This window comes from Acomys minous (assembly GCF_964271855.1).
Source record: "Acomys minous genome assembly, chromosome: 10".
In the NCBI taxonomy this organism is placed as follows: Eukaryota; Metazoa; Chordata; class Mammalia; order Rodentia; family Muridae; genus Acomys; species Acomys minous.
The window spans coordinates 110,440,739-110,511,652 of NC_140491.1; the positions used below are offsets into that span (position 1 = coordinate 110,440,739).

The window sequence follows — 70,914 nt, forward strand, 5'->3', positions numbered from 1 at the left end:
CGTCAGTGTCGCAGACTCGCAGCACGGGCCTCCCACACGTCGGCCCTCAGACACCCGCGAGGGAGAAGAAGGGGCCAGCGGGCTTCCTCGCTAGCTTAAGTGGCAAGACCGAAAAGCGCGGCCCTCCTTCCGCCCGTGCAGGCGGGGGGTGAAATCGGAAATGGAGACTCAGCAGCGCGCGGGGGAGGGGCGGGAGGCGCCCGAAGAAAGGGAAAGGCCTTTCTCTGGGCTGACGCGCGGTCACGCGACTTTCTCCCGACGTGGGCGCTCGTCATTGGTCGAGCCGCGGCTGACGTGACCGTAGCTGCTGGGCGCGAACCGCGGCGAGGGCGGCGCTGCGTTGGAAGTTGGCGAGGCGCGCGCGCTCCCGCCCGGCCGTCCAATCGTCGCCCTCCACTCCCGGCCCGCCAACTCGCTCGTCCAATCGCGCTCCGCTTCGGCGTGGCTCCGCCCACGAGGGGCGGGCGGCGCGCGGATGGCGCGTCACGTGATAATTAGCCCCGCCTCTTCCTCTCGGTCCCATATTGAACTCGAGTTGGAAGAGGCGAGTCCGGTCTCAAAATGGAGGTAAAACCGCCGCCCGGTCGCCCCCAGCCTGACTCCGGCCGTCGCCGCCGCCGCCGGGGGGAGGAGGTATTAGGGGGAGAGCGGGGGGTTGCTGGGTAGTTGCCGGCATGGGGGGGCTTTTGGCTCGATGGGAGCGGGGAGGCCATGGGGGGGGGAGAACCGGGACGACCGTCCCGCGCTCTGCGCTGAGGGCGGCGGGAGGGGGAGGGGAGCGGGCCTGGCGGCCTCTCCGAGGCCTCCTCTCGGCCTGGCCCTCTCTGTCGGCCGCGCCAGCAGCCCTCGAAGACGCGGGGCGGCCGGGGAGGGGGTCCGCGGCCGGGCGAAGGAGCCCGCGGGCTGCGCGGCCTGACTGGCGAGGCCGCTGGCGGCATGGCGGGCCTCCGCGGGAGCGGTTGGGAGGAGGCGGTGGGGGGAGGGGAGGGGAGGAGAGCACATCCGGGCGAGCGAGCGAGCAGGCGGGCGGCGGCCACATTGACATTGATCTGCTGCCGCGTTACGAAATGGCGCATTGGCCCGCAATGGCCGCCGCCTCGCTGCGCCGCCGAGGAGGAGTGCGCGGGGATTGGAGGGAAGGGCGGGAGGCGGCCCGGCAGAAAATGCCGCAGATGGCCTCGAGGCTCGGGGCGCGGTGCTTTTCGCTGGGTGCTTCCGGCGGGTATCTGGGCCCTGGCGGGCCTCCACGGCGACAATCCGCGCACATCTTTGGCCGGATTTTTTTTTTCTCAGCGCTCACTTGGGGGATCCGTTACTGAAAAGCTTGCTGCTTTAAGGTGCTTCCTAACCCCGCTTCTCGTGCTCAAGAAATTTGAATAAAAGTAGTTAGTGCGTCCCGAGGTTTGAACCGTTAACTACTTCAGGATTTGAGCGTAGATAAGTTTATTTGGAGCTGCGTACTTTTACTCATCTAATTTCTCACCCTTTGAGTTGGCCCGGGTTAAAGTTTCTTGGATTGTGGTTTTAGAGAACTGCGATCACAAGTCGAAATTTTCACGATTCCGAGAGTTTCGTGTATACAGGGGTGCCGTTTCGAGTATTGTCAAATGCGTTCATCCGAGACTTGAATAAATGGGGCTAAATAAATTAGTTCTTTGGGGCGTTTCTGGCATATGTGGCAGTCTTTTCATGTTGAATGCTTTAAAAACCTTCCTGGAAGACCGACGATGTTTTTAAGTGTAAATTTGAGCCCCCTTTAAGGATTTGTGTTGAATTGTGCTAATGTGTTCACTAATTTAAAACCTTTAAACCGGGAACCTCAGCCTAGGTACTTTAAAAGCCTCACTTAAGAGTTTTGTGCCTAACTTCTCTGGTCAGGCAGTACATTCAGTACCTTGTAAATTCAAACTGCACACGTGTGTGTTTAGGAGTCTTTAACTGTACCGTGTAAATGGGTATACAGCAGGTTAAATTGATTACAGAGCTGAGTAGTGGAACCAGGTGTGATTGGTGCGTGCACACCTGTTAGCACGTGAAAGGGTGAGGTGGTAGGAAGGACTGCCTCAAGTTCCAGGCTAGGCTGCCTGGCCTTGAGGACTTGCCTCACCGCCCCTCACCCACCCGTCCACCCAAAGTATCACGGGGTTGTTTTAAGTCTTAGCTGTGTTTTGTTCTTACTGGGAAATGCCTATTTTGCCTAGGAATGTCTTTTAATAACTGGAAATGTGAATTTCTCTCAATTTGCCTCTCTAAAAGTTTTGTATTTCATAGATTGTGTTTTTAAACGATGGGTCTGTTGGTGTTGCAGACAGAGGCTAGGTGGAAATGGCGTGGTTTGGATGATTCTCAGTCTTGGGGAATTTTTTTTCTTAGTGAATGACTTGGTGTACATTTGAAATAATCCTAGATTTCTAGTTGTAGCTTTTAAAGAAAATTAATGTTTTTTTTGTTTTGCTTTGTTTTTGTTCTGTTTTTAATTTCTGGGTTTGGCAGTTCAGTTTAAAGTGACCTGGATACCATTTTAGTTAAGTGGGGTTTTTTGTTTTGTTTTTACAACAGCCCACTCAACTATGTACCTCATTCATACTGGCCTTGAACTAGATAGTAGCCCAGGCTAGCCCTCTGCTTCCCAAACGCTGAAATTAACTGGTGTGTACTGTCATGCCCAGCGTAGAGCAGATTTTAAAAATTGGACTGAGTATTGATGTTACAGATTAAGACTCGTATAGTTTAAAGTTTATTTGCTCCAGGAGAAAATTAAACTATATTGATTTTCCCCCTCCTCAGGGCCATGATCCAAAGGAACCAGAACAGCTGAGGAAGCTGTTTATTGGTGGTCTGAGCTTTGAAACCACAGATGATAGCTTAAGAGAGCATTTTGAGAAATGGGGCACACTTACAGACTGTGTGGTGAGTTCTTGGGGTAAGGACCATCTTAGGAAGGGATGGGAACCTGTAGGACTATTTAACACTTTGAGTTGTTTATTTTGTAGGTAATGAGAGATCCCCAAACAAAACGATCCAGAGGCTTTGGTTTTGTGACCTACTCTTGTGTTGAAGAGGTGGACGCTGCAATGTGTGCTCGGCCACACAAGGTTGATGGGCGTGTGGTGGAACCAAAGAGAGCTGTTTCTAGAGAGGTATTGTAATAATAATGTTGTACAATACATTGAACTGTGTCAGCTTGGGTTTTTGTTTTTTGACTTAATATTTCGTTTGCAGGACTCTGTAAAGCCTGGTGCCCATTTAACGGTGAAGAAAATTTTTGTTGGTGGCATTAAAGAAGACACAGAAGAGTATAACCTGAGAGACTACTTTGAAAAGTACGGCAAGATTGAAACCATAGAGGTTATGGAAGACAGGCAGAGTGGGAAAAAGAGAGGATTTGCTTTTGTGACTTTTGATGATCATGACACAGTTGATAAAATTGTTGGTAAGTAAAAAATTTTTTTGCAACATGCCTTCCCCACCCCCCAAAGCCATAGAATTATCTTCATTGCTATTTCACAACTAGTTTTGGTACAGTTACAAATCTTCACATAACTCTTAATAGATTGAGAACCATTAATCTAAATCACAAAACATTTCCAAAAATCCTGGTTCCTTTCTCAGTCTTATTATTTTAACAGTATTTTAGTTAATTGCACAGTAAGTTTCATTTGAATATGGTTTTCCAAACAAAGAATAACTTACTTTTGTTTTTGACTTTAAAAACTTTAGTTCAGAAATACCACACTATTAACGGGCATAATTGTGAAGTGAAAAAGGCTCTTTCTAAACAAGAGATGCAGTCTGCTGGATCACAGAGAGGTGAGTGGGATTGGATACACAAATTGTAGATTTGAACAGGCGTTGAAAGATTTTTGACTTTAAAAAACTTCATCCTGTGTTACAGGTCGTGGAGGTGGCTCTGGCAACTTTATGGGTCGTGGTGGAAACTTTGGAGGTGGTGGAGGTAACTTTGGTCGTGGTGGAAACTTTGGTGGAAGAGGTACAGTATGCTTGTTACAAGTATTACTGCACCATAGGCTTCCTAGTAAATGAAGGTACAATTTTAATTCAAACCTTGCTTTTCCACAGGAGGCTATGGTGGTGGAGGTGGTGGCAGCAGAGGTAGTTACGGAGGTGGTGATGGTGGATATAATGGATTTGGAGGTGACGGTAAGTCTTGTCTTGTTTAATTTTTCGAAACAGGGTTTCTTTGTGTAGCCCTGGCTGTCCTGGAACTCTCTAATCCAGGCTGGTCTCCAACCGCCTGCCTCTGCCTCCTGAGTGCTGGGGATTAAAGGCTTGTGCCACTATGCCTAAGCCATGGTAAGTCTTAAAATGTTGGGTTTTGGTCCTTTTAATTTCTATATTGCTGGGAATCGCACACAATGGCCTCAAATGCTAGGTGATAGGACTTAACTACCACAACTGTGCAAGTTTTTGATGGGTTTTAACAGCTATATTAAAAATGCGATACTTTTCAATCATAACACTTTAATGGGTGCAGTAGTGCGCAGCTGTAATCTCCAGCTCTCAGGGAGGCAGAGAGGAAGGTGGCTATCTGAGTTTAAGGCCAGCCTGGTCTATAAAATAAGTCCAGGACAGCCAAGGCTACACAGAGAAACCCTGTCTACCCTCCTCTGATCCCCTAAAAAACAAAACAAAAAACTTAGAATGGATCTGAAAGACTATAGTTCCTAACTAGTACCACAGAAGCCTTTTACCCAAGGATGGAAGTAAAAATATTAACTAGTCATCTTTGGTCAGTAAGATTCATCATACCAGCAGTAGAGCTAAGGTTGTTTTGTGTGAGGCTATATATTTTCTTCAGTGAAAATAAAAATTGGCTGCTTTGACTAGATTTTAGACCGTGAAATCAGTTCCAATGATTTGTTGCCAGTCACGGTGTTGTATAAAGCCCCATGAATATTGTTTCTGTGGCTTTCTTTACAGGTGGCAACTATGGTGGAGGTCCTGGTTACAGTAGTAGAGGAGGCTATGGTGGTGGTGGACCAGGATATGGAAACCAAGGTGGTGGATATGGTGGAGGAGGAGGAGGATATGATGGTTACAATGAAGGAGGAAATTTTGGTGGAGGTAAGTTTAGAGATGTCTGGAATAAATACAAGCCATTTTAAATTAAAATTTTCTGCAGTACTCAGAACTGCTTAAAGATTACACTGGAGCTGGGCATTGTGGCTCATTCACACCTTTAATCCCAGCACTTGGGAGACAAGACAGTGAAATCTCTTGAGTTCTGAGGCCAGCCTGTCTACATACAAAGCAAGTACAGGACAGACATCCAAGACTGTAGAGAAACCCTGTCTCGAAAAACAAAAACGAAGATAATTTGGGAAAAGTTTTAAAGGGTTCAGCCATATCGAAACACAGCCCATCCATGCAAAATAGCAAACTTACTCTTACTGGCCATGTATGTATTGGATTCTGGATTGGAACCTTCCCATATCCATGTCCCAAATACTGGGGATTGTAGATATATTGTACCATGCTGAGCAAAATTGTTTTTTGAGACAGTTATATCTGTTGCCTTGGCTTTTTTTGTTGTTGATTGGTTTTTTCAGAGACAGAGTTTCTCTGTGTTAGCATTGGCTGTCCTGGACTCCCTTTGTAGATCACCAACCTGGCCTCTAGAACTCAGATCCACCTGCCTCTGCTTCCCAGAGTGCTGGGATTATAGGCCTGCAAATTTCTTTTTTTTTCTTTTTCTTTTATTACAGTGAAGAAACTTTGCTGCTTAGTATAGTGAAATGGACATTTACTAGCTAGTAAATTACAAGGGAAGTTTTATTGTTTTGTTTTTTGAGACAGGGTTTCTCTGTAGCCTTGGCTGTCCTGGACTCCCTTTGTAGACTAGGCTGGCCTCGAACTCGCAGGGATCTGCCTGCCTCTGCCTCCCAAGTGCTGGGATTAAAGGTGTGCACCACCACGCCCGGCACAAGGGAAGTTTTAAAATCTAGTGTATTGCAGAGTTTTTACTTAACTCTCAGGCACTTTTAAACTAGGTAAATGAGGCAAATTGTTTGGATTTTAGACTTAGTAAATGAATAGAGTGCAGTATTAGCTCTCTTTGAATACTTTGGGCTTTACTATAGTACATATTTATATGTTATATACTAACTACCACAGACAGCACACTATTATACAATGTAGAGGAGAAACTGGCTGATAACTTACAATACCTTCTGTTGCTGCTTTAAAAGCTGCATCGCATCAGAATTACATTGAATACTGACAGTTTTGATGGTCTAAATGATAAGTTAGGTGTGCCTAGAATACAACACCAAAGCAAAAGTTGTTCTTTAGATGTGCTGAAATTTTGATAAGCTGCTTAGAAGCTGGTCCCCCCTTTACCTGTTTGTTAAATCAGTACCCAAGACTGCCGATAATGCTTGTTTCCGTGACTGTCCAAATAGTTAAAGGAGTAAGTTTTAATCTTGGTGAACTACAAATCTTTTCTTTCAGGTAACTATGGTGGTGGTGGGAACTATAATGACTTTGGAAATTATAGCGGACAACAGCAGTCAAATTATGGACCCATGAAGGGGGGCAGTTTTGGTGGAAGAAGCTCAGGCAGTCCCTATGGTGGTAAGTCTTGTTCTTATAAAAAAATTTCAGAGCCATCTTGGTTAACATTACATATATTTAGAACTCTGTGCTATTTCCAGGTGGCTATGGATCTGGTGGTGGAAGTGGTGGATATGGTAGCAGAAGGTTTTAAAAAAAAAACAAAAAACAAAAAAAACAGAAAAAGGTAGGTATCTTTTACATTTTTTTAAAAAAAATCATGATGATAAAAATATATGGAACTGTTCACTGAGAGTAATAATTTTTTTATCCTGTATTATTCAACAGGCTACAGTTCTTAGCAGGAGAGAGAGCGAGGAGTTGTCAGGAAAGCTGCAGGTTACTTTGAGACAGTCGTCCCAAATGCATTAGAGGAGCTGTAAAAATCTGCCACAGAAGGAGCGATGATCCATAGTCAGAAAAGTTACTGCAGCTTAAACAGGAAACCCTTCTTGTTCAGGACTGTCATAGCCACAGTTTGCAAAAAGTGCAGCTATTGATTAATGCAATGTAGTGTCAATTAGATGTACATTCCTGAGGTCTTTTATCTGTTGTAGCTTTGTCTTTCTTTTTCTTTCATTACATCAGGTATATTGCCCTGTAAATTGTGGTAGTGGTACCAGGAATAAAAAATTAAGGAATTTTTAACTTTTCAATATTTGTGTAGTTCAGTTTTTCTACATTTTAGTACAGAAACTTTAACAAAATGCAGTTTTGAAGGTGTTTCCTTGTAAGTTAACAAGTAAAGAAGATCATTGTTAATTACTATTTTGTATGAATTTTGCTAAAGTTAACTGTAAAGAAACACCTACTGACTTGCAGTTGAAGGGGAATCTATTCTCATTTCCAAAACCATGATGAATGGGCACTGACATGTGGAGAGAATAGATATTTGTATGTTTGCAATGTGTGTTTTAGATAATTAGGATTGGGTAATAAAAAAATAGCATATTTGTGGATTTAATAGCATTAAGATTACCTTCAAATGAAAAATATCTCAAAAGTTACTATTTGGTTTTGTGCATTTTCTTTCAAAATGTAATCATGGTTTTAGTGTGTTAGATTTATTGAGTCCTAGCCATGTTAAGAACATCTCCATTCCACATTTACCTTGATCACATTGATACCGCTGCCAAGAAATTTGGGGTATAAAGAGTTTATTCTGCCCTCTACTTACCAAGGGTGGAGGTTGTACTTCATCTCCCAGTTTAAGTCTTTACTTTAAATGCAGAACCACTAAGTTTGCTGAGTCTGAGTAAACTGGTGGGTACCTGGTTTGTTCTGCTTTTCAAATTCAAGGCCTCAAAGCCTGTTGGTCTAGTAGTCACTTTCCTTAAGTGTCCCCTACCCCCTACACACACAACTTTCCAGAGCAAAGGAATAAAAGTCACTTGTTTGAACCCCTGACTGGCTGGCATACTTTCCTGTTTATTATACCCTATTCATTTTGCTGGATGATGAAACCAAGGATAGTAAGATGTCATTGTTCAAACAACACAGCAGAAAATGTAGCATGATTGCTTAGTACAAGCACCAAGCACCTCACTTCCCAAAGGTCTGTATTCAAATTTGGATGGTCTGGAGTGTAAATCTCCAAAGAACACATGTTATTCTTTGTATAGATCTCATCCTAAAAGATGTTGGTGTGAGTTACAATTTGGAGACCCTGGTTGAGAAGATTTTTAGGTACTACTAAGGTCACATATATGAAAAATGTGTTGTTGCGCCAGCCTAGTGCTTAACAATTTCACGTAAGCCCTAAGTATGTGCCCTGCTGTTACCTTCTTTGGCAGTTGAACGTTGAATTAAGAATTTTACATGGTTTTTAAAGTTATAAGTTAACAAGCAATAAAAAGGGGAATGGGGCGGGCTAGTGTTTGAATATGCTCTCTTGTTCTAATTCTGTGCCTCTGCATTAATATTTGGATGCATGCAATGCTAGCATGGAACTTCGGTCTTCACGAATACAATTTTTCCAGAAAACATGCATAAACCAATAAATGTAACACAACATTCCATTTGTTAATGGGCATATGTGAATAAGCAGTGTAGAAAATAGGCTCATGTTAGAAAATGGTTACATCCTTGATAACTAAAGTGTGGTTATATATAAATGGACACTGTCAATGTTCATAGCATAAACCCTGGGTACCTGGTCAAAATGCTTAGGAAACATTAAAATTGAGCCAAATTGTCTCAAGTCCTTTTATTCATATAATAAAGATTGAAGAAATGGGGGAGGCTGACATTTCTTGGTTTTGTTTGTGAAATTGTTGGACACAACCTTGACAGTATCCTTTAAATGTCATGAGATCTGTTGTATTGCTAACCAATTTTTTATGTTCTGGAATGAGTATAATGAAACATTTTTCAGTAAGTTGCTTACGACCTATAATCAGGTGAGATCTGTATGTGACCTGTTTATAAGTTGTACTAGGTTAGCTTTTGTGAACAGTGTGGAAGAGTAAGCCATGAGTGACTAAACCAGCTTTAAAGGACCTAAGTTGTGCTTTTTAAGCACAATGTGGATCAAAGGAAACCCACTAAGACAGGACTTCAGCAGCCTTTGAGTATGGACAAGTCAGCATAAATAAAGAATGAGAAAGCAGCAAGAGCTTCAACTACAGAGAAGTGGAGGCATAAGATACTATGGTGATAGTGAGCAACTTTCCAAAAGCTAGTTAAATCTGCTTATTGCAACTGAAATGTCGAAGAAAGTGGCAGGAAGGAGCTCCGCCTTTTGGAACATCAATGAGAGATAGTTGCCACAGTCAGTAGGTCTAGCATTTAGACCTGCGAGGAAGGGCAATAAGCATTAGGTAAGGCTTGAATTTGAATTTTTTCACTAATTAAAGAGTACTTTTTTGTAAAGCAAGGTAAGAGTAATCTTTTTGATTTGCAGGTGAATGAGAACCCTACTTGCCTAAATGAGGAATGTCTTTCCTACCATCTTAAATACGAAGGTTTCTGGCTGGGTAAGGTTTGTAGCTCACAGTAAAAACCCGATGACACTGTTGGTTTCCTGAACATCAGTTTCACAGTTTGAAACATTAACCCTATTAGTAGGTACTTTGGCATACCCAGTTGTGCCATGGGTGTTTGACATGAGCCAGATGTGGGCCCTGTGTACACAGTTGATCTATAACTAGATAATAGTTCCCACCCTAGGGAAAGCTTGGATTCACAGTTGCCAGAATACTTGTCTTCCTCATAAGTTCACTATTAATATATGAACAGTTCCAGTCAGGAATTGTCTGGCCAACACACCCTGACACACGGTCTCACTATTCTAGCCTGGCTCTCAAGCCATCTGCCTTCATCCTACATGCTAGAATTTAAGGGTGGTGCCTAATTGACACACAGTTCCTTTTTTAAAACTACAAAGAAGAGTTTGGTCATTATCCAAGTATGCTAGAGTGTTCATTCATAAGGGCTATTTTTGCTGCCCTGAAAGGGCTTTGGAAATTGCTCAAAGCAGGTTATTTCATATATAAAATTTTCAGGGGACAAGTAAACTACTGGCTAAGAAACTAAGATGTCTTCTGCACGGGAATACCATACACCACCAATTTGCATTTAAGGCAGGATGGAATTTAGGTAAACCATAGTCATTAAGTTAATCTTTCAGTAGCAATTCTCCATAGACTTGGAGGAATGTTTTTTTTTAACCACTTTTTCTTCCTGAAATAAAATGATTTTTATTTAATGTGTTTCCACTGTCATTCTGCAAAAACATTTTCTGTTGGTAGCAAGAGCAAACAAAAAAAGCAACTGAGGCTGACACTGGTTTGACCTGTTGGACGCCGCTCCCAATTGACATGTCTAAATTAGAACACATGGTAAAAGTTCATCTGGTAGACTACTGGGAATGGGCTTGGTTTGTGTCATAATTTGAACATGGCAAAGTAGTAAGCCTGGAGAAATGCAAGGTTCTGTGAGGATTGGTAGCCTATCCGCGTATTCAGTTTTAAATTTAACGTTTTCTGATCTTTACAACAGCAGAGGTGATCTGTAATTCATTGTTTTATTTGAAGCATAATGAAATGTTACAGAAAAGACTTTTTCATTAAAATATTTTTAGAAATGTGTGTGTGGTCGTATCATTTTGCAATACTTGACAGCCCTACAGGTGGATATAGACATTTTTAATAAAGTATGGAGCAAACCTTGGTACTGCCTCTTAGTACAAGGACAGTGTGGAATGATTGACTTATGTTATAAACTTTATGGGTGGTAGGGAGAAGTAGGTGAATTGGAAGACTAGGGGAAAATACGTTGTGACTTTTTCGGCTTTTTGAGACAGTTTCTCTGTAGTCTTGACTGTCCTGGACCTATGTTGTAGACCAGGCTGGCCTCGACTTCACAGCAATCTGCCACCACCTGGCCTACAATGTGGCTTTTGGGGAGGTAGTGCTTGGTTGGTCATGAAGGTAAATCAGGGAAGTGGTGTTTGAAGCTAGTGTTGGTCTGTACTGCAGTTTGCTTAGTGTTGAGTTCCCAGCAGTCGTATGTCTTTGGAGACAGTCTAGATCGGAAAACCCGGGGCTGCCCTCTCACACTTGGGATTCCATTGCTTTGGCTTGAATACTGTGAAGGTGCCTAACCATACATGATCACAAGTGAGTATCCTTGGTAGGGTTTTTATGCTTGCTTCGACTGTTGTGTTGTATATGATTATCAGCCACAGATTGTATCTTGTTTTTAGGTTAGTGAGTTCTGACATAAAACGATATTTTCACCAAAACACACTCGTCAGGTACTGAGTTCTGAGGGCATGTCCTAGTGATATTTGCCTAGCATGCATAAGATTCTGGGATAAGCCCTTCCCTGTACACAAGTACCAGGGACCTGCCAACACAGGAAGATCAAAACCCTTCATATACTTGAGCCTACTCTAATTTTCTTAGTCAAAAATCGGGCCTGTCAAGTAGTATGGTTGACTAAAGCGTGGAAGTAGGTGCCAGTTTTCGCTATCACATTAAAAAATAGGCAGTGGTTAGCTGCAATATTCATAGACCTTCAGTGGAAATGCCTATGCCGTTTAGGTCCTAGAGGTTATCGCTAAATAGGGACCAAGTTATAGGGCAATTTTGAGTCCCCCCCCCCCCAAGACTGGACTTCTGTGTCATGAATGTAGACAAGGTTGGCCTCAAGCTCTCAGGAGGTTTACCTGTCTCTGCCTCTGCCTCCCAAGTGCTAGGATTAACAGCCTGTGAAAACACTGGCCCACCTTCCATTGCAATTTTAATGGCTTTAAATAGTTGGCTCTATCTGGGGGTTATAATAGGTAATTTTTAGTAGCTATTGTTTCCCTGGTTGGTTAGTTGAAACATCCTTTAACCTTTAGATAAGTTACCTGCTGTGAGTTAGCTTCAGCTGTCTTGTTTGTGTTGCCTTGACTATCCTAGACTCACTTTGTAGACCAGGCTGGCCTTGAACTCACAATGATATCTGCCTCCTGCGTGCTGGGATTGAAGGCATGCACCACCATGCCCGGCCTAATTTCAGTTGTTTTATGCCCTCATTTTATAAGTATCCGGATGCAATTAGGTTCTGTTTAGTCTTTAAGCTTTGCCTATCAAGTTTAGATTCTGGACTCAATCACGTGGGCTTAACTTACTTGAGGGTTATTTTGTATTTCCTAAACCATGCAAAGGAGAGTTTAAAATACTGGGTTTTGGGCTTAGTGGCTAAGAGTATGTTGATTTTCCAGAGGATTTAGGTTTGATTCTCAGCACTCATATGGGACAGTTCAGTTATCTGTACTAATAGTCCCAAGGGATCCAGTGTCCTCTTCTGGCCTCTGAGAGCACCAGGCACATAAGTGGTACAGACGACATGGCAGACAAAAATACCTCTAGGCTTAAATTTTTAAAACTGTCTTTGGGAATTGTGGTACATGCTTTTAATCCCAACAGTTAGGAAGCAGGGGCAGGTTGGTCTTTTGTCAGTTCAAGGCCAGCAGGGGTATATAGCGATACCCTGTCTAAAACAAAACTTAAAAGTTTAGTTAAAGCCAGGCGGTGGTGGCGCATGCCTTAAATCCCAGCACTTGGGAGGCAGAGGCAGGAGGATCTCTGAGTTCAAGGCCAGCCTAGTCTACAGAGAGAGTTCCAGGACAGCTAGAGCTGTTACACAGAGAAACCCTGTCTCAAAAAGCCCCCCCCCCCCCACCACAAAAAAAAAATTCAGAGGCAGTTCTTCCAGAGGTCCTAAATTCAATCCCTAGCACTCACATGGTAGCTAACACCCATCTGGTCTATAAACAGATCTGATACCATCTTCTGGAGTACAGACCTACTTTCAGACCACTGTGTGTGTGTGTGTGAGAGACAGAGACAGAGGCAGATTATCTGGCTCTGCAGTAGGTGCTTTATGCATTAAATAATTCATTTGGGTCTTAGATATTTGAAGTTGCTGCCTAAGGATCTTTTGGTTGGGCTTTTTTTTTTTTTTTTGGTTGTTTTTTTTGTTTTTTGTTTGTGTTTTGAGACAGGGTTTTTCTGTCGCCTTAGCTGTCCTGGACTCAATTTGTAGACCAAGCTGGCCTTGCACTCACAGAGTGCTTGCCTCTGCCTCCCAAGTGCTGGGATTAAAGGTGTGTACCACCAGGCTGAGCAAAATAAAATTTTAAGCCAGAAGAACAAAGAAAAATATTGAGAATTGAGATAGAGTCTCATAATGTAGTTCCTGGTTGGCCTAGAACTCTGAGATCGGCCTGGCTCCTAAGTGCTAGGATTAAAGCTATGTACTGGTACATCCAGCCTCAGAGTCACAGATTAAGGGTGTGGCAGTACACTTGAATAGAGTCTTCACTTGAAAACCTAAGTGGAAAAGACTTAGATGGATTTTAAGATTTTTCTTTTAATATAAGGAGTTGGAGAGTTGGCACAATGGTTAAGAGCATGTCCCACATGTTGGTTCACAACCATCCATAACTAGTTTTGGGGGATATGCATGCAGCAAAACCTCCATACACATAGAAGGGTGGTGGTGGTTGGAGAGGCCTTAGCGATTAAGAGCAAGTACTGTTTTTGCAGAGGATTAGAGCTCAGTCCCCAGCATCCAGGTCAGATGGCTCACAGCCACTTAACACTCCAGTGCTAGAGAATCCCAACACCCTTCTCCGGTCTCCACAGACACTCCTATTCCTATGCACATACCTACACACAGATATACAGGCAAGCACTAATTACAAATTTAAACCCAGGCACGGTGGCACACGCCTGTGATCCCAGCACTTGGGAGACAGAGGCAGGTTGATCCCTGTGAGTCCAAGGCCAGACTGGTCTACAAAACAAGTCCAGGACAGTCAAGGCTACACAGAGAAACCCTGTCTTGGGGGGGGAAAAGTTTGAAGAATACAATAGTTGACATTACCTCAAAAGTGTACATTTTAGCCTACAGAACTGAATTTAAAACAGTTCAAGTAAGGGTTAAACAGTTGGGCTAGATTTAGTATTTCAAATGTACAACCAAGGGATTTTTGTTTTGTTTTGAAGATTTATTTATTATGTATACAGTGTGCCTGCCTGCCAGAAGAGGATACCAGATCTCATTATAGATGGTTGTAAGCTACCATGTGGTTGCTGGGAATTGAACTCAGGACCTTTGGAAGAGCAGGCAGTACTCTTAACCTCTGAGCCATCTCTCCAGGCGCTGGGAAGGTTAGGTAAGCTAGGATTTGTTCTGAAGAATTACTCCCGTAATTCTTAACCAATGAACCATTACTACTCAATGTAAGTTTAGGTACTGTAAGGTCCAATGGTCAATTCCTTTTTATGAATGGCAGAATCTTATCAGACTGGACTGGGAAGATGCAGATGGGATGCAGTCTCTTCCCATGTGCTCCAGATGGGGCTGCGCTCTAGATTCTTGCCAATTTCATTCTCAGTTGGAATAGTGGCTCCTGGGATCCTCCATCACCCACACCCCCAGAAGAGGTTGATAGCATGGAAGGATCCAGGAAATTTATGAATCCTGGATCCACTTTCAACTCAACCCTTCAGTCATAGGTCATATACTCTCTCCCCAGTTTTTCATGTTACCAAAAATAAGATTTGAAAATAAACTGTTCCCACTTTACAGCTCAGACAAGCCTGAGTGCTGCAGTGAGTGGCTGGAGGCCCGTTCTCTAGGAAATGACTAGCAACGGGTTCAGTCTGGTACAAGGGCTGTTAAGTACATGATTGGTCCTAGGGTAGCAACAGGACTCTTGGAGGATAATTCCCAAGGTCATGCTTATAACATACCCAACTCTTCAAGTGCACCCATCTCCAGAACCCCCTTCTTCAAATACCCTGTTATGTAGCCCTGGAACTGGTCAGGCTAGGTTTGAATTTGGGAAAATTCTTCCTCCTGATTGTACCACCACACCCTGCTCCTAAATTTTTTTTTTTTTTTTTGCTCCTAACTCTTAAAATGGCAAAAAAACAAAAACAAAAACACTGCAGTGACTAGACTGAGTTGAACTGGTGTTATGAAGGGTTGTTTTTAAAGGAATGCACATTTTAAAATCAATTTTAGGGTCTTTGTTGAATGTCCCTACATGTCTAGTCAGTCTCAACTATCCACGTAGACAAGCCAGTTTTCCCACCACTATAATTTCTTCATTCCTAGTTAACTCGGTTACTTGGTTTGTTTAGAAAATAGTGGCATAGAGCTTTAATCCCAGCTCTCAGGAGAGAAAGACAGATCTTTGAGTTCAAAACCACCAGTGTGGCCCACAGTGAGTTCCAGGATAGCCATGAGTACAGAGAAACCCTGACTTGAAAAACCAAAAAGGCCAAGTGGTGGTGGCACTTTGGCACTTAATCCCAGCACTTAGGAGGCAGAGGCAGGTGGATCTCTGTGAGTTCGAGGCCAGCCTGGTCTACAGAGTGAGTGCTAGGACAGCCAAGGCTACACAGAGAAACCCTGTCTCAAAACAAAACAAAAAAACCAAAAAGAAAGAAAAACACACTGCTCTTCATCCATTAGACTGCTCAGGTGCATACTTCAACTTTAGTGCCTCCTTTCTTTTTTCTTTTTTAGGTTTTTTGGAGACAGGGTTTCTCTGTGTATGCTTGGCTGTCCTGGAGGCGCTTTCTAGACCAGAAAAGATCCGCCTGATTCTGCCTCCTGAGGGCTGGGATTAAAGGCATGCGCCACCACGCCTGGCCTAGCTCCTCCTTTCTAAAGACTGCCCACTCCTATGCTTTTTGTTTTGTTTTTTCTTTTTTTAAAAAAATATTTATTTATTATTACGTATACAGTGCTCTGCCTGCATGTATACCTGCAGGCCAGAGGAGGGCATCAGATCATATTATGGATGGTTGTGAGTCACCATGTGGTTGCTGGGAATTGAACTCAGGACCTCTGGAAGAGCAGCTAGTGCTTTTAACCTCTGAGCCATCTCTCCAGCCTCTTGTTTTGTTTTTACAAGACATGGTTTCCTCTGTGTACCTTGGCTGTCCTGGACTCACTTTGTAGACCAGATGTCCTCATACTCAGAATGATCCGCCTGCCTCTGCTGGGATTAAAAGCATGCGCCACCACGCCCGGCTCCACTCATATGCTTTTGTTTTCTCGAGGCAGGATTTCTTTGTGTTGCCCTGGCTGTCCTGGAATTCACTCTGTAGCCCAGACTGGCTTCAAACTCTCAGAGATCTGCCAGCCTCTGCATTCCCAGTGCTGGGATTAAAGGCCTTCACCACCACCTCCGAGGTTTTTATAGCTGTTTTTTGCATCATTTCCAGCATGCTCAGCCTTGGTCTATGGAGTTGCTATTAGCATATAATGCTCAGAGAGTGGCTTGACCTACACCTTTAGAAATCGCACTTGTGATGCTTTTTTACTAGTTTTGTTTTTTTGAGACAGGGTCTCTTCTCTACATATCTCTGGCTGTCCTGGAATGTTCTATGTAGACCAGTCTCTGCCCCAGAATTCAAAGCCAAGCCTGATCTACAAAGTTCTAAAGATTGAAGATGTGAGCCACTATGCCCAACTTTTTTTCCCCGAGACAGGGTTTCTCTGTTTAGCCCTGGCTGTCCTAGACTCATTTTGTAGACCAGGCTGGCCTCGAATTCACAGCGATCCTTCTGCCTCCGCCTCTCAAGTGCTGGGATTAAAGGCGTGTGCCACCATGCCAGGCTTTTAAAAATTTATTAAAAAAAAAAAAAAAGATTTATTATGTATACAGTGCTCTGCCTGCAGGCCAGAAGGGGGCACCATATCTCATTAAAGATGGTTGTGAGCCACCTTGTGGCTGCTGGGACTTGAATTCAGGACCTTTGGAAGAGAACCCAGTGCTTTTAACCTCTGAGCCGTCTCTCTGGCCCTCAATCTTTTTTAAACTTAGCATGCTTCCTAGCTTCATTAGACTGCCATTTCTGAGAATACACAGAATATTACTGGTTTTGTTCTTTGTGCTATAGGACTGCACAGGAGCCATACCACTGTTGTGAATAAACACATTTTCACTGTGAGAACCACTTCCTTGGTATGACAATCGCAGTAACCACATTTAGTATAAAAAGATTTTATTTTTATTTTATTTTAATTTTTTGCCATTTCCAGACAAGGTTTCTCTGTGTAGCCTTGACTGTCCTGGACTGAACCTTGTTGACCAGGCTAGGCTGGCCTCGAACTCACAGAGGTCTGCTTGCCTCTGCCTCCCAAGTGCTGGGATTAAAGGTATGTGTCACCACACCTGGCATATTTTTGTCTTTTTTGATACAGGCTCTCACTATGTAGCCCTGGCTATGCTGGAGCTCAGAGATCTGCCTGCCTCTGCCTCTTGAACACTGGGAATAAAAGGAATATACTACCATACATGGCTATTAAATGCTTCTGAATTTTCAAAACTGTTCTGAAAGTGTAAAACAACCAAGTGTGCTAAACAGGTGACTGCCTAATGGAAAATACTGTTGTGAATAAACTCAAACAATCCAAAGTAATTTAAGTCATGATATTCCTTTATTAGTGCCAGCTCCTTTAATTTTTGTCAGAGCTAAACAATTTAATATAAAAATGTCATTTCTTGTTCATACAGTATATAAAAAAGTACAGTGGTTTGGTTAGTTTTCAATAATTTGCTTTTAGCCAGATATCCTATAAATCTAAGAATGTAACAAATAAGAACAGTATAAATAAGTTTTGTAGTATTTACACTTACACAGAAACTAGCCCAAATGGTGCCCTAAGAAATTAACCTCAGAGTTAAAATGAAACGGATTCAACATTGAGACTTTAATGCTTTGTAAAGTTTCATATTATTTCTACACTAGCTTTGGCTATAATTCTGCATAGTTACTTATAAAGTGTGTTTCTGCATTTCACATCACAGTAGGAAGTTTTAGCAGTACAAGACAAACACTAGCTCAGAACAGGCTGCCTCTTCCTGACCCTACTTCTTCTTAGTATCTGGCTTCTTGCTTTTGGGAACAAGGAATACATTGCCGTCCCTGGTCTGCTGCAGGGAGTACTCACTGGGAGAGTAAGGCTTTCCGTCCTCATCACGCAGCATACTGAAGACTTCCAGGTACAGAGTGCTGAGCTGCCTCTTCAGGAGATGGAGGTTTCTGTCGTTTTCTCCCTTTTCTCTGAGCAGTTTCTCTCTCTCATCTTTTAAGTGGCCTAAGTCTTGCTCCAACTCCACGATGTTCTCCAGTTTCCTTTTTCTACAGTTCTGAGCGGCGACTTTATTCTTACCTCTCCTGCGGATATCTCGGATTAATGCAAGTTGAGCTTCGTTGAATTGCTCCTTGGACATCATTTCATTGAAGTCATCAACCGGGAGGTTAATGATTTTTTCGACAGGGAATGGTATATGGAGAGCTTTTGCCTTAAGCTCATCTCTTGTGAGATGAGCCTCTAAGCGGCTTGAATGCTTGTCTTTTGTGAATGGGGCTTTTTGATGCCCAGGACTCACAGGCATTTCTTTTTTTGCTGTATTTTCACATTGGGGATCATGCGCAGTGACACTGTGCCCTTGAGCTGGTGACAGAGGTGGCACTGTATCCCCAGAAGAAAGTGTTGGCTGTGCTTTAGGACCGTTCTGTTTGACACTTCCAGGGGCGCTATCTAGCTCTTCCATGTCAGAGTCACTGAGCCCAGGCGGTGGGTCTCCATATATGGACGACTCCACAGAGTGCTCTGGGGAGGCTCGGCTGGGACTAGTGTTCAGCGAGATGCCCGAGTCGGAGTCATTGAACTCGGCTGTGCTTTCAGGGTGCTTCTGGTTGAAAGCTTTACAAAGGGACAGATCACAGCCTTCAATAGGCCCGGCCAGAAGTTGAGAGAGTGACTGGCTGATGGCAGCAGAGGAAGGCATGCTGCTACTGCCACTGGGCTCTGCTATGAAAGCAGAATAAAATTCATCACCAAAATCTGTGTTTAGTGTGGAGTCTGAATCTAAGGAGTTCAGCTGGCAGGCATCTTCTGTGGAGAGGATGCTGCTGAAAGAATCTTCAAAACCATGGAGAAAATGTGGACTGCAGTTGCCTACTTCTTTTTCTAGTGAGGGGATGGACGAGTAGAACTGGTAATTGTTGTCAATTTCTGTCAGTTTGGCTTCTGGGCTGGGAACGGTGGTAGTCTCAGGCAGCTGCTTATTTTCAGTATTAAGACACTAGAAAGGAAGTTCATACAGCATGAATAGAGGCTAAGTCTTTTTAGATCAATTCCCTACCCCCGTTTCCTTTGGGGGGGTAGTTTCGAGACAGGGTTTCTCTGTATAGCCTTGGCTGTCCTAGACTTACTTTCTAGACCAGGCTGGCCTCGAACTCAGTGATCCGCCTGCCTCTGCCTCCGCTTCTCGAGCGCTGGGATTACAAATATGTGCCACCACACCTGGCCCCTACCCCCATTTCCCAGGAGTTCTTTTCAATAATTCTGGTAACTCCCATTTTCTTTTTTCTTTTCTTTTTTTTTCCTCTCCCCAAGACAGAGTTTCTCTGTGTAGCCTTGGCTGTCCTGGAATCTCTTTGTAGACCAGGCTGGCCTCGAACTCAGGGATCCGCCTGCCTCTGCCTTCCAAGTGCTGGGATTAGAGGTGTGAGTCACCACCACCCGGCTGATAACTTCCATTTTCAACAGATCGGTAGGTCAAAGCTCTAAATTAGCTTTCAGGCTTAGAATGCATTTATTCTGAAATATTCAGCCTGATTAACTGAAAAAATTGTTATGTGTTATGTGAGCCTGGGAAGTCTGAGTAATTTAAACGCATCATCAATTTCCTCCTGTAAGACGGCAACATGTAAATAATAAATAACCAGGATGACTAATTTAAACAGCGCAGTCAGCGCTCTCTCACCTGTAACTCGGGAATGGAAAGCAGCTCCTGCCACACTTGCTCCATGTCTTGTTCTATGCTGCTTAGATCAGTCATTGCCTCCAGGGAGCCGCTGACTGACTGCACCTGAGCAGGGGCGCTGAAGACTGGCCTTTCAACGTGGCTGGGGATATCCAGGGCAAGCGGCTGAAATGTAGGTGAGGAGACCTAAGATTGACAAGGCATTTGACACAATTAAAAGCCAGGCATGCAGAGCAGACAGCAGACAGCAGACAGGCAGCAGACAGCAACCAGCAGACAGCAGTCAGGCATCAAACAGGCATCAGAGCAGACAGCAGCCAGACATCAGAGCAGACAGCAGCCAGGCATCAGATCAGACAGCAGACAGGCATCAGAGCAAACAGCAGACAGGCATCAGAGCAGACAGCAGCCAGGCATCAGAGCAGACAGACAGCAGACAGACACCAGAGCAGACAGCACTCAGGCATCAGAGCAGACAGTAGCAGGGTCTGCAGCTCTCTGATTAGTGATCATTTTTTCTATAAAGCGAGGCATTTCTTCCTTCCCAAATGAGTCCACATTTACAATTTCACTAGGCTATTTCATCCTATGTACTTAAAGTTAGACTTTAAACTGGAGAGAAACATTCATTAGGACTTACTTTGTATACTATTTAGCACAGTGCTTCAAACAACAAATGAAGACTGTTAACAGAAGTACTGGCTAATAGTTGCTTTTTACTAGTCAATATATTTTATTTCCCTAAATCCATTTCCCATGGAAAATTGTTGATTCATGTTTCTGTACAGTAAAATGGGCTTGTGGGTTAGTATTATGGATAGGTTTATTGTTAAATGTTGTATAGCTACATGTACAATTTACTTGACAAAGAATTTCTTTGATTAAAATTTTCCTTCTATAATTTTCTTTTATTCTCTTAATTAGTGACACATTAAAGAGACTAAAACCAGATAAAGAGTTTTGCTGTTAAGCAAACATTATACCTCATGGTCATCTACAAATGGGAATGTCTCTGCCAAAAGCTGCATGCAGTCTTCAAAGTACAAGGCATCTGGTTTGGGAATGTAGGCAACCTGGAAAGGAAGATCAATCATCAATGTTCTAAGCCCAGGAGTCAGGACTGGCACTAAAAATTGTTCACACAATAACCAATGAGCTCACTTCACTACTCAAGTTTCTTTCTTTTTTTAAAGTTTTTTTTTCTTTATTTACCTTTATTTTATGTGCATTGGTGTTTTGCCAGCATGTATGTCTATGTGAGAGTGTCAGATCTTAGAGTTACAGACAGTTGTGAGCTGTCTTGTGGGTGCTGGAATTTGAACCTGAGTCCTCTGGAAGAGCAGTCAGTGCCCTTAACCACTGAGCCATCTCTCCAGCCCCCAGAACTCAGTTTCTTGCACAAATTCAAACCAGATCACTTGGGTTCAAATATCAGTCCCCTTCCCCTTTTATTTTATTTACTTATGTATTTTTGGGTTTTTTGTTTTTGTTTTTGTTTTTTTGTTTTGTTTTGTTTTGTTTTTAGCCTTGGTTGTCCTGGACTCACTTTGTAGACCAGGCTGGCCTAGAACTCACAGTGATCTGTCTGCCTCTGCCTCCCAAGTGCTGGGATTAAGGTGTCTGGCTGCCCTTCCCCTTTTAAACAAGCAGTGCTGGGACTGAACCCAGGGCTTTGTGCTAGGCAACAGCCTCCCCTAAGTTTTTGAGTGACCTGGGCAAATGATTTAACCCTTTTAGGCTTTAGTTGTTCATCAACATATGACATGGGAATCATAGTACTTCCATGGTTAAGTTAAATCAGTTACTCATCCAACTGGAGTCATGCCTGCCACAACATGCTTAGCGGTGCCAACTCCTTTTCCTACCAACAATGGAACTCACAAAGCGATCTGTGTCCTGAGCATCACAAGGATCCCCTACAGAGCTCACTCAGGTATTGACCTCATCAGGAAGCTAAGCTGGGGGAACGTAACTTGGTCACAAAAGGCATGGTAAATAGATGGCAGACCAAGAGCCCAGACACAGGTGGTCTGCTTTCTCAGTCCATTTTCCCTCAAATCCCACCATTGTCTTTCCCCAGAACTAAGCGTACCTGGGAGTAGCTGGCAGATCCACTGGTGTCGGTCTGAACATGCTGGGCTGACTGAATTGGGAGGAACTCTCCTGTCTCTTCATCCAGTTGTAACTGAGCGAAAAAGGCCTTCTCCTGTTCCTTCTGGAGCTGCTCCTGCCTCTCCTTTTCTAGTTTTTTCTGTTTTTCCAGCTCACAGTCCTTCTGGCGCTGACTGAAGTCAAACACTTCTCGACTGACCCCAAGATCTATGTCTTGCCTCCAAAGAATGTCAATCAAATCCATGTCCTATGTTTAAAACAGAAAAGGAAGGGGAAAGCACGGTTAAGATGGTCCACGCGGGTTAATTCACTGCATGTCATTGTTGACGGGGGAGAACACAGGTCTAGAATCCACAGGAATGCTGCTAATGCCATTCACTCAATCTATTTGTTAAAAGCAACAGTGTCTATCTATAGCCACCCAGTCTAATCACAGTGTGGATCAGTAATGACTGAGTAATAACAGAAGTACACAAACTTATGCACATTTCACACTAGTGTGCTTTAAAAAAAAATCATGGGGCTGGAGAGACAGCTTAGAGGTTAAGAGCCCTGTCTGCTCTTCCAAAGGTCCTGAGTTCAAGTCCCAGCAACCTCATGGTAGCTCACAACCATCTATAATGAGATCTGGTGCTCTCTTCTAGCATGTAGGCAGAGCACTGTATATATAAATAAATCTAAAAAAAAAAAAATCCCATACCCCTTTACAATAGAAATTATAGCAAAAACACTGAGCCATTCATCTCTGAGAAAAGACTTGGCTTTGATGTGTCCAGCAAATACCTTGTTTACAGAGACAAACTGACTTGCTACTAAGCGTTAGTCTCTAAGACAAGAACAAATCAGTAAAGAGGACTGCCTATACCTTCGAAGGCATAGAGGCAGCGAGTGTGTGCTAAGCTTGGCGCACCACTGACCCAGACCCCTCAAATCCTAAAACTGTCCCTAAAACACAATCACTGTTCCAGAGCCTGAAGATATCACATTTAAGACATGGGAAAATCTTACAAAGTGAGGCCAAGGTTTCACTTTAATTAGCATTACTATTCTGAGATAATGCCTCACTCGGTAGCCCAGACAGTCCTGCCCCACCTGCCAAGGGCTTGGATTAAGGCATGTGTCACCATGCTTGCCACTGGAGCCATTTCTCCAGCCCCAAAGCAGTTTTAGGAAAATCTAAAACATAGGAAGTTTAAGTTATTTTCCATTTATAGATCACTTATATTGAAAACAATAAACTGAGGCTAGAGACATGGCTCATAGTTAAAAGCACCTGCTGCTCTTTCAGAGGAACCCCTGTTGGGAGTCCCAGCATCCACATGGCAGTTCACAACTGTCATTATTCCCGTTCCAGAGGATCTGACACCCTCTCACAGATATACATGCAGACAAAACACCAATGCAAATCAAATACACTATTTAAAAAAAAAAAAAAAAAGCCAGGCGTGGTGGCGCAGGCCTTTAATCCCAGCACTCGGGAGGCAGAGGCAGGCGGATCGCTGTGAGTTCGAGGCCAGCCTGGTCTACAAAGTGAGTCTAGGACAGCCAAGGCTACCCAGAGAAACCCTGTCTTGAAAAAAAAAAAAAAAAAAAAAAAAAAAAGACATCCCAGAGCAGGGCAGAGACAGGTGGAGTATGAGTTTGAGGGCAGCCTGATTTATAGAACAAGTTCCAGGACAGCCAAGGTTACACAGAGAAACCCTGTCTTAAAACACCAAACCAATCAGCCAGGTGTGGTGGCGCACGCCTTTAATTCCAGCACTCGGGAGGCAGAGGCAGGCGGATCGCTGTGAGTTCAGGGCCAGCCTGGTCTACAAAGGGAGTCCAGGATAGCCAAGGATACACAGAGAAACCCTGTCTTGAAAAAACAAACAAGCAAACAAAAAAAACAATAAAACAAAACCAACCAAACCCTGTCTGGAAAAACAAAAACAAAACCCAAAACAAACAAAAAAACCCAACCAACCAACCAATATTCAGTTTGTTTGTTTTGAGTTTCTCTGTGTGGCCCAGGCTGTCCTGGATTAAAGGGGTACAGCAGTACCACCTGGGCAAGTTTGTGTCTTTTGAAACAGGGGATCATATAGCCCATGTGGACCCTGAACAACCAGCCCTCCTCCTCCAGTGCCAAGATGTAGCAGTAGCAGTACCATCACCATCACCCCCACCACAGCCATCACCACCTCCACCACAGCCATCACCACCTCCACCACAGCCATCACCACCTCCACCACAGCCATCACCACCTCCACCACAGCCATCACCACCCCACCACAGCCATCACCACCACAGCCATCACCACCCCACCACAGCCATCACCACCACCACAGCCATCACCACCCCACCACAGCCATCACCCCCACCACAGCCATCACCACCACAGCCATCACCACCCCACCACAGCCATCACCCCCACCACAGCCATCACCACCACCACCACAGCCATCACCACCCCACCACAGCCATCACCACCCCCAACACAGCCATCACCACCCCAACACAGCCATCACCACCCCAACACAGCCATCACCACCCCAACACAGCCATCACCACCCCAACACAGCCATCACCACCCCCACCACAGCATCACCACCCCAACACAGCCATCACCACCCCAGCCATCACCACCACCACCACAGCCATCACCACCCCAACACAGCCATCACCACCCCAACACAGCCATCACCACCACAGCCATCACCACCCCACCACAGCCATCACCACCACCACAGCCATCACCACCCCCACCACAGCCATCACCACCCCAACACAGCCATCACCACCACAGCCATCACCACCCCACCACAGCCATCACCACTACCACCACAGCCATCACCACCACAGCCATCACCACCCCCACCACAGCCATCACCACCCCACCACAGCATCACCAACCCCACCACAGCCATCACCACCCCCACCACAGCATCACCAACCCCACCACAGCCATCACCACCCCCACCACAGCCATCACCACCCCCACCACAGCCATCACCACCCCCACCACAGCATCACCAACCCCACCACAGCCATCACCACCCCCACCACAGCATCACCAACCCCACCACAGCCATCACCACCCCACCACAGCATCACCACCACCACAGCATCACCACCACCACAGCATCACCACCACCACCACAGCCATCACCACCACCAAACCACCAGTTCCAATTCTGTACAAACATGGGCTGAAATAAATTCTGGTGGCCCATCTGCTCACGCGTCTGACTTTCTCAGCATCCCTAGGACCCAGCCCTTAAGGATCGGAGGACAATTTCTAATGGAACTGACTCTAAAATGACCAGTTTCGATCACGTCAAGCATTGACTTTACTACAATTATGTTTTCTTGTTTCTGCTAAATGACAATGCTTCAACATTTCAGAGGGTGTTAATTGCTCTCCTACCTCATCAGAGATGGCTCCCAAATGAGACAAATTTCTTTATAAGTATAAAATAAGCAAGTGTTACAAATGGTCACACTGATAGGCGACCCGCTGAAACCAAGACCAAACTCCAAGCCAATGAATAACAACGGAACTGTGGGCTCTACAATAACACAGGGATGAACCGAACAGAGTAATCCTTTCAAGATCAGGGAGGATGCCATGACAAAGCTTCTATCTAGGTCCTTCCTTGAGACAGGTTAGCATGTAGTTTTGTTGTCTCTGTTTTTAAAGGATTTGAGACATAGTCAAAAGCAAATCAGGACACGGCCTTGACCTGATCTTTTGCCTTCATCTCTCGATGAAAGCATATGCCATCGATACCTGCCTATCATCTGATACCAGTGGGTCAGAGAACACTCAGTGTGATCACAGTGGCACCCACAGACTTCAAAGAGTTCCAGAAGTTCTCTGCACTTGTGTGAAAAAAAAAGAAAGAAAGAGGGGAAAAAAAAACCCCTGGTTTAAAAAAAAAAACTAGCTGGTGAGATGGGTGTCACACTCCTTTAATCCCAGCAGTCAGGAGGCAGAGGCAGGTGAATCTTTGTGAGTTCCAGGCCAGCCTGGTCTACAAAGTGAGTCCAGGACAGCCAAGGCTACACAGAGAAACCCTGTCTGGAAAAACAAAAACCAAAACCAAAAAATAAGTAAGAAATAAAAAGTAAAAACAAGCTGAATTTTGAGCAACTTTTCTACTTTTGAGTCCCCAAATACCATACATTCTCCCATCAGAGTACAAGCCGTGGCTGATCCTGCTAACTGTCAAAACAGACTGGCTATGTTCAGAGTGATACGGTCACAGGCCTGGCTGCCCATCCTCATCAGAAGGCAGCAGCGGTGAGTTTCTCCTTGTGCCTAACATGCTTTGCTGTTTTAGATTTCTTCATGTTTCAGAAAGAAAATGTCTGAAATCTGATGTTTTTCCATCTGAAGACAAGATTTCATACTGTAGCCCAAGATGGCCTCATGCTCACAACAATCGTCCTGTGCCACCATGACCTGTAGGAACCACTCAAAGCATTACTCTGGACAAAAGCATTATACAGAAGTCTGTGAACCTAAAGCTCTGCCTGGGAGGCCACAGCTATTTTCTGTAATGACCAAAGCACCGAGCATTTCCTGTAGGGAGCCCTGTGACTGGCGCATGACTTATACCACAAAGACCAGTCCCTGCCCCACTGCTCTGTGAAGCCTAACCCTCATCTAAGAGGAAACACTAGGGCGGAGCCGGTAACAAGTGAGAACACGGCAGCACACAGCAGAAGGGAAGTGCCTAAGGAGAACTAAAATGCTCAAAGGCTAAGCTTTGAAGAGCAGCTAGCTGCCAGACCTCCACCCCGCGGGTCCCCCAGGAGGGAAGTCTGGGGACGAAAAGGACAGGGAACAACGCAGCATTCCAACAGGCATTTCCTTAGACTGGAAAAGCTGCCCACGGGTGACACAAGTGCTGGGGTGAGGGGCAAACGCTGCCTGTCACTTACTGTCTCAAGTTTTTGTGCTTTACTGATTCCTGAGTGTGTTCCAAATTCTGCTACAAACTTAGCTTACACAAGAGACAGTAAGAAACAAAATGTTGGACAATTCATGTTAAGTAGCCATCTTGGCTAAGAAAAAGTTCTACTGGAAATGTGTAGTAATCTTTGCTGTCTGGATGGTCCACCACAGGCTTCATGGAATGCCACAGCTGGATAACCAACTCACGCTACTCCACACAGGTAAATGGAGACCTTGAAGCCAGCTGCCATGGCGCATGTCTGCAGAAGCAGAGGCAGGCGGATCTCAGTGAGTTCGAGGCCAGCCTGGTCAACAAAAGCCATTTTGTACAGCCAAGCTACACAGAGAAACCCTGTCTCGAAAAACAAAAAACAGACAAAACAAAAAAAGAAAGAAAAAGAAAAGAAAGAATGAATGAATGAAAAAGGAAATATAACCTCCCAAATGCTGGGGTACACACAGGTGTACACACACATCGAAATACACATGTTCCAAAAGTCGTTGGAATACTTCTCTGTGCTTCATGCAAATATTAATTACTAGAAATCTTGGAGTGAGAAACACCTGTTAAATTGTCCCGTCACATACCTCACCTGGTGGCCAGGTGAGTATATTATTCACCTAGAAGATAAACCTGGTTTAGTCATCCTCCACCCCTTCACCCCCCCAAAGAAAGACAATTTCTAAATACTTTTGAATAAAACCAAGTGGAGAGCATGACTCATGTTCTACAGCCCAAAAGGCATCCAGACGAGAGCTATCAGAAACTGTAAATGCAATGAGGGCCAGGCCTGAACCCTAAGAACTGGGCAAACAAGAAACCCTGTCTCGAAAAACCAAAAAGAATTGGGTAAACAGCGCAGGCAACCTTCATTTACAAGGTGCTACTCTGTGGTCATGCTTAATAAACAAAGCAAAATTACTCCAGGCAGATGTGTCTTAAAAATCTACCTTACTTCCGGCTGATGTACTTCTAAATTCATTCATTTCTCCAAGGCTCCTGTCCCACACTGCATTACCTGGTAGACAATGCAATGCCAACTGTTTTCCAACAAAAATTCCAGAGGTGGCAGAAGAAAGGCCCACCCATCATGAGAGTAGGCACTATGCCAAGCACTTTGATTTTAGTGCATTAATTTTGTAACTCTTAATTGTGCTAGTTCTGTGAGATAGGTGATTAAAATATACAGACTAGTTAAAACACAGAACAGAGGCTGAGGAGTCAAAGAGGACCCTACAGCCACCTAAATCACGTACAAACACTGCTGTTAATGTCTGTGACCACCGCAGCATTAGAAAGACCCGGGTAAGCAACTCATTTATACTTGGCCGACTTCTAACACTCAACACAAACTAACCCAAGATTTCCTCCTACAGAAACCCTCCCTCACTAGTCAGCAACTAGAGATTTCCACCACATCAAAACTCCCAAAATCGGGCTGGGCACAGTGGCACACACCTTTAATCTCAGTACTTGGGAAGCAGAAGCAGGTGGATCTCTGTGAGTTCAAGGCCAGCCTGGACTACCAAGTGAGTCCAGTACAGCCAGGCTGTTACACAGAGAAACCCTATCTCAAACAAACAAACAAACAAACAAACACCCCCAGAAAACCAAAACCAAACCAAACCAAAACTCTCAAAATCGGGCCAAGCGTGGGGTGGCGCACACCTTTAATCCCAGCACTCTGAGAGATAGAAGCAAGCACACTGATGTGAGTTCAAGGCCAGCCTGGTCTACAAAGTGGTACACAGAGAAACCCTGTCTGGAAAAACCAAAAAGGAAAGGGGGGGGGGAGAAAGAAAGAAAGAAAGAAAGAAAGAAAGAAAGAAAGAAAGGAAAACTCCAAAATCATACGGAGAACGAGTAACCTCGCACGGTTAAAGCCTAGATCACCAACGTGCCACTCTCAAGGCTGTGGAAACATCGTCCGCTCTGTTTAGGCTAGAAAGTGGTCTGCTTCCCCAATTTGGCAGGTTAGCAAGTGCAGAAACTTCCATGGGCTGCTTCCTGCTCTCACGCAAGGTTCTTAGCAATGACTCACTCAATCTAAGAAATTCGATCCGGCCAGCTTACTGGAAACCCATTACGCTGTCCATGACCTGCAATGCATGATGCAAGACAGTGCAAAACTGGAAAGCGAAGGCAGCCAGAACCAGACTTTCTCCGGAGGCATAGCTGTAATGTGGCCACAATGAAATCACCAAGGACATTTGGTTTCTTTCTAAACAGTGGGTAACCCCACCTGCTGTGGAACCTACTGGCTCTGACTTCTCCAAGGGAAGTCTCACACTTGGTGTGTAAGAGTTACACACTTGGTGTGTAAGACTTAGATGGCTGTGTTAGAGCAGGACAGGGTTAGGCGTTACCACTACTGTCAGGAGAGAATCTCCATGTGACAAACAATCTTTAGGATACAGGTGTCTGATTCTGAAGGAGCGAGCCATGCAGAGAGAGCACTTGAGGGCTCTTCAGTTCCTGTCAGAATGACATGCACACGTCATCACCAAAAGGACCTTCAGGGTCACTGGTTCCATCTTCTTGACCTACTTCACCTGAGTGGAAACAAAGTCCGCAGACCAGGCAGGCAGCTCAGCGCCTTGCTGTTTCCACGGCTGGCCTCTCTGACAGGGTACACTCGAGGAACGGAGGTCTCAAATGCTTCTAAACACTTCAGGCTCCTTCATACTCTTTTAGGGTCCCCAAGCCAAACTATCCAGTTTAATCTTCAACGTCATTTGCAAGTCTAACGACTTAACAATTAGCTAAAAATAACGACAATCAAGACAGGTCCTCCTAGACTGGAGGGATGGGTAAGGGCTGTTGCAGGCAGGCAAACCCTGGATCTTCAGACGACATGGCTGTGTGGATGGCAGTGGTGCCGAGGGATTTGAGATGTGAATATAAGGTACTGAATTATATTTAGACCACAAAGAACACTTTAAAAGTGTTTCCTTTTTCTAAGTTTTTAAAACTGTGAGCTTTTTCAAAGTATGATCTCCACCCCCAGACAGAGTTTTTCTGTGTAGCCCTGGATGTCCTCGAAGTCAAGATCCACTTGTCTGTGCCTCCCGAGTGCTGGGAGTTACAGGCACGTGACACCCCTTCCCCCTCTGCCAAGTATGACTTTCTTTCTTTCTTTCTTTCTTTCTTTCTTTTTTGAGACAGGGTTTCTCTGTGTATTCCTCGCTGTCCTGGACTCCTTTGTAGACCAGGCTGGCCTCAGTTACACAATGATCCACCTGCCTCTGCCTCCCGGAGTGCTAGGATTACAGGCGGGCACCACCTGGCTTGAATTTCTTTTTCACTCTATAAAGTATAAGGAAAACCTCACAAATTTGTGTGTGGTCTCTATAAGGGCATGCTAACCTCTGTGTCAGCCCAATTTTCCTGAAGACACCAGGAGCAAGCAACGTCCTGTGAAGTAGTAAGCACTAAGGCCTCAAACTCCTGTCCGAAAGTGATGGTTAAAAAGGGGCGGTCAAGACTAGCGGTCTGTGACCCCACTATGAGTCACGATGAGCAGCACAGGCAGCTGCCACCAAATCTGCAGAGACACGACAGCAGCAGTGACTGCCACCAAGTAGAGCAGCCGTGACCATCAACACCCTGAACATAACGAGGGTAAAGTCTGCATTCCCCGCCTGAGTCAGGCCTGGTACACACACCTGTAATCACAGTGCTCGGAGGCTGCAGCAAAGACGCTCATGAGTTTGAGGCAAGAACTTGGGCCAGAGCAAGGCTGTCTCAAAAACAACCCGAAACACAAAACCAAAAAGCTACTAACTCACGCAATGAAGAGCACACAAAAGTCAACCCAGCTCCAACCCTGTATTCTTGGTCTTCCTGCTTGACAGTGCCAGTATTTTTCTTGTTCTCAATTGTGTGTGCAGCACCTCCCCCCCAACACACTCACCAAAAAAGGGCTCCAATTCTCTAGCTCAAGGAAAATTCTCATCCCCGGGGACTTCCTCCTTGCATCTGGACTTTTTGGTACTTGTGACTCAGATCACATGGGAACCACTGTTTATTCCACACACTCAGGGCAGGCTACCACCACCACAAGGGCTGCCAGAGTCACCTAGACACGTCCTCTCATTTTGCAAAGAGGGTGAGGTAACTTGCCTAGGGGTGGAGGGCAAAGAACTGTAAAACCATCTCTACTTCTCAGTCCTATCATTTTCACCAAGCTGTGGGGGGGAGAAGAAAGCGAGGGGGTGGGAGAGAGGGAGGGAAGGGGGGAGGGAGGGAGGGAGGGAGGGAGGGAGGGAGGGAGGGAGAGGGAGAGAGAGAGAGAGAGAGAGAGAGAGAGAGAGAGAGAGAGAGAGAGAGAGAGAGCACACCTCTACTTCAGTATGCCTTTTCAATAAGCTTTTTGTTTGGTTTGTTTTGGGGGTGGGTTGTTTGGTCGTTTGTTTTCAAGACAATGTTTCTCTAGGTGTCCCGCAACTCATTCAGTAGACCAGGCTGGCCTCCAACTCAGGGATCCACCCTTTCTCTGCCTCCCGAGGGCTGGGATTAAAGACACGAGGAGTCACAAACCAGCATGCTTTTGTGTTTAAAAAAACCTTTCCGTGTGTTTTTGTGTGTGGGTGCATGTGCCAATGCATGCCAGTGAAGGTCAGAGGAGGAGGTCCTTACCACTTTGAAGCAGGGTTTCTTCCTGAATGCTGGGGTTCATGATTTTTGGCCAGGCTAGCAGCCAGCAAGCTCCGCTGATACTCCAAGACACTGGGGTTACAGACACGCACAGACCTTGCCAGATTGTTAAGTGAGTGCTGGACTCTAAACTCAGGTCCCCATAGGTGTGCAGCAGTCACCCTTAACCACCTCTCCAGCCCCTAAGGCTAACTCTGAAATCTTCCCGTGTGAGTGGGGAAGCCCAGACACTACCATGTTTTCTTTTGGGAGGGGGGGGGCTTTTTTCAGACAGGGTTTCTCTTGCAGCCCTGGCTGTCCTGGCCTGCATTTGTAGACGAGGCTGGCCTCCAACTCAGAGAGAGCCACCTGCCTCTGTCTCCCCAAGTGCTGGGATTACAGGCATGCACCACCATGCCCAGCTCATCTTCACTGTTTAATGAGCACACTGAAGCTTTGGGGGAGGAGCTACATCTCTCAAATCACTTGGAGCTAGGACTCCAGCCATGAACTTCTGATTCTGACGGGGGATGTATTTTCCACATGCTCAGGCACCATGGCAACTTGCTAGGCAAAAATGTGGTATAGAGAGATGGCTCAGTGGTTAAGGGCACTCACTGCTTTTCCAAAAGACCCAGCTTCAGTTCTCAGCATCCATATAGGTGGCTCACAACTGTTTGTTAACTCTAGCTCCAGAGGATCCAACAGCTGCTTCTGGCTTCTGAGGGAAGTGCAAGCACATGGTGCATATACATTCACGCATACACGCACGCACGCACACATATATGGAAACCAGCACTTGGCGGTCTGCCCTCTGGTTGTCTACCCAACACAGGTGACACAGCAATGGGACCTGAGCATCTGAGCTGCCTAAGGAAGTTTGATGTTCAAATGAATCTTTTCAAGTCAGTATCTTTTCCGTGCTGTCTTTTTAGGGGTGTTCTGCCTCCCTTCGTGCTGGGATTAGAGGCATGTGCCACTACACCAACACCTCCCCGCTTTAAAAGTCTTATATAATATAGCCCAGGATAGCCTCAATCTTATAATGTAGCTGAGGATGACCCTGACCTCCTGAGAACTGCAGACACGTTTCCACACTTACCCAGCATATCTTAATTATTATCAATACTGCCAAATGGCCCTCCACAGAGGTTGTGCCATTTGCACTCCCACCAGTGGGGGTGCCAATTCCTCACCTTTCCCAACTCAGCAACTCTGTATCTTCCATCACACAGGAATGTGGTACCCACTCAATAAACAGACACCGGGGCTTGGGTGTGACTCAGTGGCAGAGCACAAACACATAAATGCACACGCAGTTTGTACGGGGCCTCCTGTGCTCTGAAAGCGTGTCTTTCTTACTTTTAACAATGAAGTGAGAGTACAGAACAGAGTAAACTCCTCCTGTAGGAGAATTAGCCAGCGCGTTCTGAACGAGCCTGTGCCCAGCCGGGCTCTAGCCAAGATCTTGCCTCGCTGCCTGCACAGCCACAGGGACAAAACGCAGAGGCTGCAGTGTACAAAGACAGAGCAGGTGGGCCAAGTCTTATCCATAGCCACACTCCAGCGCAGCAGGCACCACCAGCCGCCTCAGACTTCTGAAGACAAAACACAGAAGAAAGTCGGCAAGTCCAGAAAAGGGATCCTTCCAAAGACAGTGTCTGCGCCTGTCTGTTGGCCACTGACTGACATTTAGAACACGCAACTGACTGTGATCTGAGGTCACAGCCCCAACCCGGGGCTCAGGATGGTAAGTGGAGAGCTGGTGACAGGCCTTATGTCACTGAGCAGGTCTTTGCTTTTTGTTTGTTTGTTCTTGTTTTGGGGTTTTGAAACCCTACTTTGTTTCGACTGGGACTTGCTGTATGGGACTTATCTGTGAAGCTAAATTAATAGCCTGTGAAATCCTGTGACCAGAATCACAGCTGACATCTGATCGGATAGGGCCTCCACGGACCCTGCACCCTTCCAAGGAGGCCTGCCTTCCCCAGCCTGGTCTACAGAGCAAGCTCCCAGAACAATCAGGGCTACTCAGAGAAACCCTGTCTCGAAAAACAAAACATCTCTGGCTTTGGAAGGAAAAGACTTGAGTTAAAATAGGAAAACCAGTATAGAGTTTTCCAGCGTGGAGATCACACAAAGTGTGGGAATATTAACATTATTGCTCATGAAAGTGTTATTTCATTGCCCAAGAATGACACATGCAGTGCACACCTATTGAGCACAGTGTCTTTTCGCTGGGAGGCACAGCAGCCACATTCCTTTCCACCTGCAATACTGTCTTTTCTAGGGACCTATTTTCTGTTTGTAACAGAAGATGAGGCCCCGGACCACTGAGCTGCTGAGTCACTGTAATTATGACCAGGTTCAGGCCCTTTCTGAAACTGGGCACCATCAACTTACAGAAACCTGCACCTGGCTTTCTGCACCTGCAAGAGAGTGGGGCTGGATCGGAAGATTTCTTCTTCTTCTTCTTCTTCTTCTTCTTCTTCTTCTTCTTCTTCTTCTTCTTCTACATTTATTTATTTATTATGTACACAATGTTCTGCCTCCATGTACACCTGAAGGCCAGAAGAGGGCGCCATATCACATTACAGATAGCTGTGAGCCACCACGTGGTTGCTGGGAATTGAACTCGGGACCTCTGAAACAGCAGACAGTACTCTTAACCTCTGAGCCATCTCTCCAGCTAAAATGCCTTCTGCTAAGTGTTTCTGATTTTATGATATCCAAAATACAGCTGAAAATTAACTTTTAGTGTAAAATTAACATACACTAATTTTAGCTTACCGCATGTTCTAAAGCAACTGTATAAGAAATCTGTGGATAACATATGTAATGATACTGTTTGCAGTTTAAGACACAATTACAAAAAAACAATGAAAACAGTGAATTTAATTTGAAGAGCGTATTTAATCTCATTTGCTCAAATAGTATTTTAACAGGTTAACAGAATTTACTGATACTAAAAATGGTAAACACACTGAAGTACATGACAATAAGCCGACCCAACAACACAGTGTGAAATGCAGTCCTACAAAGGCCTGACTACAAGCCCCAACTCCTGAGCTATGGGGGACTGCCTGAGGCCTATTAAATAGACAAGTAGTTTCTGCTCTTTGTAAATGTCGAGTTCATTAAAATGAAAACTCCAGCTTCCTGGTTTCACTTGTCACATGTCAAGACTGCAAAGTGGCTAGTGACTGCCATGGTGGAGCACTGCTCTGCGGCACCTCCACTATGGGCCCCAGCACTCTTCAGAGGACAGGGCAGCTCTGCAGCAGCCATAAGTCCTCTATGTCTAAGCAGGTGTTTCTGTGTGGCATACACTTCCCCGGGCTACAGTTGTGGACATCAGCCCCTTCCAAACCACGCTAGATATCCGTTAGCAATGATCTCAAAAGGCTAGTGTGAATCACAACTTACAGATGAGATGGTTACCATGGTTACTATACAGACCAGGAGACCAGGTGAAGAACAGACTGAAATAAGGGTCTCTGTTCCAAACAAACTAAGCCTGAGCTTGGAAATTATAGTCCAACTATGCATCTAAAAATGCATTATGGTACTCACTGTGGTTGCTAACTGTTATAAAACAATTTATTAAACAGGATTATTAGGGACTGGAGACAGTTAACCCAGTGGTTAAGAGCACTTGCTACTCTCAACCCAGAACCCACATGGCGGCTCACAACCGTTTGTTAAGTCTACTCCCAGGGATGCCCATGCTTTCTCTGGATGCTGGCCAGGCGCATGTGGTCCACAGACATACACAGAGGCAAAACACCCACACGTAAAAGTACATTATAAGAAATCCACTGTGTGGTTGTATGAGACACTGGTCACACTGAGCCTGGAGAACGGAAGGTCACAACATGGATAGTTCTAGGTCCCAATAAAGCAGGCTTTACACTGCAACAGAAATGGCCGCCACCGATCACATACTTTCTACATGCTCAAAAAGCTTGTTCCAAAACTTGTACGGCCTCGTCTGCACGCACAGCAATCCACCAAGGGGCCAGTGTGTCATCCTCACTCTAGAGGAAGAAATGGAAGCACAAGAGCTTTAGTACTTTTGCCAGCGAACACACCTACCACACCGCCACGGTGAGATGAAAGGAGGCAGTGACCGCCCACTCTGGACCACCGGCTTGAACTCCTCAGTGCCCTTCTATGGAGAGGCTGCTAGGCAAATGGACTGCACAGTATAGCTTGGAAGACTTGGGCAACCCCCAAAGTGGGTGATGGTGCCCACCCACTTACCCTCACAGTGAGGTCTAATACAACAAAAAGCCAAGATAATGCCCCTCTTCATAGAATGATTTTTTGTATGAAGAAAGTATGTAAATGCGTCTTTAAAATATAAAGGAGAAGGCCAGGGTGTGGCAGCAACTATTAATAAATCTATCTCCTGTAGCAATGACAGTGACTGTGAAAGCAGCTGGTTTTTAGGCTTCTGGGTTTGGCCACTGGATGAAAAATAGAAGGTGAGGCCATAGTGTGTTTCTGTATCCAGCACCTGCATGGCAAAAACAGTAAGTGCCGTTCAGTGGTGCCATGAGGTTTTCTTTTTCTTCACTGCTCTGACTTTCATAAAGGCCAAGGTTATTTTGGACGACAAGACAATGCCTTAAAGCCTTTATAGAAGGGTGGAGGTGCTGGGCAGTGGTGGTGCACGCCTTTAATCCCAGCACTTGCGAGGCAGAGGCAGGTGGATCCCTGTGAGTTCAAGGCCAGCCTGGTCTACACTGCGAGTAGTCTAGGACAGCCAAGGCTACACAGAGAAACCCTGTCTGGAAAAAGAAGGGTGGAGGTGAGGAGATGACAGGGGAGAGGTTGGCTCCGTCTGCATTTGGATTTAGCCTTTCTCCAAACTCACCGAGGTTCACTCGCCCAGCTTCTCCATCCTGCTATACTGACAGGACACTAGGTTCCTAGGCCAGGATCCCCCAGTAATAAGCTCCTGTGCAAGGGAAGAGACAGGCCTGGAAGGCACTCTGTGTGAATGACAAGGGATCCAGCAACAGGCTGGAGATTGCCCAGGTCTTTGTGTGGCCTTTGTTGCGCCGAGGTACCTGAAAGGCCGGGCCAGGGGTTGCTTTTCAGTCTCAGGAGACTTCAGTTTCTAACCAGGCCCCATATAATAAGGTCAGGGAATGTATAAGGAAGGCTGCAGAAAAAAACAAAAAACAAACAAACAAACAAAACAGGACATTTACGGCCAAGAATACAACAGAGCAGGTAAGCCTGTGCTCTGAGGAGGCTGCACAGGGAGGAGGAATCTGGTCTTCAAGGGAAACCTCACATTGCTACGCACCTAAATGCTCCGGAGAAAGAAAGACGGTACAACTGTAGCTACCAGTTGTTGAGTATGCGTGTGTGCCAGGGCCCACTGCTGTTTATTGTACTGACACACCAGCGCCATATTCCACAATAAAAACCCCCACAAAACCCACCGTACCAGCCTATCTACACGGCCTCTCTCTAGGCCTCAGTTCTCTCCTGAAAGAAAGCGCCTTCCATCACAGGGTGTAATAGGATTGTGCCCAACAAAAACAGTTTGTTAAGCACATAGCGCCATGCCCCGAGCTGGGGAGAGCCCAGGACACTGCAGCCGAGGTCAGAGGAGTGTCTGTTTTCATTTCTCCTGGGTGAATGCTCATAATTGGTGTGGCTGGGAGCCAAGGACGGGACTGCTACAGATAACCAGACAGTTACACTGACCTCAGAGAGGCCAAAAGTGGCTCGCTCTCCACGCCATTCCAGAGCAGAAATGCATATTCTGAAAGCAGTGGAGCAAGTCTGGTGGGGTTCCATCGGTGGAGCTGAAAGCCTACGAAGAAAATCGACTCCCTTTAAAAAGGATTTTTGGGGTCTTGTAGGGGTGTAGTAGTTGAGGCAAGGTTTCATGTAGACTGGATTTAAATATATACTGTATGGCCCAGCCTAGCCTTGAATTCTTGGTTTTCCTGCCCCCACCTCCCACGTGCTGGAAGTACAGACATGTGCTACCACCATCTCTGGTTTTAAAGGTTTTTAAGCTGGAAAAGTACAACTTAGCTACAGTTAGAGATCCTGAGTGCATGGGTTGGTGGCAAACGAACCAAGCCTGGAGCATACTGTTCAGAGCTGCTGTGAGCAGGAGCCCCTTGCTATCTGCCAGCCTCCAACCTGCCCATCGTCTGACTCACCACACTGCTTCCTGTCCACAGCCAAAGGGTTAGAGCAACTACCTAGAAAGGGCAGTTTCGGAAACTCGCATCCTTGAAGAACAATTGGGACACTATCTTGAAGATTAAAGCAAACCTTCACGTGCCACGCAAGTCTGGATGGAGACCTCATAAATACTTTTTGCATGAGTAAGTCTACAATATTTAGTCTCAGAACCCATTATTTTCATTGTAAACCATATGTGTCTGGTGTTACTAGTTCAAATTACCAAAAGGAACAAAAACATGACCAAATTTTATTTCAAATCCTATGGCAATACTTGGACATTGCTGAATACAAGATGTAAGTATCTCCTTTTTTTTTTTTTTGGCTTGGGGGGGGGTGAGTGTTCAAGACAGGGTTTCTCTGTGTAGTCTTAACTGTCTTGCACTTGTTTTGTAGACCAGGCTGGATTCAAACTCACAGTGATCTGCCTGCCTCTGCCTCCCAAGTGCTGGGATTAAAGGCATGTGCCACCACGTCTGGCTTTTTTTTTAAAGTGTTTTTTTTTTCTTTCTAAGTGTTGTATCTTAAGGGTATCAGCACACACCCTTTTGACAGAGACCCCTCAAGATACAAACAAGGAGTCTTTTGGGAAGAGTAGAGGACATTGCTAGACACTAAGCCTCCAGCCTGGGGCGCGCTAGCCACGTACTCTCCTATTCCCAAGCTAGACTCCCAGCCTTAATACTATTTTTGTTTTGTTTTGTTTTATTTTTCTTCCATGTACATTGGTATTTTGTCTGCATTTGTGAAAGACCAGATCCCATGAAACTGGGAGTTACAGACAGCTGTGAGCTGCCATGTGGGCGCTGGGAATCGAACTCAGGTTCTCTGGAAGAACAGTGTTCTTAACCGCTGAGCCATCTCTCCAGCCCACTAGTTTTTAAAAGAGAACAAATGCGGCATTATCTTTGAAATGTCCACTAAAAGAATTCTGTGACCTGGATGCTGGGTGCGTGGTGCAGACCTGGAACCTCAGCACTCAGGAGGCAGAGGTCCAATGACTCTGTGAGCTTGAGGCCGTCCTGCACTTCCCAGGGCATTCAGGGCTAACTCTGCCACCAAGGCGAGTCTGTTCAAAAAGCAAAAGTCAAACATTTGCCACGCAGGGAGGCAGTAAAAATGAATTAACCTGCCAACCCAGGTGCTGATTAGGTGTGTACCTTCTTCATGGCTTGAGCTGTTCCCTCAAGACAGTGAGGGAGCGCGAGTTTGTGCCTGCAGGCTAGCTTTTTCCTACGGCACTAAGCTATTCGCTTGGCACCACAACCTACCCAGCCATTCACAGCCTCCCTCACTCTAGCCTCACTATCCAGACTGCTTCAGGTGAAAAGAACAGGAAGAGAAACAATTATGGCACGCTTGCTAACTCTGTCTCCTTATACATTGACCAAGCACCATGTTAAGTCATCTTTTCACGGCCAGCTCCTTGCAACTGTACACCCCTGTCTCAGTGTGCCAACGTGTCAGGCAACACTGCCCTGAGTGGGAAAGGATCTGGGCAAGTTACTCTACCTGTGTCAAGAAAATGTGCCTGGCCGGGCGTGGTGACACACACCTTTAATCCCAGCACTCGGGAGACAGAGGTACATGGATCGCTGTGAGTTCTAGGCCAGCCTGGTCTACTAAGCGAGTCCAGGACAGCCAAGGCTACAGAGAGAAACCCTGTCTTGGAGAAAGAAAGAAAGAAAGAAAGAAAGAAAGAAAGAAAGAAAGGAAGGAAGAAGAAAAGAAAAAAGAAAACATGCCTGGTTTCTGGGAGCTGCTTACAATCTGCCTCCTTTTGTCTTCACTCCTTGAGAATAAAAGGCACACGCAGCTCTCCACTGAGGAGATGCCGGGTATCGCTACAGACAAGACTATACTCAGCCATCAATGCTCTGCAGCCAGGGGTCTTGTGTGGGCAGCAGAGGGCGGGGCTTCTTGTGGCCGCTGTACCCCAGGCCTGCTCTCCTTGGAGAAGCTGGGCACAGGCACACACAGCGCCCCTCTGGCAGGAACTCTCCAGTGCTCTATGAAGAGCCCTTCATTGTCTAGCAGCTAACAAAAGAAAATGCTTTCACCTCGAGAGAAAAGTCAGAACGAAAAAGGAGTGAGGCAGTAAGCAGGAGGCGAGAGCAGAGATCGTGGCAATACTTGCTCTGTCACGTGCAGACAGTGCAACCACTTCCAACAGCTTCTGTCAACCACATGGAATATCCACACTGACTAGCCATTGCTGTCGGTCGATGTGTGTGGAGGGCAGGGACAGCTTTGTGGGGTCGCTTCTCTCCCTTCAACTTTACATGGGTTCTAGAGATTTGAACTCAGGCCGTCAGGTTTACACAGCAAGGGCCTTACCCACTGAGCCACCTTGCCAGCTGCTATGTTAAGAGAAAGAAGTCCTATGTTAAAACCAGCTTCTTTTGTTAAGAGCAGAACATGTCTAGCAGAATTTCAACAACTCGACTTTCATCTCCCTGTCCCGGACACTGCCAGTGCTGCAGTGTTGTCGGCCCTCTGTGTCTGAGGCGCTTCTCAAGGCTGGTTCAACTGAAAGAATACTTCAACTTGTCTGTACTGGGCATGCCTGATTCCCTCCTAACAATATAACTCTTTACGAAGCATTTACACAGCATTAAGTAGTGAGTTAAGGGTGATTTACAGGGTCAGAGAGAATCTGTCTACAGTTATGTGTATTTTACCAAGAGGATCTGAGCACCTGAGGGGTTTAGCAGCCACAGGACCTACAGGCCCCAGACACTGAAGGACACCGGAAACTGGCTACCTCCACAGCTAGAGGGTGAGTTGGTAACCGAAAGCCAGGAGTGTCCCTTCTCTCCGGTGTCTTTTGCAGCACACACCCGGACACTTTACAGCCACGGCCTTATCAAGTGAACTTTAAACAACTGAAGTACACAAGACATAGACCCTTTGAACTCTGGACTTCCTGCATGGCTGGGACCGAAGAAAACCAGGTCTGTCCTTAGAGGAGCCATTTTGACCCACATCTCTGGAAGAGAAGACTATACTCGTCAAGGTCAGTGAGCCGGAGTTAAGGCGCCTGGATACCCCCTACACACACACACACACCAGGGAGTGACCCCTACAATAGTCAAGCCAACTTTCTTTCTTTGGTTTTTCAAGAGACAGGGTTTCTCTGTATAGCTCTGGCTGTCTTGGACTTGCTTTGTAGACCAGGCTGGTCTCCGCCTGCCTCTGCCTCCCCGAGTGCTGGGATCACAGGTGTGCGCCACCATGCTGGGCTAACTAGAGATTTCCTAAGGACCTGTGAGACTGTCCCCAGAGAAGGCCCACTCTCAGCCTAGGAACCACTAGGAACAACATGAGTCGGTTCAGGTTCCCCCACGAGCCAGCAACACAAAGTAAGGCAGCCCTTTGACAGTGGCTTCCAATGCATTATTTCACTGTCTCAGTGACAACTGCCAGTAGCAAAAATAAAACCTTCAAAACTTGGCAGGTTTTCCTACCGCAGATTTAAAAAAAAAAAAAAAGAAAGAAAGAAAAAGAAAAAAAATGGCTTGATTTTGGTTACTAAGACCTTAATGATCTAACAACAACAAAACGTCATGATTCTCCAACATCGTTCACGGCCTCAAGATTCCCCAGGCATGGTGAGCTGAGACCTGTAAACCCAGTCCTGGGACTGTAGAGAGTTTTAGGCCAACTCTGGCTACCATATTAGATCCTGTCTCAAGAAAACGGATCCCTGGCTCCAGTACTGCAAAACAAACCAACAGAGTCCAAATTCCCCAAGAACCACAGCAGCAGAGGAATTCCTCGAGGCAGCCAGGCTCCGCAAGGCTCTGCTCACAGCAGGCACCAACCACAACCACTTCCCCTCCAACCTAGCGCCTCAGGCTGAGGGGGCAAAGGTCAGCCTCTGCTTCCTTGAGCAACGCCACACATTCCCGCTAAAGCTGAGCAGAAAGACTGTCAGGTCTGACATAAAGGAAAATCCCGACTCCCTCCTCGGGGTGACAGTCACTTTAAGACACACAATCAGCACAGCCCTGACCTTTTCGGTCCTTCCTCTCAACAAACATGAGAGCTACTAACCCCCTCCAGATGTCAAATCTTTTAAAAACAAATACAAAAATAAGACATCATTTTTCAAAATGTTAAAAGCGGCGAAGACGAACTTTTACCAGTTTCCTAACAGATGACTAAATTATACCTCACCAAGTTGCTATGGGAAATGGCTTGGGGTGAAGCCAACCAGCTCTGTCAAGCAGGGAGGCAGTGGGGGCAGAGATGTACAAGGCAATGGCAGAGGCCAGGCACAGAGGTGACACGCAGTAGTCCCCCGTCCCCAGGCACCCACCAGCACAGGCAGCCTTTCGTTCCAAATGTGGGAAACACACTGACTACTGTACTCAGGATTATAAAGTGGCCTTAAGAGTCAGGCACAACCCAGAAGTGGAGCTGTTAAAAGTTGGCTTCAAGATGCCAGGGTTTTCTTTGGAGAAAGAAAACAACGCACAGAAATGATTAGTGAGCAGGAATCTACACTCAACCCCCAGCAAGAGCTTTCCACCCTCCTCGGCTTCGGCTTCGTCTGCAGACAGGGTTCCATGCTGCAGGCCGGGTGGTCTTCCATCAGCCTGCAAGCCTCCCGAGAAGGCTGGGACTGCAGGAGTGATCTACCACACTCCTGGCTCTCACTGCCTTTTCAAATCACCTGTCTGTGTGGGAACATATACTTGTGCATATGCAGGTGCCGGGGAGGCCAGAGACCTCAGACCCCCTGGAGCTGGAGTTATAGGTAGCAGCAAGCCACCTGGCACGGCTGCTGGGAACTGAAACCGGACCCTCTTCAAACGCCATCTTTCTAGTCCTCCTCACAGCCGTTTTTAATATGCCATTCCTAAATGATCATTTATTGAAGGTTAGCCACACTCCTGAAAAAGTCACGGGCACATCCTGCTGGTTCTTTTGGGGGCAAGCCTGCGGATAACAAGGCCATCATTCAAATCTTCGTGAGGAATTAAAGAACTCAAGCCATACTTCAGACAGTCGCCGCACACAGGATACCTCCAATGTGCACCAAGCACCGAGTCAGGTCCTAGGGTCCTGGTTCCCAGTCCTCACTGCAGTGGGGAGTCCAGAGAGATGCCTGAAAACACAGCGCTAAGGCCTACAGCCTTACAAACATCACTAGATGTTTGGACTGAAGAAAGAATGCAGCCGGGGCATCAGTATCTGAAAGAATCCAGGCGAGTCTAATAAACAGCCAAGTTTGGAAAACATAGAATTTAGAACTAGCCGGGCGGTGGTGGTGCACGCCTTTAATCCCAGCACTCGGGAAGGGGAGGCAGGCGGATCACTGTGAGTTCGAGGCCAGCCTGGTCTACAAAGTGAGTCCAGGACAGCCAAGGCTACACAGAGAAACCCTGTCTCGGAAAAAAACAAAGGGGAAAAACAAACAAAACAAAACAAAAGCAGAACTAAGCCCCATGCTCCCCAATCTGAAATGTGCCATGCCCACACAGTGAAACAGCACTCATCGGTAAAAATGGATAATGACACAGGACATCATTATGACAAGGTGCTCTTCAAAGCACCATGCCAAGCCAGTCATAGACTGGTCCCGTTTCTGTGCAGTGTCTAGTGTGGGCAGATCCAGAAGGAAAAAAAATGAGTAACTGAGTGGTTACCAGGGGCTCAGGGAACTGGGAGAAAACAAGTGGCGGCTATCAGTGGGCCCAGGATTTCTTTTGAGAGTGATAAAAATGAACTATAGTGATGAGTGCGTAACTATAAACACTGGCCTGCTGAATGGGTTTTAAAACGGGTGAACTGGGTGGCGAGTGGATTATATTTCACTTCAACAGAGTCTTCAGAAGGCAGCTGTTGCCGGACTGTAGTGATATGAGAGTGACTCAGTCATCAAAGGGGCCTGGATAAGATGGGCTGGGAGCTCAGAAGCCTGCTTAGGCACTGGATTTGTCTTTGCCCTACAATGGCCTGGCCTAAATATGCTTACATTCTATAGCACAGAGGGACTTCACAACTGGGGAAGTGAGCTCAGTGGTGGAGTTCATGCCTAGCACGCGCAAGGGCCTGGGCCTATCCCCAGCACGCCAACCATCAACCCCCAGGGGAAAGAAATCCAACACAAGGCTTTGTGACGTCAGTATCATTGTTCATATGCTAAAAACAGATTTACATTGTGCTGCTTCCATTGATGGGATTATTGAAATTCTTAAAGTTACTATAGCAAAGCCTAGAGAGAAGCCCAATTTAGGATTTTGGTTTGTTGCACCCCACCCCCACCCCACTCCTCAGGGACATTAAAAATGCACTTATAGCTAGCTAGGTGGGTGGATCGCTGTGAGTTCGAGGCCAGCCTGGTCTACAAAGCAAGTCCAGGACAGCCAAGGCTGCACAGAGAAATCCTGTCTTAAACAAAAACAAAAAAAGAATGCACGTGTGTTTTCCACTAACTTAAACACGTTTTTGCTTTCCTGTCTAGAAAACACACCACTGCCAACTGTCCAAGTCTTGGCTTTATACCTTAAAGGCCTTTTTGCTAAATGTGGGTGGCACTTGTGGTAATGAAATTTCAGGACCTTCTGGGTATCACACCATCAAAACAGAAAGTCTCCTGCTCGTCACAGCCACAGATGGGGCGGAGCAGGGTGATCCCTGACGAAGCCCAGCAAACTCACCTGCATCTGAGTACTCAGCACATGGTGAGGTGGTGGCCCAGGCGAGGACCTGGACCCACACACAGCAAATTCAGGTGAATCACCCACAAGACCCTCAAGGTCCTTTGAAGCATATTTGATTCATACAATCAAACAGTAACTCCGAACAAAACTTAACAATAAAGAACAGGAAAGGAAGTAGTTAATCTTCAAATATACTAGTCTCAAAGCTACAGGTAACCAGATAGACTTGAGCCTTTAATACTGGTTTCAACTGGTAGGTGCCAAACCAGGGGATTAGTGTTTAGTTTGAGTTAACAGGTTCTTACTAAAGGCCCACAACCAGGAAGCCACTTTCCCTCAAACTAGTTTAACCCTGTCAGTCGCACTGTATGACCTACTACTACTAAGTGTAATTTTGATCACCACCTGTAGGCTCTGTTTCTTAACTTTATAATACAACCCAAAATAAACACAGGAGAATGTATTAAAAAACCAGGAGAACAAAAGCAAAGATACCCACAGCTGAAAGATCTCATTTAGAAAGAAGCAACATGGCCACTGGAAAATGTGAAGCAGACTCTCAGATACCGTTCTGAAAACGATTATTATGGGACAAAAACATCCTGCCTCTCCAAATGGAAGCTGCCTGCGCTGGCCTGTGTCTTCCTGGACAGGATCACAGGCACCAGCCCACTGCCGGCTTACTCACCCTTGCTGTCCCTGAAAGGGTTCCCTCTCACCATGGCCTCCTTGGTAAGCGGGAAAGATGCAGAGCCTAGCCTTTATAACCCCAGCCTCTCCTCCCAGGATTTCCTCCCCCCCTCCTTCCTTCAATCTACCCTCTTAAAAGGGAAGTTTTGTGGCTCTGCTTCAAATTCCCTTTGGTCCAGTTTGGAAGTAAAGAACTGGAGCACTTGGAGTCAGCCTAAGTTGGAATTCTATCTTCCAACCCGACCCTGAAGGAGTCTTGGCCTGAGTGTTCTCTCCTAACCTGGAAACTGAAGATAAAAAGTGTTTCCCATGGCGTTACTGAGAAATTATACACCCAAGGCAATTACCATATTGTTTGACTTGCAAAGGAGTGTCCACTAAATTAACTACCATCTAGTATGTAAGCCTCAAACTCTTCCTCTTTCAAGGAAAAAGTAAGAAGGATGTATTTATGGAAATCCTTTAAATATGCTCTACCATGAAGGAGGAAACACCCAGAAATAAGTGTAACTGACCAAGTGCTTCTTCCTCCTGTAGCTTGTTGAGTGTAACTCACCCTAAATAAAAAGAAATATTAAGAAAAAGCATGAGCTGGGGGGTAGTGGGCACAGGCCTTTGATCCCCAACACTCGGGATAGTGGATCTCTGTGAGTTCAAGGCCAGACTGGTCTACGAAGTGAGAGTCTAGGATAGCCAGGGCTGTTACACAGAGAGACCCTGTCCTGTTTCAAAAAAACAAGAGGGTGGGTGGTTAGGGAGCGATAAGGAGAGAGCATCCGTGTATCTGGCATTCAACTCTTCCTGTTACTCCTAAAAGAGGGTTGAGCCTACAGCACTGTTTTTAAGAACTACAGTTAACACAAACGGAATTTCAAAATGGCCCTAGTCATTTTTTTTAAAAAACCAATCCACTTTCACCCTATTCCCCTCCCCTAGGTCTATGACCGAGGGGGATCTCCTCCCCCACTATATGGTCATAGGTTATCAAGTCTCATCTTGGTAGCCTGCTTATTCTTTCTTTGAGGGCCACCAGGCCTCCCCACCAACGGGAGGTCATCAAATATGAGGCACCAGAGTTCATGTCAGTTTGTCCCTGCTCTCCACCCAACTGTGGAGAATGTCCTGACCTCTGGCTAGATACTACTCAACCATAAAAAACAAGGAAATCCCTAAATTTGTGGACAAATGGATGGCACTAGAAACAATCATACTGAGCGAGTTAACCGAGGAGCAGAAAGAATCACATGGTATATACTCACTTATAATTGGACACTAGCCCAAAAGGCATATCCCATGAAAGTCTTCACTTACCAGGAGATTGGGATAGATGCGAGGACATCCTACTGAGACTCTAGGTTAAGAGAAATATAGGAGATGGGGAAATAGAAGGACCCAGAGGATCTTAGAAACCTACAAGAAGAACATCGTAAAGGGTGGATCAGGGCCCAGGGGGGTTCTGTTCAAACTGTTACACTAACCAAAGACATTACAAATAGTAAACATTGAACCCCTACTCGGATCTAGCCAATGGCCCAAGTAATTTTTAAGGCAGAGAGACTGATGTAGTCATATGTTCATCCACTTACATGCTGCTTCTATAATAATGTCTCAGAGATGTTCCAGAGACCTTAAAAAGTCAAACTGCTCTTATTTAAGTTGCTGTCTCCTTCTTCATTCTGGAGAAGAGGCCCATCCTACGTCTCTTGTCTCATTCAAGATCAACTCTATCTCTTGTCTTCAAAAGTATTTTATCTTTCCAAGACACCAGTGGAGGAGTAATGGAGGTTTTCTCCCTCACCGAGATGAAGAATCATTGAGTCTCTGTTATGAACACAGTTTAAAAAACGTAACCTGCCACAACTACACGACCAGCTGGCTTTCTAACCGTTTGTTCAAATCTGTAACTCAATTCAAACCCTTATGGACTACCAAACAATGATGATTTAAAAAAAAATTAATTATACTTTCTAGTTCTTTTTTTCAGTTTTCAAATACTTATATCAATGTCTGGAAATCAGCAGGAATGTTGTTGCTGGCAAAGAACTCAAACTTTCACATGGAAGACAAAGTGGTACCTCTGCCATTTTTGTACATGAAATGTTAGGCTACACAGAAAAGAAAACTTTAAAGTCAAGAGTCGGTTTGGATCCTGCATCCTGTGGCCAGAAAAGCTTTCTTTTTGATTACTAATGAAGAGCAGAAATCAGAAAGTACACTTTACTTATTCATCCTAATGAGAACCAGGCGACAACCCCAATCCTTTCTGGGGCCAAGTTCAAAGGAGGGAGCAGAATTAATGCATTGTCAGTAACTTAAAAGCTTACACCAGGACTCTGGGGTCAACCTAAAACTTTATGTTTAGATTAACTTACTGTTTACCAAGTTACACATTCCCCTGAACTAAAAACCTAATTACAACACTTTTTTTTTTCAACATAAACATCTACTTCTTTAAACGTGCCGTAAGTATGGCCAGAAACTGGTTTTCACTTACATAACGATCTCCAAAACTTTGCAAGAAAGTGTTATGAAACGCAAGCGTCCCATTCTGTCTTCATAAAGTGCCAACATGCTAAGAAATAGAAGCAGAAATCTCAAACAGCAAAAGAAAATGTATTCAGGACGCAAGGGAGGTACAATAAATATAAAAGCAAAACTTCAGCCACAGTATTAAAAAACAAGAAATTCTAATCTAGAACTCTTACCCTTGACGGCAAGGAACAGAATATCCTGCCTTACACATTTTGGTATTGCAATTCTGTAATGGTAAATCCAAAGACAAAGCCGCCCAGGGGAAAAATAACAATTGCGCAACAGATCAACAGCTCCAACTTGTCCCTTGGCCCCAGAGCAGCGAGGTTTGCACGCTATAGAGCAGGAAAGGGCCAACCGAGGGCCTCTGTGACTGCCAACCGGCCGTGGTCACCCAGCCGGAGGCCACAGCCACGAACTCTGCGTGGGGCCCCCGGCGCTCAGAACACGCAGCACCACGTGGGGACAACTCGGATCTCAGAGCCCGCCGCCTAGATACGCAGGTCCTTGCGCCGGACGCGAGGCCAGCCCTGAGTTCCCCAGCCCTGCCCGCCCGCCGCCCGTCGGGGCGCCCGAGCACGAGGGCCACCCGGTGACTTTCTCCTCCGCCCCCGGAGGGCTGGGCTTTTCTAGTTCAGGCTGGACAGACGTGATCCCACAGGCGGCCAGCTCTCCGGCTCGGCCAGAAGGCCACAGACCGCCAAGCAGGCGAGCCCACCGCACCGCGGGTCACGGCCGGAGGATGGGGAGGGTTCCGGGGCCGGCGCCGAGGAGACCTCAGCTCCCCCGAGCGCGGCCCCGTGACTAGGCACATTTTTACCGGCACCGAACCTGGGAAACCACGCAGCCCCGGAAAGGGTCGAGCGGCGCCGGCTTAGACCGCCAGCATCCACCCCCTCCCGACCCGCCACCTAAGTAAGAGCCTCCGACCCGGCCAGGTTGGAGTTGTCGCTGCTTGGCCCCACGAAACCCGAGCTTCCTCCACACTCCAATCCCAGCGCCCCTGGGGATCTGAAGTTCGGTCCCCACTTCACGTCGCTGCCCCCAACATCCTCCGTTGCCCTCCCAGCCTGGCCGTCGGAGTCCCGGCTCACACAGTCCCTCCGTCCCGGGGCCACCGTCCCCCCTCGACCTCCTGTCCGCTCCCTGGTACAGCCGAGAGGCCCGAGGGCCGGGACAGCACCTGCTGGGGCTGTAGTCCTGGCGGTGGCAACTCCAAGTCCATCATGCTGAGGGCGGACGCTGCACTAGGGATCCCCGACGGCGACGCTATCCTGGCTGCCGAGGTGCGGCGGCAGTAACTTGTCCGAGCTGCCGGGAACCAGCAGACAGCCTGCGCGCCGGAGTGGCAGGCCAGACTTAGTCCGCCCCGCCCCCGCCCCTGGGGGCGGAACAGGGACCTAGGGACAGGACCAGAGCTTAAGGGCGGAGTAAGGGGTAAAGCAAGAGGCAAGGGCCAGAGGCGGGGCAAGGGCCAGAGGATGGGCAAGAGCCCGGGGCGGGGCAAGGGCCGGAGGGGCCCCCTGAAAAGGCCGAGGGCGGGGCAAAGGTAGGAGGACAAGGCAGGGGCCAGAGGGAGGAGCAAGAGCCTGGGGGCGGGGCAAGGACCTGAGGGCTGTGGGGTCAGCGTTCCTCCACCCCCAATTTCTAGGTTCCCCTTGGCCTTCGCTGTTGACCCGCCTCCAGAGAAGTCTGGTGGGCTGAAGGTCCCACATGGGCGGGGTGCTGACTCGGAGGCCCTAGGCTCCCCGAGTCCTCCCTAGGATCGCTCTCTCTTGCTAGAGATTAGCAGCTGTTTGCCGAAGGTCGCTCCGGCCCTGGCGCTTTGAAGCAGTTTAAACAGTTGGAGCAAACACTCCGGGAGCCCCGGTCCGGGGCGCTGCTATCGGAGCTGCGCCTCCCTGATTTGGACCCGCAGAACCTTGCCCGCTTTATCTCGCCCCACCGGCTGACTGTGGCGCCAGCCCAGGGGTTGGGGCTCTGAGCTGGGACAGGGACTGTGCAAGCGGCCAACTGCTCTCTGGCCCCAGGTCCCGCTTGGTTGCTGGTGCCGGGCAGCCCTGCCTCAGAAAGATGAGTCCATGCTGCGAACTCGTGCTCACCTACTACTCTAAAGCCCTCAACTTCTCCCACGCACTCACGTGCCCTCGGCTACTCCCTGCCTGTGCCCGCCCGCACTGTCACTTCGCTCACCCAGAGCCCAGCAAGAACGGACACGAAGCGCGGGACACCACAAATATCACCCTTCACCGGTGTGGATTCCATTTCGGGTCTCAAGTCCAGGTGGCTTTGAACTCCTGATCTTCCTGCCCCCACCTCCCAAGGGCTGGTATTATAGCAGTGGCTCTCAACCTTCCTAATGCTGCGACCCTTTTAATACAGTTCCTCATGTTGTGGTGACCCTCAACCATAAAATTACTTTCGCTGCTACTTCATAACTAGTTTTGCTGCTATGAAACCGTAATCGAGATTCCTGACCTGCATAATCTTGGGTGCTCAGGTCTGAGTGTCTGCCACTAGATCCCTGTTGTTCGTGGTGGTGACTGTTTTTACAAAGTCCATTCCCAAACATACTTCGCCAACTGCTCCTGAAATTTTCAATTTATGAAACAGTTGGTACTGGGCTTGGTGGCGCATGCCTTTAATCCCAGCACTCGGGAGGCAGAGGCAGGCAGATCTCTGGGTTCGAGGCCAGCCTGGTCTACAAAGTAAGTCTAGGACAGCCAGGGCTGTTACACAGAGAAAACCTGTCTCAAGCAGAAATAAAATAAAATAAATAAATATTAAAACAGTTCGTATATTGAAAACCCACAGAGTATTTTTCTTTTTCTCTTTGTGGTTTTAAGTACGTTTGAAATCCACACAAAGTATCTTCTTTTGAAATGTAATTTTAAAAAACTATTACCCAGTTAGGATATGGCATCGTTTAGAGGTTGAACAGCCTGACTGTTAACAGAGTTGAACAAAGAAGAGGTCTTTATTCAGACACTTGCATCGGGTCCACACCTGGGCCTGGAGGTTCCCGAAGGCAGTGCCCAGCCACCTAAGCCAGCAGTTTATAAAGGCAAAGTTACAATTTGTTCTCCTGCAACAGAAGGTCCTCTCCTTCAAAACAATCTTGCTTACACAAGCAGAAACAGCAGTAAAAAAGTTTAACCCCTAGACTGGCATGGTGGCGCTTGCCTTTAGGCAGGCGGATCGCTTGAGTTCGAGGCCAGCCTGGTCTACAAAGTGAGTCCAGGACAGCCAAGGCTACACAGAGAAACCCTGTCTCAAAAATAAATAAATAAAAAAAATAAAATTAACCCATAACAGGCCTTAGCTTTTGGAGGTCTAATTTTGCCTTACAGTTCTCTTAAGCACAGAAATTTTAAACTTTCAAACTTAAGGTTAGCCTTCCATATAACATTACCCATAACCGTTTCCTCCTTGAGTTACACCCTGAGTCCAATCCTTGACTCTGTGGTAGGTACCTCTTCATACTGGGACCTAGTTATCATCAGCTTAATAGCTCCTGAGCCGGGGAATTCCTATGTCACTAATGCTGCAGGGCCGACTTAACCAGCAGGAGCCGGAGAGCAGAGTAACAAGCCAGGTAGAGCCTGAGAAAGAAAATGGGAACCATTTACTGCCTGTCTCCTCATAGGGCCTTTTCTCTCTCTGTGAGGCATTTTCCCCCCAATGTTTGGCCAAATTCTCTGAGAATTACGGAGTGGTTTGCACAGAAGCAGCAAGTCTACCCCAAGGCAATACAGTAACCTCCTTGGTCTGCATCAATGGCACCTCACACTCTACTGAGTGGTCAGACTACCTCACTTAGTGAGTCCACCTGTTCTTCTAGTTTTGTGTGTGTGTGTGTGTGTGTGTGTGTGTTGTGTTGTGTTTGGTTTTTTGAGACAGGGTTCCTCTGTGTAGCCTTGGCTGTTTTGGACTCACTTTGTGGACCAGTCTAGCCTCTGCCTCCCGAGTGCTGGGATGAAAAGTGTGCGCCACCACACACACACACACACACACACCCGCTTCTCATTTTGTAATAGACTTTTCTAATGCAAATAAACCCTGCAATGTTGGATGTCCCCGGTTCTTGTAACTGACATCAGCCATTGCTGTGTCTGTTACCCAGAGAACAGTTTCAGCTGCCACCAATCCTAAGCTTACTATGAGGGGGAGAAGGAAAAAAAGTATATGGTTCTCTTGGCCCCAGGGGGCTGGAAAGATTTGCAAAAGACAAACGCTCTCCCCATGATGCACCATCACACCAGGTATACAAGCATCTGGCGAAAGGGACTACTAAGATACAAAATTCCAGGGCTTACTGCATGTGCCAAATAGCTAAGCAGGGATCTTATCTGTCGTCATACAAGCAAAGTTTCAACCAAGAGGTTGATGAAACTGGTGAAGTGGGGGCCAGGAGACATTTATGGCAAGTTGGTACTTGCTCTTAAAGGGGCATCTAGAGCCGGTTGTGGTGGTGCACTCCCTTAATCCCAGCACTTGGGAGGCAGAGGCAGGCAGATCTCTGTGAGTTCAAGGCCAGCCTGGTCTTCAGAGTGAATCCAGGACAGCCAAGGCTACACAGAGAGATCCTGTCTGGGAGGGGGGGGGGGAACAGGAGAGAACACAGTCTGACAAAATATTATTAGTCTACAGTCCACATCAGGTCTTGTCTTCAGCCGATCTTCTCAGACTCACCATACCCCCTGTGACACACCCGACCTGGGAGTAAGGTATCCAGATGTGGATGTGCTCTACCTTGACAGCAGCAGGGTGGGCAGGACGGATGATCAGGTATGGTCCCTTCCGGTGGGATCCCGGTTTCCTGTAGACCTCACATTCCAGTCTTTTGTTGAGGATAAGGGGAGATAAAGGGAGTACTCTCTTCTGTAGCTGCTTCTCAGCTGAAATTAGGACATTGTTGTTTGGGTCCATGAAGGCTGAAACGCTAGTCAAAGGCCCAGGAGTAGGGAAGATTCAGGTGGGGAGTGGGGTGGGGGTGGGGGTGGGGAACCTTCGTCAGAAGCATCTGGGTTGCTGATGCAGCTTAAGAGACAGGGAGAGGGGCTGGAGAGATGGCTTGGAGGTTAAGAGCACTGACTGTTCTTCCAAAGGTCATGAGTTCCCAGCAATCACATGTTGGCTCACAGCCATCTACAATGAAATCTGTATACATAATAAATAAATAAATCTTTTTCTTTTCTTTTTCTTTTTTTTTTTTTTTAAGAGAGACAGGGAGAAATCACATTAGCTGGACTGGTTTATATCAGCTCTCAGAAAGTCTAGGGCTCACAGCTGTATGGAGCAGTTTGTAGCCCACAGCTAATTCCTGGATGGCATCTGTCAACCAAGTAGAAATCTGCTGGGACAGATATAGATTAGGGACAGAAGTTAAAGTTTAGGAACTTAAAGGAAAATCTTACATTCAGAACTCTCTCCTCAGAGGAGGCAGTAGGTGGGGAAGCTTTGGCTGTTGATCGACAGGGCTGCTTATCCAGAGGCCATTTGACCTGGGATGGGTGGGCCCAAGTCCCAGATTCCAGAAGTGTACATGAATTCAAAGTTTACATCCCCCATTCTTCCATACCGCTCTCACCTGGAGTCCAGCAGTGAGTCCCAACATCTGTTCTGATCCCTGACTGGGTGGAGTCTCTCAGAGGACATTTATATTAGGTTAATATCCACTTATAAGTGAGCACATACCATGCATGTCTTTCTGGGACTGGGTTACCTCACCCAGGATAATCTTTTCTAGTCCCATCCATTTGCCTGCAAATTTCAAGATTTCATTGTTTTTGATAGCTAAGTAGTATTCCATTGTGTAATCATATCAGTTTCTTTTTTTAAAAAAAAATTACTTATTTATTTTATGTATGTGAGTGTTCTATCTGCATGTACAGCTGCATGTCAAAGGAAGGCATCATGCCAGTATAGATGGTTGTGAGCCACCATGTGGTGGCTGGGAACTGAACTCAGGACCTCTGGAAGAGCAGACAGTGCTCTTAACCACTGAGCCATCTCTCCAGCCCCCATACCACAGTTTCTTTATCCATTCTTCAGTTGAGGGACATCTAGGTTGTTTCTAGATTCTGGCTATTATGAATAAGGCTGCTATGAACATAGTTGAGCAAATGTTCTTGTTGTGTGGTGGAGCATCTTTTGGGTATATGCACAGGAAAAAGAGATAAAAGTTTTAGATATATTAGCATTACCACTGTTTGTAATTTATACAGAAATCCACATTGTAGAAAACAACAGCAAACCCATACCTTTGAATCATGCTAAAAGCTTTGGGAACCCAAAAATTATTTTTGAGTTAATAGCATTAACATATTTTTTTCTGTCCAGAGGATGGATACATATATATAGTAGTCAGGATGTTACCAGAACCAGAGTGGTCACTTACCAGAACTCCATTGATTAATATGTTAAAACTCTGAACCTTTGAAGTCTTAACATCATATATCATCTCTAAGTTGTATTATTCTTTTTAAAAATTATATTCTCAGACCCCTACAACTCACATAAACCACAAACCTTTTTCCATTCAATCATTTACTGTGAGACACAAGTGGCTGATTACTAAGAGCAGTCATTGCAAAGCAAGTCTCTTTAAATAGAGGAATAGTGAAAGTTACATGGAAACCTGTTTTGTGAGTTTGCCTTACTCAACAGGAAAACTAATCGCTCTAGACAAGGCAAGGCCTGATTTTCACATATGAAATGTATTGACCAGGCAGCTGCCACTAAACTGATAAAGCTACAATTAGCCATCAGCACCATCAGAGATCTGAGAAGGATAAATCTGAGCAGGAAGTTATAAACCAAATGGCCTCTGTATCAATAAAACGACAGAGCCTTACTGACTACTTGGACAGTTACTATAGGCTCCTCCTCCACAAACTTGGCAATCTCCATGGATGCAACCAGGTAACATCAACCTTCAGCAGCCAGACACAAAAGATCGGAAGACTTTCCTGTAGGTGAGGCACTTGAGAGGCTGGTCTAAGCAGTCCACAGTCTCAGCGGGGTCCTGGAGACAGGTGAGGCACAGGACAGTTCCACCCACTGGTTAGTGTTACCACAATCCAGGTGGAGTCATCCTTGGAGAAGACCTTAGGGTTGCTCTAAGAGTTGGATATTTATTTATTTATTGGTTTTTCGATGCAGGGTTTCTCTGTGTAACAGCCCTGGCCTTCCTGAACTCCCTTTGTAGACCAGGCTGGCCTTGAACCCACAGCGATCTGCCTGCTTTTGCCTCCCAAGTGCTGGGATTAAAGGCGAGTACCACCATGCCAGGCTATTTATTTACTTATTGTCCAGTACAAGAAACCCTTTTCACTAAACAGTTTAAATGCCATTTTAAGCAAATCTCTGAAGAGTTTTTAAGGCTATCTATTAAGCACATGTAACTTCAAACAAACATGACTTGTTTTTTAGTTACTTGTTTTAGGCTTAACTTTGACAACATATAAAGAAGGTTAATTAAAGCTTATCTCTGTTGAAGAATTATATTTGTTCTTAGCATGACTACAAACATAGTTCTGAGCGTGTTGAGGAATTTGATCAGTTATAAGGAGACTATTAACCCAAATGTTCTAATTATAGTCTTAAAAATTATAACTCTTGAATTGAAGCTCTTTTAGTACCAAAATAAAACTTCTAATCATAAGTACAGCCTATAGAGAGACTGTGAATCTTAATTTTTGACCCTTCTACAGTGTACCACATCCATACAGGCAAAGCATTCACACATAAAATAAAATGAATCAATCTGATTAAAAAATATTATGTTTTTAAACATCATAGCCTTACAGTATTGTTTCCCAAATTCTATTTAAAGTAAACTTTGTTTTTATGATTTTCTTTTTCACTTGTTAGTCTTAAGACAAGAATCACCACACATAAATCCATCCCACTCCAAAAGATCTTGGATATCTAAAAAAACCACATCCATTTCATTAAAACAAGAGTTGAATCCAAGTTACACAAACAGTACACAGTAGTAAATGACAATTGCCTATGTATAGATTTCCACCTTTGACCCTGATGCTGGTTTAAGTTAACCTTTTGTTACAGATTTTACAGATCTTTAACCATCCCCAAGAAACTTACAAACCTTGAGGTACAGGAAATTGACATAATAGTCTTACAAATCTTGAGGTAAGATCCATACTTCAGCAAAAGTTTTAAACGAAGACCATTAGAGTAGGAGGTAAGTAGGCGATGGTCCCATGGGGAACAGTCTGTCCTCTTGTCTTGGTTTGCGCTCCTTTCTGCTGTCACATGGTCGGGTGTCATCACATGGTCGGGTGGCCCGCCTGACACAGGACAGAGTCTTTGGGAAAAAAATCTTTAAACAAACATGTTTGGGTCTAGAGGAGGGGGGACCCGTCACCCATCTCCAGAGCCAGCTTTTCCCTGAAGTAGAACAACATAAAACTACAGCTTAATATTATCCGTACCCAAGAGGCACTGGAATCCCTGTAAAACTGAACCCAGTCACCAGTGGGAGGCTTTGAGATAAGATTTTTTTTTATATATAAAGAAGATGCAACACCACAAACACAAACAATCTAAACAACCCAAAACAGACAGACAGAACTCAACAGTTTGTTGGCCACCCAGAGATCAAAGAGCAAAGAGGGCCCACATGAGGCATCCATCCCAGCGGTCCCTCTGACTTGACTCAGCACTCTGTCAGCTCTTCTGTAAGGCTCACACTACAAACAGGATCCTTATCTGTACCTCTGGAGGTTTTCTGATGCCTCTTTTCTCACAATCTAAGCGTTGAGGACCTGCGGGTAGTTCCCTCCAAATGCTGTGTGTCTATCTCACTTCTTGGCTTCCAAAAGGCCAGGAGCTCCCAGGGTCCCATGGCTAGCCAGAAAATGGTGAATCTGGCTGACCGCCCAAATCCTGGAAAAGCCCCCAAATGTTATGGGTCCTGGGTCATTTAGAGATTCACCAGTCTGACCATTGATAAAATTTAACAAAGAAGCTTTCATTGAGACACTGGCATCATGTCTATACCTGGGCTAGGAATTCCTAAATGTAAGGCCCAACCACCTCAGTCAAAGGCTTCTAAACGCAAAGGGTACAAAGTTACAATGAGTTCTCCAGGAAGCAGAGGACCCTCTCCTGCAAAACAAGATTGCTCACACAGCAGAAATAGCAGTAAAAATATTTAAGCTTGCTGCCGGGCAGTGGTGGCGCAGGCCTTTAATCCCAGCCCTTGGAAGGCAGAGGCAGGCGGATTGCTGTGAGTTCAAGACCAGCCTGGTCTACAAAGCTAGTCCAGGATACTCAAGGCTACACAGAGAAACCCTGTCTCAAAAAAACAAAACAAAAAATTTAAACTTTACTAGCCCTTAACATTAACAAGGTCTAATTTTGCTTTATCTTTCTCTTAAGCACAGAGATTTAAAGCTTTTAAACATAGTTAACTATCAGCATAACGTTAGCCACCACAACCCTAAGTCAGGCATGTGGTACATGTCTTTAAGTCCAGCATTTGGGAGGCAGAGGCAGGTGGATCTCTGAGTTCAAGGCCAACCTGATCTAGAGAGGGACTTCCAGGACAGCCAGGGCTACACAGAGAAACCCTGTGTGGCAAAACAAAACAAGCAAACATCAATAGCAACAAAAAATAAAAATGAATACCCATATTGCCTGGGAGTGGTGGTGGCAGCCTTTAGTCCCAATGTTGTCTGACACAGTTACTCACCTCAGATAGAGAACCCATGACAAATCAAAATGCAGATACCACAAAAGCCCAGTTTGGTGAACCAATCGATTTTATTGGGAATAGTTTCAGAAATATGGCTATGGGGCAGAAATGACTCAAAAAGGATAGTTCCATCACCAAAGCCCACTCCAGGGTGGGTGACAGATCACAAAGCTGGGAACCTGGGACACACTGTACATCCCACACACAGTGCAATTGGTTGCTGAGGGTCCTTTCCTGGTGCCTCAGTTGGTCTAAACCTCTTCCAGAAAGCTTAGGTGGTTTCTGTTGCTTCGAAGCAGCTGGTCTAATATCAGAGTTTTCTTTACAGTTTGGCTTTTCCATGAGAAGGAAGCTAAGCTTATGTGTTTACCCTGGCAGGGAGGGGCCTAGGGAATCCTGTCAGTTTCAGGGACTTCCAGAAACTATTTTGAGTTGTTTACCTTCCTGCTTAAGGAGGAAACTGTTAGAGAGCTTCCAGCACTTGGAAGGCAGAGACAGGTGAGTTGGAATCCACCTGATCTACATGAGTTCCTTCTCAGCCAGGGCTACATTGTGAGACCCTGACTCAAAGTGGGGGGGGGGGGGAAATTCATTGCCAGTTGGGCAGTTGTGGCGCATGCCTTTGATCCCAGCACTTGGGAAGCAGAGGCAGATGGATCGCTGTGAGTTCGAGGCCAGCCTGGTCTACAAAGTGAGTCCAGGACAGTCAAGGCTACACAGAGAAACTCTGTCTCAAAAAACAAAAACAAAAACAAAACAAAAAAATTTATTGTCTATAGAAGACACCAAGATTTACAAAACATAATTTGAGTACATAAATCCTTTTAAAATAATGGGTTTTGTGTTTTCTTTTATGCCTTAACAATCTAACTCTTTAATGTGAGTTATAGTTTTTTTTTTAAACTCCTTGGAATTATTCAAAAACAAAGCTTTTAATTTTACTGTTTCATTCAAAAACCTGACTGAGTGTGCACATAGACTATAGTAGATCAACTCTCAAAAGATTTTTTTGCAGACTTACTTTCTCTTGGTTGCATAATTTGACACTCCCAGGATTTCTATGTAAACTTTATGTTTAAATATTCCTTGAGATACATGGAGCCTCAATTCATTACTTGTGATTGAAATAAGCTTCTCTGACTTGAATTAAACCTTTCATCTGTTTAGATGAAAAGCCTGCAGAATGATCTGCACAGTGAAAACAGGCTTGGGAGAAATTATTTACAAAAGACCTTGACACAAAAGAGGGAGTGATGTGATAATAGGGAAATGACAGGCATTTCTGCATCAAAGGAAGAGGTAAGAGTATAATGTTAATAATTTCGGTTACTTATTAAAACTACTGCATCTGAAAAAGCAAACAAAGAGCCCTGGAGGCAGACCATACCAAAGTCCTGCGTGACACAGCTACTGCCCTGAAGGAATGTATAAAATGCTTTCATTTCCTTGTTAAACAGCATTACCAACGTTTAGGCTGAATAAAATAACCATTACCTTCACAAAATAAATGTGCTGGGTATATATATATTACTCCAGGCAACTGCAGAGTACATTCTTTCAAAGGGAGGAGAAAGGGCTGTATGGTAAGAGCCTGAACAAGTTAAGGAAAGAAAGGAATCTAAACACAGGAAAAACTCTTCAGTGGTTTAGTTTAAGAAAATGGAAGCTCAGTTTCAGACCACCCAGGTCACAGAGGTTCCTGATCGGTTCAGACAAACACAGATATCTTCACCGGAGAGCCCAGGCTTCCGCCTGTATGCTAAGGGAACTCCAGTGCTGCTGAGAAGAACCCACGGGAGCAGAAAAATGAAGATTTGCTGCTTTCACCTCTTATTCTGATGTCAGGAGAACTGATTTACCGCCAGGCTCTCGACTTTTTTTTTTTTAAGGGGTGTGGCAGTCAGTGCTAGGCTCCAGCCCAGGGTCTTGGCCATGTTAGGCAAGTGCCCTTACTGACTACAACCCTTAACCCTACGGTTCCATCTTCACTCCAAATTGGGCCCTGTTAGTTTGAAATCCTTGTACATTTCCACCAATGTGTGAAGTTCTTGTTGTTGTTGTTGTTTTGTTTTTTTGTGTTTTTTTTTGAGATGCCTGACCTCTACGAGTGTATCAGAGGTGGCAGCACTACTGTACCTCCATCCGGAGTTTCCCAGAAGGCATCACCAAAGACAGCTTCTGAGGGCATCAGGACTGGCTACGGGTTCTGTTCTGCCTACTCTGACTCTAATCCAAGTTTCAAGGCCTGAGGAATGCATTCAAACTCCCCGAAAGCTTCAAGGCTTCCTCCTCTTCCTGTCACTTTCTGCCAGTTCGGTTGTGTTGGAGCTGGAAAGTAAGTCTTCAGACCCTTTTGGAATGACAGTCAGCATGCTTTTTTTTTTGGTCCGGTACACTGCTGATGAAAAGCTCTCCTAACAACATGGTGCGTGTGCCCCAGCCTTCACACTGTCAAGGCCGGCTGTGAGGCTAGTTTGCAGAAGGGCCCAGAAACACCACCATGCCATGTCCCAGCCCAAGCCTGGAAAAGGCCTGATAACTTTCAGGGCTAGAGTCCTGGAAGTCAGCCATCTTGTTAGAAGCCTGACTAACTTGGAGGAAAGAGAAACCATGAAGGACAAAACTCTGAGTAGGGAGGCTCTGACAACTGGACGGGATGTGAATAAGGAAAGCATGCTGGAAGGCGATGCCAGTGATGCCAGCAGTCAAGAGGCAGGAGCATTACCCCCAGTTTGAGGCTAGCCTAGCCTGTGCATGTTCCTGGCCTGCCAGACCTTCACAGAGAGACCTGGACTCAGAAGAAGAAAACAAAATAAAACAACCCCCCGCCCCCAAACCAAAAAAAAAAAAAAAAAAAAAAAGGAAGAGGGAAGGGAAAGGAAGGAAGAAATGAGTTGGATAAAATGGCTCAGAGGAGTCCTGCAAGTTGTTTTCTGACCTCTGACCTTTACACTTGTTCTGTAGGAAGCATGCTGCACATGTACGCAAACACACACACACACACAAGTGGAATACATGTCTAATATATATATATTTTTTTTAAAGACTTTGAAGTTATGTTTATTTTATTTGTTTGTTTGTTTGTTTTTTGAGATAGGGTTTCTGTGTAGCCTTGGCTGTCCTGGACTCGCTTTGTAGACCAGGCTGGCCTCGACCTCACAGCCATCCATCTGCCCCTGCCTCCTGAGTGCTGGAATTAAAGGCCTGCGCCACCACGCCAGACCACTTTTTATATTTCAAAACAGCAAAAGGAAGAAACTGCCCTGGCCTTTGGCCCTTCCATGTCTGCCATCTCAAGCTACTAGAGTATTCCAGCCCTAGGCACAATCAGACTGCTGCCACAGAACAGCAGACTGCCTGTTTGGACCTCATCAACCCACAGACCTCTGACAGGTTACATAAATTACTTCCAACTACTAAGTATTAGATGGTTTGTTTTGTAACAGTAGGTGATCATCAGAGCATATGCTGAGCCTCAGAGGCAGCATGCCTCCTGGGTGCCTTGTTTATTAGCCGCCACTGAGAGCACACACGGGCGCTTAGTGAATGCTAAGTAGAGTCTCAGACCCTCAGAAAAGACCTTACTTCTCTGAGAATGAGGAAAGTGTTTTTCCCATAATATATACCTGTTGCTGCCAACAGGGTAAATGGGCTCATCACAGCAGGCTTGAGTTTCCATCCAAGAAACGGGTGCTAGTGGGATACCCTCATAAAAACACACAGAGCACAGACTGCATCAGTTTAGGACTAGACGGCGGGCGATGCAAACGTACATCCAGGCACCCGGCCTGACCTCACTCACACCACTTACATAAGATGCTTGTGGATAGCTAAGGGAACGTGAACTCGAGGAGCCGGCCGCCTGCTGAGCAGATAAACTGAACTCCAGCACGGCTGCGTCTGGAGTAATTGGCGTGTTAACTTCCAAACACACCCATAACCTTGGTTCTTGGACTTAGGCACCGCACTGAGCGAACTGCAGGTCCCAAGAGCTGCAAGTCTTCAAAGCCGGTTTCAACCCGCGTTGTTTCCTGTTTCCCTTAGAAACAGAACCCTGCAGGAGGAGCGGGGCTGTGAGGAAAGAAAGAGAGCAGAAGTTGGAAAGACTTTTTAGAATTCACCTGCTGACCTTCACAAATATATACACGGGATGAAAACAGACTGAACGACTGGCTTCTGAATGTCCACAGATTTATCTTGTCTGCTGGGAGCTGACGATTTTATTCTTCCTTTTTTTTTTTTCCGGTCTATAGTTTCCTAAGTAAATTATGTTCATAAGGCGCAAAGGTGAGGAGGGTGATGCTTGCTTTTTTGTTTTTGGGGGGGTTGTTTTTGTTTTTCAATACAGGGTTTCTCTGTGTAGCCTTGGCTGTCCTACACTCACTTTGTAGACCAGGCTGGCCTTGAACTCACAGCGATCCACCTGCCTCTGCCTCCCAAGTGCTGGGATTAAAGGCGTGCACACCATGCCCGGCTATTTGGTTGTTTTTCAAGACAGACTTCTCTGTGTAGCCCTGGCTGTCCTGGAATTCACTCTATAGACCAGGCTGGCCTCAGACACATAGAGATCCGCCTGCCTCTGCCTCCCATGTGCTGGGACTAAAGGCGTGCACCACCACTGCTTGGCTTCTTTTCTTTTTTTCTTTCCAAACTGGATTTTAATCACAGACTTTGCAAATGTATTCAGTCTGTGTTTACATGTGTAGAGCCCAGAGAATGGATTATACTTTGAGTTGTGGTTCTGGTGAGAGCTGAAAGATCCTTTCTTCTCTCAGTAGATTGCTGTGTTTGCGAAGTTTTGTCTAGCGGAATAGGAATCCTGAAAGGTGGAGTTTTATAAGCAGAGACAAGGGATTCAATCTGCAGAGTGAGATGCAAATCATCCCATGTATAACGCTGCTGTGTGGGGGAGAATGAGCAAGATACACAGGCCCAAACCTATGTCTGCCTGCATGCTCTGCAAAACTCATAATGGAGCAGAAAACCAAATACTTGGGCTGGAGAGATGGCTCAGAGGTTAGGAGCACCTCCTGCTCTTCCAAAGGTCCTGAGTTCAATTCCCAGCAACCACATGGTGGCTCACAACCATCTATAATGTCCTGTTATAGGATCTGATGTCCTATTCTAGTGTGCAGGTGTACATGGAGGCAGAACACTGTATAATAATAATAATAATAAATAAATAAATCTTTAAAAAAAGAAAACCAAATACTTGTCATTTTCATAAATTTTCTTTCTACAATGAAAACATTTGCATTTATTTATTTATGTGCACATGTGTGTGCACACGCATGGTGCATGTGTAGAGGTTGGAGGTCAATTGTGGGAATTAATTCTTTCCTTCCACTGTGTCGGTTTCAAGAATGAAACTTGAGTTTTCAGGCATAACAACAATACCTTTAGTGGACAAGCTAGCTTGCTGGTATTTGTTTTTGTATTTTCATATGTTCAGATTTTTATAGAAAACAATTTTAGAACGAAGGGAAAGTGATTAAATGGTTTTCATTTTGACAAACAGAAGTTGGAATGCAGTGGGTGAAAGAGCAGTGCGTCCCTCTAAACCGGCCTTGCAGAGAGGACTCAACAGTCACAAAACTGGCAAGGGATTGGATCTTCTAAGAGAGTTGTCTTCTGTCCACACCCCCCCACCCCCACCCCATGGACTTTGCCTTTACCCTTTGAATAAAATGTTAAAAGTAAAAGAAATCTTAGACATCTTGAGGCTCAGTAATGACGTTTCTTTCTTTCTGCCCCCCTCCCTCCCTGCCTCTCTCCCTCCCTGCCTCCCTCCCTCCCTCCCTGCCTCCCTCCCTCCCTCCCTGCCTCCCTCCCTCCCTGCCTTCCTTCTTTCCTTCCTCCTTCTCCTCCTCCCTCCCTCCCTCTCTTTCTTCTTGTCTTTGTTCCTTTACTGTCTCCCTTCCCTCTGTCTCTCCTTCTCCTCCTCTCCTCTCTCCCTCCCTCTGTCCATTCTTCCTTCCTTCAAACTTTTCCAACGGGATCTTGCTATATAGCTCAGGCTAGCCCTGAACCCCCACTCCTCATCCTGCATCAGCCTCGACAGTGCTGGGATTATAGTGTGCATGTGCACCAGCGTCCCAAAGGAGATGGCTTTCATTTAGATTGTCAATTCAAACCTGTTACACAGTGGCTGCCTACTATGCTTTATTGAGTGTTCAGAAGCAATTATCTAACAACGTTCCTTACACAAAGCCCCCTCAACCCTACTACCTCCATGTTCAAGATCAAATCTAGAACCTCACATCAGGAAATCGTTGTGCCTCTCAGTTATACAGCACTCTACTTCTTAGCTTCCCAATTTGGTAGCAAAGATCAGTGATTGATTATTAATGTCTGCAATGGCACAAAAATTACAGGACAAGTAGCATGTATTCGTTTTTTTTTTTTTTTCCTCCTGGTCAGCCTTTTACTTTTATATTTGAGGAGGCTGAGGGGTTAACTGGTTACTAGTTGTCACCCAGCTGTTGCTATAGAGAGAATCAGAAATAGAATGACATTTCTCAATTCCTGGTCTTCTGTTTATCCCACACAAATACAAACCGAGTTGCCCTTTGGAGGGCATACTTAAATGAGCCATACTGAACCACACTTAAGTGGTCAGATGTAAATATTATTTACATATTAGAATTTGGAATATGAGGGAGACTAATAACATAGTTTACTAAGGATAATGATTATTGTATATATTTTATAAGGATTCCTAACAAATCTAGGAGATGTGATTGGGCCAAAAATTAGACAATGACAGAATATTTTCGGGTTAACTGGCTGAAAAGTTCAAGCAGAATTGGTACTGAAAATGGTTGGTTCCAAAGCCCAGGCGTAGTCCAGGGGAGGTCGGGGCTCTGGAGTCTCTGGGCTCCTGCTGTGTTTACTGAGCTCACTCACACCAGAGCTCCCTGAAGATTCCATTTTTCCACATTCTGTTTAATTAGTTCCCCAAGGACAGAACGACAAAGTGTTTTTCACTAGAGAAAGGCTGCAAACAGACATGAGAAGAGGATTTCCTCATGTAAGAATTTCAAAGTAGAGGGCAGAGAGAAAGTCAATGGCGGGGTTGTCATTTTTCTCTTCATGACGAGGTCTAAGGACAAGGTATAAAATATGCTGACAAGACCATAAACTCCTGCGCCCCTTGCAATTGTTCTAATAAATTAAATTCCTCTAGTTGCATGCTTCTAGAAAGCCTAGCTTTCATGTGAACTTTAATATCAGCTTGGAATGGCTCCTTCCCCCGGAGAAGGCTTAGGTCACACTGTCCATCACGTTTTCTCTCTCCTAATGAAAGATGAGGTACATCTGTCTGTGGAGTTCATAAACTAAAAAGTTTGTCTTAAAGATATATTAATTCACTTGCAACTGAGTATGAGGGCAGGAGTTTTTTTTTTTCCAGAATCCATTATATGTTTGCTATGTATGCTGATAGTTTCTTAGACCATTTATTTATTTGATTTTTGTTTGTTTGTTTGTTTTTTCGAGACAGGGTGTCTCTGTGTAGCCTTGCCTATCCTGGCCTCAAACTCACAGCAATCCACTTGCCTCTGCCTCCTGAGTGCTGGGACTATTTAAATATTTTAAATGATTCTTTCTTTATAACACACTGGACCTGCCAGACAGTGGTGGCGCACGCCTTTAGTCCCAGCACTCAGCAGGCAGAGGCAGGTGGATCTCTGAGTTGGAGGCCAGCCTGGTCTACAGAGTGAGTTCCAGGACAGTCAAAAATCCTGTCTCAAAAAACCAACAAAACAAAACCCACAGTGGACCTATGGATCCATGAAGAGTGATAAGGCCCTAAAACAAAAGCAGCTATTCAGTGGTCGCTGTGGACCATATGCCTTGTACAAACTGCTTCATTTTGAGTCTCTCAAAAAGAAAAAAAAAAGGCATAGTTATATTATTACCCCTCTTAACAAGGAAGAATGAGAGATGGCTCAGGAGGGAAAGTGCTGCCTGACAACCTGAATCCAGTTCCCAGAACCCGACCTCTGATTGCAACAATCCTCCTGTCTCTGCCTCCCACGTGCTACGATTGCATGCACCAGGCAACATGTCCAACTAAAGTTCTTAAGTGTGATGACAGACTATGAACCATGGGCATATCAAAAATGGCAAGGTTAGCTGGGCATGGTGGCGCATGCCTATAATCCCAGCACTCAGGGAAGCAGAGGCAGGCAGATCTCTGTGAGTTCAAGGCCAGCCTAGTCTAAAAAGTGAGCCCAAGACAGCCAAGGCTATACAGAGAAACCCTGTCTCTGAAAAACCAAAACAAGAAGAAAAAAAAAAGAAAGAAAGAAAGAAAGGAAAGAAAGAAAGATTGCAAGGTTAATTTGGAAAGTTGTATAGACCTATTTTGATTTTTAAAAATGTTTTGACAAAAAGTGTCCAATTTATTATCATTAAAAAAAACCAGTTGAATATTTAGTTGTGAGTAGTGGCCTACTGGTGGGGGCACGGTGGCATTTGAGGAACTTGAGTTAAATATAGATTTTACTTTTAAAGCCCAACAGTCCAGAAACAAAACATCGCAACTGGCTATAGTTAAGAAGTAATGCTGGGTGTGGTGGTGCACACCCTTAATCCCAGCACTCGGGGAGGCAGAGGCAGGTGGATTGCTGTGAGCTTGAGGCCAGCCTGATCTACATACAAAGTGAGTCCAGGAAAGCCAAGGCTACACAGAGAGACCCTGTCTCAAACGCCCCCCCCCCAAAAAAAAAGAACTAATGAAGATTCGCTCTCATGACAGAAGGATCAGCCTCTCTATTTTTGCAAGACTGACATAATTTCTTCCCTCTCTCCTTCCCTTCTTTCCTTATCTTCTTCTTGGGAAGTTCTAGGAATTGAACTTAGGGCCTCACCTATGCAAGGAAGTTCTCTTTAAAAAGGAGGAGAAGGAGAAGGTTTTTTTGAGATCTACCTGACATACAACAAATGACATGTATTTAAGGTACATAATCTCGTAAGTACATCTACACACACTAATGAAGCCGTCGCTACAATCAAGATTAAAAAAAATTCCCAGAGGTGCGCTCTTTCTGTGTTGCTGGGGGTCAAACTCAGGGCCCCATGACTGCTACGTTAGCGTCCTACTGCAGAACCACGCCCAGGGTAAGATGTTTGCTTTGGGCTCAGTTTTAACCCCGCCTCTTCCTGCCTGACATCTTCCCAGGTGTCCACTGCTCTGCTTTAGGTAACTGTGGTTTAATTTGGTATTCTAGCACACCATAAATCATATAAGAGGCCTCTCTTTAATCTGCGCTATTTTATTTAGCATCATTGAGACTCATCTATGTCGCTACACGTATCCATAGGTAACTCTTTTTTTTTTTTTTTTTTTTTTTTGGTTTTTTTATTTTTTGAGACAGGGTTTCTCTGTGTATCCTTGCTGTCCTGGACTCGCTTTGTAGACCAGGCTAGCCTGGAACTCACAGCGATCCGCCTGCCTCTGCCTCCCGGAGTGCTGGGATTAAAGGCGTGCGCCACCACGCCCGGCTTCAATAGGTAACTCTTTTTCGTGATATACTGTGTGAGTGTATCTGAACACGTTTACCCATTCACCTGTGGACAGACTCTTTATTATTGTTCTAAACAGTTTTCATCAGGTTGGCTCAAATGATCTGCTGCACACCCTACAACACCACTTCGGTATTATCTTTTTTTTTTTTTTTTTTACATTTTATTTATTTACTGTGTATGTGTGTGTTGCCATACATTATATTCACACTCACGTGCGACAGCACATGAGGCCAGATGACAACTTTCAGAAGTCAGTCTCTCCTTCCGAAGATGAACCCCTCAGGTTGTCAGACTTGGTGGCAAGCAAGCATTTTCATGTGCCGAGCCTCCTAGCAGGCCTAGTTTTATCCTTTCTGGAAGGCCTTAGGTATCGAATAGATGGGTGGGTGTTTCCAGAACCTGGCGCGGCCGTGGACATCTGTGATCCCAGCACTTGTGAGGTTGAGCCAGGATAATGGCAAGCTGTAGGCTAGCCTAGTTACATAGTAACACACTGTCCAAATCACAATGAGCAATAACTAAAGGATTTATGTTTGTGACTATGCTGGCTGATAGCGTAGATGTTTTCTCCCTATTTTTTTTTTTCTTTCTTTTGACTCTTCTAAAAAGGGACGTTGTGGAGGCCTTCTAACTGAAGTCCACCCAGTCCAGGCTATTGAGGGGTCTGCGTTATGAGCAGCAGTTAATATGTCTTCTCAGTGCCCACAACAGTTGGAAGGTTGGATACATACAGCTGATCTTCTCATGCTCAATTTGACTTAACAGAGTTGTGTCTGCTGTGGGATGGGTCCACGAGGGGCTTGACTTTCTTGAGCACTGTGATGAAAGCTCCGCTTCCTGATGCCTTAATTTGCCATTATTAATCTTCACAATGACAGCTTCCGGGTGATAAAGCCTTGTTTGGTTTGATTAGGTAACTTGGCCAAGGTCACATAGTTTTATGATTCAGTCACTCAGCTAAGGTTCCAGGGCAGCGCTCCTGTGCAGTCCTACGTTGGCTCTCTCAAAAAACCTTTGCTCTTGTCCCTGGATCAGGCTAGGCCACAAAATGCCTCTCAATGTTTTGTGAATAATTAAACACCACAGGGCTCACGATCTATACTGTAATTTTGCCCCTGACCCTTTACTATATGACATAATTTGAAGGGTGAAACATAATTCTATGCTATTGGGTGTAATAAAGCTATAATAGCTGTGTTTTTCATGTTGAAATTCAAATTAAGATTCTCATAAATTTGCTTTATTTCCTTTTCCCCCTCCTCTGTGTGGTATTTATTTATTTATTCATTCATTCTTGTGGTCAGCATAGTAAGGGGAACACAACTAGAAAAGCAGAAGAAACCATTTTGGTAGAGCTTAAAGATCTGGCTTTCCATATTCCTACTTATCAACTTCTGCTATTGACCCAAATCTGTAAATACGTAAAAGGGAAATTATATGGGCCTCTAAATCATCCCTCTATCTAACTGTTAGTGGTTCGTGGGTAAATTTGAAGAATATCACTCAAAGGAACATGATTCAGACTTTTTACAGTCTGATTCCATGGTCCAAAGTCTTCAAAGGCAGCTTCCAGTCAATACCAGATTTGACCATGGCGCTTTGCTCCAACCATCTCTTTGACTAAGGATCAGTTTCATATCTGAAATGTCATGTTTATATCTGCTCTGAGTGCACTATGAATTGGTCATTCACCAAAGAGCTAATGCCTTTAATGGCTAGGTGTGGGGTAGGTGGTGCATGCCTTTAATCCCAGCATTCTGTAGGCTGAGGCAAGAGTGGATGACAAATTCTAGGCCTGCTTGGCTCATGTAATAAGAACCTTGTCTCAAAATAAGCAGATAAACACAGAGAAGAAAACAGAAAAGAAAAGAGTAGACTGTTTCTTAGAAGGTTCAGGTAAAAGCGAGTGCACTGTAAGGGGAGATGGAGCAATGTGCTTAGAAGTCAATCAGGGGAAATGGGTCACAGGAAAGGGCTATGTACTGTTTTAATTTACATGTATTATTTATATTATCTGTAGGCCCAATTAGCAATCAATTAAGACACAGACACTTGTTATATTTTAAAATAGCCTTAGTTAACCTGGGGCAGGGCAGATATCAGTCCTCTAAATTACTTCCCATAGTGGGGCAGGCATGGGATCCCTATCTTTTTTTTTTTTTTTAGTTTTTTGAGACAGGGTTTCTCTGTGTAGCCTTGGTTGTCCTGGACTCACTATGTAGACCAGGTTGGCTTCGAACTCACAGCAATCCATCTGCCTCAGTCTCCCAAGTGCTGGGATTAAAGGCGTGCGCCATCACCGCCCAGCTGGGATCCCTGTCTTAATCCCATGCCATCTGCTTCTAATAACTTCTATCAAGTTACTTCCCATCCGTAATCCCAAATACTTGCTATGTTCTTCATCTGGGCTGGATTCTCCATCCTTGCCGCCAGCTGTGTGCTTCTCCTCCATCTACCGCATGGCGACCTTCCTCTCTTCACTTCAGGTCTCTCTCCTTCCTCCTCCTGGCCATCTTTTTTTCTTCTTCCTAGAATTCCTCTCTCTCCTAGCCCCACCTATCTCCTTTTCCCTGCCCAGGTGGGATGGCTTTTTATTAAGCAAAAAGTAAGTCACAGAGACAGCAAGCAGTAATTAGCATCAAAATACATCAGACCACCCTGCAACAGCCGTGCAAGCACAACGACCAGAATTTATTCCTTAGCTTGATCTACCACATGAAAGCTGTGCTTGGCAAATACACCTGTAACCTGAGCGCTGGGGAGGCAGAGACAGGAGGATTGCTGGAGGCCGCTGGCTAGCTAGCTAGGCTGACTCTATGAGAGAGACCCTGTCTCCAAAGGTAAGGTGAAAAGGCAATTGACAAAGACACCTGACACGGGCCTCTGACTTCCACACACCGTGTGCACAAACACAGAGAGAGAAGCAGGGAGGGAGAAAGGGAGGATGGGAGGGAGGGAGGGAGGGAGGATGGGAGGGAGGGAGGGAGGGAGGGAGGGAGAGAGGTATGAACACATACAATCAGGTACTTAAAAAAAATAGTGGGGCGGTGGTGGCACACGCATTTAGTCCCAGCACTTGGGAGGCAGAGGCAGGCAGATTGCTGTGAGTTTAAGGCCAGCCTGGTCTACAAAGTGAGTCCAGGACAGCCAAGGCTACACAGAGAGACCCTGTCTAGAAAAACAAACAAGCAGACAAAATCCTATAATAATATTAAAACCGTATAGTGTCCTTAAAGACAACATACTTGGAGTGGGTACACAAAAGGTATGGGACAGAGCAGTTCAAAGAAAAGATGAGGTTATAGGAAGGTTTGAGGATAAAAAACAAATAAATACAATGTGGGAAGGTTAGAACTGCACTTGAGGTAAGGTATGGTACTGGCCGTTGCTCATGGGACCCATGATCATCTGATAAGCAATGCTGACCTCAGAAACACATTGCATTTACACTTATGGTTTGGCTATCTCTAAGACATTTTCTTTTTCTCTTTTGTTTCTTGAGACAGGGTTTCTCTTGCAGTCCTTGCTGTCCTGGCCTCGCTTTGTAGGCCAGGCTGGCCTCGAATTCACAGAGATCCGCCTGCCTCTGCCTCCCGAGTGCTGGGATTAAAGGGCAGTGCCACCACGCCAGGCTGCAGCCAGTGCTCTAACAGCTGAGCCATCTGTCCCGCCCTCTGCTTATGTTTTGAGAAGTCCTACTGGGTGCTATGGTGCAGAGACTGAAAGTGCAGATCTGGGTTTAGCTCTGTGATCCTGGGAAAGTTGCCCAGTCTCAGCGATAGGTTTCCTGAACCGTAGAACGGAAGTGGTCAGGAGGCCAAAACCGCATTAGGCGTCCAGTGACACGGCTCAGCAGGTAAAGGCGCTTGCTGCCAAACCTGACCAGCTCAGCCTCATCCCTGGGACCTACTGAGTGGAAGGAGAAAACTGACTGCCAAAAGTGGTCCTCTGACCTCCATACGCGTGTCATGACACACAAATGCCCACACATGT

At 45.6% G+C, this 70,914-nt stretch overlaps 2 protein-coding genes across 11 annotated transcripts; one reads left to right on the top strand and one right to left on the bottom strand.

Moving 5' to 3' along the window:
• The first annotated feature begins 415 nt into the window (after positions 1-415).
• On the top strand, positions 416-10,661 carry HNRNPA3 (heterogeneous nuclear ribonucleoprotein A3). 6 transcript variants are annotated; one of them, XM_084800149.1, is made up of 11 exons: positions 416-567; positions 2,788-2,910; positions 2,994-3,140; positions 3,223-3,433; positions 3,721-3,810; positions 3,896-3,991; positions 4,081-4,161; positions 4,942-5,085; positions 6,472-6,594; positions 6,675-6,760; positions 6,862-7,229. In XM_084800149.1, the coding sequence occupies exons 1-10, from the start codon at positions 562-564 to the stop codon at positions 6,725-6,727; spliced, it is 1,074 nt and encodes a 357-aa protein (XP_084656275.1). In that variant the 5' UTR covers positions 416-561; the 3' UTR covers positions 6,728-6,760; positions 6,862-7,229. The 6 variants fall into 6 exon arrangements, with proteins under 6 accessions (XP_084656275.1, XP_084656273.1, XP_084656274.1 ...); XM_084800147.1 differs by lacking the exon at positions 6,862-7,229 and adding an exon at positions 9,476-10,661 and having other exon boundaries at positions 483-633; XM_084800148.1 differs by having other exon boundaries at positions 483-633; positions 3,896-3,955.
• A 6,849-nt stretch (positions 10,662-17,510) lies between these two features.
• NFE2L2 (NFE2 like bZIP transcription factor 2) lies at positions 17,511-49,536 on the bottom strand. Of its 5 annotated transcripts, none has more exons than XM_084798005.1 (5): positions 48,850-49,536; positions 21,960-22,226; positions 20,851-20,940; positions 19,868-20,032; positions 17,511-19,183 (listed from the first exon to the last, which is right to left on the bottom strand). In XM_084798005.1, the coding sequence occupies exons 1-5, from the start codon at positions 48,892-48,894 to the stop codon at positions 17,960-17,962; spliced, it is 1,791 nt and encodes a 596-aa protein (XP_084654131.1). In that variant the 5' UTR covers positions 48,895-49,536; the 3' UTR covers positions 17,511-17,959. The 5 variants fall into 5 exon arrangements, with proteins under 5 accessions (XP_084654131.1, XP_084654130.1, XP_084654133.1 ...); XM_084798004.1 differs by having other exon boundaries at positions 19,868-20,053; positions 48,850-49,531; XM_084798007.1 differs by lacking the exon at positions 48,850-49,536 and adding an exon at positions 47,840-47,996 and having other exon boundaries at positions 19,868-20,053.
• Between the last annotated feature and the right edge of the window lie 21,378 nt (positions 49,537-70,914).

Excerpts from the sequence above, each read along its gene's own strand:
- HNRNPA3 (XM_084800147.1), top strand. The coding sequence starts at position 562 with ATGGAGGTAAAACCGCCGCCCGGTCGCCCCCAGCCTGACTCCGGCCGT. Across the intron at positions 3,811-3,895 it reads GTCTGCTGGATCACAGAGAG|GTCGTGGAGGTGGCTCTGGC; the intron begins GTGAGTGGGATT and ends CCTGTGTTACAG. Across the intron at positions 6,595-6,674 it reads CTCAGGCAGTCCCTATGGTG|GTGGCTATGGATCTGGTGGT; the intron begins GTAAGTCTTGTT and ends TGCTATTTCCAG.
- NFE2L2 (XM_084798004.1), bottom strand. The coding sequence starts at position 48,894 with ATGATGGACTTGGAGTTGCCACCGCCAGGACTACAGCCCCAGCAG. Across the intron at positions 22,227-48,849 it reads CAGGACTACAGCCCCAGCAG|GACATGGATTTGATTGACAT; the intron begins GTGCTGTCCCGG and ends TTTTAAACATAG. Across the intron at positions 20,054-20,850 it reads CATTTGTAGATGACCATGAG|GTCTCCTCACCTACATTTCA; the intron begins GTATAATGTTTG and ends TGTCAATCTTAG.